We start from the raw sequence: 72,089 nt of genomic DNA, 5'->3' as shown, positions 1-72,089 counted from the left end.
GTGTCTTGAACAATAATAGGTACAAAGACCTGATCATTGTCAGTTACAGAATCCTCATCAAAAGCAACATTTCTAATATTTCCTTCTCCCCCCCAAACTCAACACCCTCAAGAAATCTCGCATTTTCCATTTCAAAAATAGACATTGATGCAGGATTGTAAAACTTGTACCCCCGTGAACGCTCAGCGTAACCAACAAAGTAGCAACTAATTGTCCTTGAGTCCAATTTTCTTTCATGCGGCCTATAAGGTCACTCCTCATCTGGACATCCCCAAACATGCAAATGCTTTATACTGGGCCTTTTCTCAGTCCAAATTTCATATGGGTTTTGTTAACTGCTTTGCTTGACACCCTATTAAGGATGTACACTATGGTTTTTAAGGCTTCTCCCCAAAGTGATTCAGGCAAGGAAGAATGACTAATCATACTTCTCACCATGTCTTTAATAGTTCGGTTCCTTTGCTTTGCAACACCATTTATGCTAGGTTTGCCTAGCATGGTGTATTGCGGAACAATACCACACTCCTCTAGAAAAAGAGCAAAAGGCCCGGACGTTGTTCACCTGAACTGTCAAATCTTCCGTAGTATTTACCATCACGATCAGATTTGACAGCTTTAATTTTCTTTCCAAGTTGAAGTTCAACTTCAGCTTTGAAAGACTTGAAAACATCCAAGGCTTGGAACTTTTCATGAATTAAATATAGATACCCGTAACGAGAGTAATCATCTATGAACGTAATAAAGTACCGTTGTCCATTCCAAGAGACAGTAGGGAATAGGCCACATATATCGGTATGTATTAGTTCTAAGATATTTTTAGGTCTTTCGGCACCTAATTTCCTTTCGTTTGTCCTTTTCCCCTTTATGCACTCAATGCAGATTTCAAAGTCCGCCAAATTTAGGGGTCCAAGTATTCCATCTGACACGAGCCTCTGAATTCTCTGTTTAGAGATGTGACCTAGGCATTTGTGCCATAATGATGCCGAATTCTCATTTAGTTTTTATTTTATACCTGTTTGCAGTATTTCATTATTATATGAATTTAAGTCAAGTCTATATAGATTATCCACCAAATGACCAGAGCAAATATTATTCGAATTATAAAAGAAACTGACTTTATTGTCTCCAAACCAACAAAAATAACCTGATTTGTCCAAATGAGAAACAAAAACCAAATTTCGTCTAAATGACGGTACATAAAATGTCTCTAATAAATCCAAGTAAAATCCACTCGTGGAACATAATCTAAAGGTTCTTATAACTTCGACTGCAACTATATTTCCGTCTGCTACATAGATGTATCTTTCAGCATCATTTGGCGGTCGGCTCCACAGGCAACCCTGCATAGTAACACTTACATGAGTAGTAGCAGTAGAATCTACCCACCAAGTATCAACAGGTGTATAACTTAAACTAGTCTCAGAACAAACAAAAGTAAGAATTATATCCTTCTTTATACGCCAAGTGGCATATTTGGTACAATCCTTCTTCATGTGTCCCACCTTCTTACAGAAGAAACAGGTTGAAACTTGATCCTGTTTCTTAGCCTTTTTTCTGTTGAGAAGGCATATCCGCAGTAGTATCACGCTTTCTTTTATACTGAGAAGATGAAGCCATGTGAGCACTTTCAGTCTTATCTTGATGTAGCCTCTCTTCTTCTTGCACACAGTGAGATATAAGCTCATTTAATGACCAAGTGTCCTTCAGAGTGTTATAACTCACTTTGAATTGCCCAAAGTGTGTAGGAAAGGAGATCAAAATGAAATGCACGAGTAAGTCTTCAGACAACTCTAACTTTAGTGCTTTCGATTTTGAAGCAAGATGAGATATTTCCATAATGTACTCCCTTATGTTCCCTTTACCTTTATACCTTATGGAGACAAGTTTTCTCAAAAGGCTACTTGCCTCCGCTTTTTCATTCTTAGCAAAAAAATTTTCAACATCTTTCAGGAACTATTTGGCATCTTTATCCTCAGTAATTGAGCCCCGAAACGCCTCAGGAATTGAGCGTTTCATGATTATAATGCTCATTCGATTGGATCTCTTCCACTTCTTTATTTTAACCTCATTGAGATTTTCCGGAGTAGAAGTGGGTTTCTCCTCTCGAAGAGCTATATCCAGATCCATACAATCAAGGACAATCTCCACGGTATCCTTCCAAACTTTAAAGTTTGAACCATTCAGCATAGGAATACTGCTTATTTGTGCAGAAATATTGGTAGCTGAAGCCATAGTTTCTAGATTAGAACAAAAGAACATCCAGTATTTAAACATCGGATCGTCTTCTCAAGGAACTGCAGGGAGGTGTTCTTATTATTGGTTATGAGTTTTGTAAATTGGGGGTTTGGGAAGTAATGAATAAGTAATTTAAATGGCAAGTAAAATAAATAAATAACTATAAAATAAACTCTTGGCAAGACATGAGAGTTTGGAAGTCCTATCCTAGTTATCCTGATCAATGGTGATGAGAATTGAGTTTTAATCCCACTTAGTTAGCCTTTACTAAAGCAAAGGAAGGTCAAGTGGACCAATTAGTTTGATCTCAGGTCTTAGTCAATTCCTAAGAAAGGACTGGAGTTATTGAAGTTCAATTCAATTAGCAAAGACAACAATTATCAATCACGTTGAGTTTGATAACTCATGAGTTACCAATTACTTAACCAAGGCCAAAAGGGGAAAGGTAAACTTACTCGCATAAAAATGTCTTCAGATTGGAAGCAACAGTAATATAAATGAAAGAAAGCAATCATAAACTGAAATACCTCAAATAACATTAATTAAGAGAATCATATGTAACATGGAAGAGTTCATAAATTAAATTGAGAAAATAATTAAAAAGGAACATTGAACTTGATAAAGAGTTGGAATACTAAACTGAAATAATAAGAAATCCTAATCCTAAAACCTAAGAGAGATGAGAGAACCTCTCTCTCTCTCTAAAAACTACATCTAAACTAAGAAAAGTGAATAATTCGAGAGCTCTCTTTGAATGGATGCATTCCCCCACTTTATAACCTCTAATCTGTGCCTTCTGGACTTGGATCTGGGCCAAAAAGGGTTTCAGAAATCGCTGGGAGCGTTTTCTGTAATTTCTGGTGCGTGGCGTCTGTCACGCGTCCGCGTGGGTCACGCGGTCGCGTCATCTGGAGTTTTCCTTGTCACGCGTTCACTTCGGTCATGCGTACGCGTCATCTGTGTTCTGCTCATGGCGCGCGTCCGCGTCAGTCACGCGTTCGCGTTGCTGCCTTTTCGCACTGGGCATGCGACCGCGTCGTCCATGCGTTCGCGTCGATGCCAGTTTCTTCAAAAACTCCATTTTGTGCTTTCCTTCCACTTTTGTATGTTTCCTTACCATCCTTTAAGTCATTCCTGCCTTAGAAGATCTGAAACTTCTCAACACACAAATCACGGCATCGAATGGTAATAAAGGGTGATTAAAATAAATAATTTCAAAGTATAGGAAGCATGTATTTCACATATATCACATAATAATGAAGGGAAAGTAAAACCATGCAATTTACATGAATAAGTGGGTGAAGGATTGAATAAATCTCTTGAATTGAGCACAATATATATCATAAAATATGGGTTTATCAGAGACTCAATAATTTGGTTATGAAATACATGATCGTGTTTTGGCTGGAAATGGAAATACTCTGTGTATTACTCTTAGGTGGACGTGTCAGATGAAAGTCAGATGAAAGCTCAACACGCAACGTGTTACTGAAGCACGTGGGGGCGTGCTTAGTCAGCACGCAGGGGGCGTGCTGACGTGGCAAAGCTTGATTGGCTCGTTGAGACAGCATGTGGGGGGCGTGCTAACATGGCAAAGCGTGATTGGTTCACTGAGGCAGCACCGGGGGTGGGGGGCGTGCTGACATGTGTCAAAGCGTGATTGGCTGAGGCAGGCAGCACGTGAGGGGCGTGTTAAATGCTCCCCTCTATATAAGGCAAAGCTCGATATTATTTTTCATTTTGAATAAGATTTGAGTGTGTTTTGAGTGTTCTTTGAGTGTGTTGTTAGTGTAATGGAGGGCACTTGGTGGTGTATCGCAACAGTGAGATAATACGTAATACTCATGAGGGAGTGAGGTTTGTGTACCAGAATCCGTTTTTATTTGTGGTTCCATGCACCAGGACGTTAATAGAGCTGCAGAACGGCCTTTGTTAAAGCATGGAGAATAGTACGTTAACGAGAGTGAGCAGAATTCTGTACCGGAATTCAGTTGTAGTTTTTGGTGGATACAGTTTGATACCATGTCGATCACTGATGAAGCGAGTATGCAGAATATGTTTCAAATTCACCGGCAGGTTCAGATGCGGCACCCACAGATTGAGCTGTACATTGAGTTTGAAACCCTAGAGGCAGTAGTGATTCAAAATGATTTAGATATAGATGATGATAGAGTTGCAGTGTACGAAGGAATGAATAGTGACAGCGAAGAGGACTTCGAAGCCACTTATGAAGTCGGCGACGAAGACGAGGATGGTGATGTGGACGTTGAGGTAGCAGCGGAGAATGTAGTGGTTCATCCCTCGAGCAGTCAACTGATGTACGTTCCACCTTTTATGCGTGAGTTGGATCTCGACGCCATGCATGCTCCCGAGTTTCTGGAATATGCAAACATAGGTACGTGTTGACTAAATAATAAGTTTTTGTTAATTTATACTATGGATTGATCAATAAACGATGATTTCAGCTTTCTGTAGGTGTTGCTGATTCTGAGGACGGAGAGTTCCGGATTGGAATGGAATATAGTTCTAGAAAGTCGGTCGTCGCAGCAATTAGAAGTTACACTATATCTAGAGGAGTTTACTATGATGTGTATGAGCCTGAGTCACAGACGTTCTATGCAAAATGCAAGATGTACGGGCGGGGGTGCGACTGGTTTATCCGCGCCAGCTTGATACAGAAAAAAGGTTCTTGGGAGATACGCAGATACAACGATAGGTACACGTGCACAATCGAAACGATTTCACAAGATCATTCCAAGTTGAACTCGGATACAGTTGCTGAGGCTATAAGACCATTGGTTGAGACGGACTCGTCCATCAAGGTGAAATCTATAATAGCGGAAGTCCAGTCAAGGTTCAACTATACCATCAGTTACCGAAAGGCTTGGTTGGCAAAGCAGAAGTCCATAGCCAAGGTTTTCGGTGGTTGGGAGGATTCTTACCAAACTTTGCCACGGTGGCTCTCGGTCATGATACAGAAGATGCCTGGTTCAGTTGTCGAAATAGAAACACGACCACTGTACAACGGGAATGAGGAGGCGCAAGGTGTAAAAATACTTCATTGCGTATTTTGGAGTTTCAATCCATGCATTAGGGCATTCAGGCATTGTAATCCCCTAGTCAGGTTGACGGCACACACCTATACGGAAAATACAAAGGTACACTTCTAGTCGCTGTTGCACAAGATGGGAACCAGAACATTGTGCCTATCGCTTTGTATCATATCGTGATGCACGGCATAGTGCTCTGTAAAGATGTGCGAGACATGCTGACCCCCAACTATAAGTATGGATCCGCTCGAAATCGCGAAGCAATGGTAGATATTTTGCATGGGCGTATGCGGTCGACTTATCCGTGAATAGGGTCGACCCTAACAAACAGAAGATCTGACATCTGACGTATCTCCTAATGTACTCCTCAGTGTCCAATGGCTCTGCATCTCTGATACGTCGAACCCAACCCAGCTTTATATAGGATTTCGAAGACTGACTGACTACTGGTTCACGATCGAATATCGCTATGCTCTGACTCTGAAGGAAGTCGCCACTACTATCTGTCCATCCACTCACAGGCTCTCCATCAATGGGTAGGCCAAATATATGAGCGGCATCTTTCAATGTCACTGTAACCTCACCGACCGGCAATACAAAGGTGTGAGTTTTTGGCCTCCACCTTTCAACCAGAGCAGCTAATAAGGGATGCAATCCTCTTATCACCCAAATCCTAGAGACATGGTAGAATCCCGTGGCATGTAAGTAATTTTCGACCATCGAGTTCTACGTCTGTGGCGGATCCAGTTTACGCACCAACAAATTCCTGTTAGGCTGCATCAACAAAGATATATGTTACATTAATTAAATAATAATCCTTATAATATTTTAATAAATATTCATAACATAGCTTATTTATTTATTTATTAAAATATTTTTTTATTTATCGAATAAAATATTTAATTCTTACAAAAAATATTTAAACGATAACAATATTTAATAATATTTAATAACATTTATCACTTTAAATAAAGTATCTAATAATCTTTATTTATCAAATTATTTAATTTATTATAATATTTATTTATTCATATACGCAACCACATATTTATTTTTAAAAAATCAAAATATTTATTTTTTTATTCATTAGTACATTAAAAATTATAAAAAATTACATATTAACGTTTATATATAATTTACAAATTATAGTTATATTTTTAAAATATTCATAAAATACATAGAATAATATTCCCATGACATATATATTTATACATAAAAAAATTAAAAAAAATTAAATACATAAAAAAATAAACTTTAAATACATAAAAAAAAATTTGCCAACTTATATAAATTGGATGATCAAAACAGTTGATAATATGTTCTTCGGGCGCGGTATAATTACGTACCATTTTTTTTAAATCCCTTTAAACTAAATTTTTTTTCTTTTATACACTACTACTACTCTCTTCACGAAACCCTACACGCTCATACACTCCTTTGTATCTCTCTCAATTCTTTGCTTCAGCAGTTGTATATGCACAATAGAAGGGAAGAAGAGTACATTTATACAGGTTGAAGGGAAGCTCGCTGGTTACCGGAGTGGGGGGATGTCCCCTGCGTGCAAGCAGGCCTGCAACACGCCCCCCGTGTGGTGCTGCTGCAACTTTGGAACTCCGCGAAACTCTGCACCGCGTCAGGGGTGTCAAGGTACCACGCCCCGGTGTGTTGGCAGTGCGTTCCTGGTCGCCACATCAGGACGCCCCTGGCGTGTTGAATGGGTGCCGACACGTCGTTCACCGACTCAGGCACCACGCCCCCGACGTGTTGACTACTGTGACCTCCACACTTCGACAATACCCCTCCTCCACCAATATCCAGCCAATACACCACCCCTCCTTCCATGAGAAAAATAATTTCTGCCAAAAGGAGAGCAACTACGCAAATATATATTGATCCAATGAGATTAAAATTTAATATTTTCAATGATTCAATTATGAATGACTCTAATACCACTTGTTGGAATAAATAATTTTATTAACCCAGATCATTCATATTGAATCACCAAAAATATATCATAATGCGGAAGCGTACCTTTACTCATAGAAATCAGAAATTGATGGAAGAATTTGGATCTTGTGGTTCTTTCGATCTTTCTCAACCAAAGCCTTCTGTATCCCTAGGCGGCTGAATTGTGACTCTTCTGATGGAGAAAGAGCGACAAAGATGGCTTTGGTATGTTGGGGACCGAAACCCTAAATGCACTATTTATATTTGAGTAAGGCACCCATTAAACCCTAAAGTCCAAATAAAATAGTATCTAGAATCCAAAAGATAATATATCTAAAATCCAAAAGATAATTATCTAAAGGACAAAAAATAATATTTGGTTTTATTCTCATTTAATTCCAAATCAAAAGTAATTATGACTTACTCAATTTAGCATTTATAACAATAAATGAGATCACCATTATATAAATTATTTAATTTAAAATAGCATAATTTGTGATTACAATTAATATATATATTACCCACAAACAAATTAGAAAATTAAAATAATTTCCTAACAAGTTGTAGTTGATAATAAATTAAAACTTAATCTTCTAATTAAACACAACTTAAATTATTATTGATTTTTTTTAAAAATATTTAAGATAAAAAATATATTATCTATATATTAATATACTTATATACTGTATTAATATTCTTTTTTAAAATGGTCTTCATTATAGTAATTATTTTAGTTAAAAAAATTATTTATACCATAAATACTATAATAAATGAACTTCACAATTGAATAAGAGATAATAAATAGTTAAATAATTGTTTAAAAATATATAGAAAATAAATTATCTTTTTATTATTTTAAATATTATAATATGTGTGTGAAATTATTTTTTCATTGTTTTAAATACTATAATAAGTAAGTATGTGTGCAGACATCTACATGTGTAATTCTATTTTTTTAAACATATAGACCGTTTTAATTTAAAATTTTTAATATATCTAAACCAATTTGAATTGGCCAAATAATTTGCTCAGTTATCTACTAAAGCAAGTGTTGAGAGTTCGAATTCTGTCTCTTGTATGTAGCAATTTATTGGTTAGTGACAAGCTCTTAGATAGAGTTTAGATCTACGATAAATTAGTTATTGATTTTTTGGGTGCGATGAAAAACAAAAAAAAAAATCTATACCTAAATTTTACTTTACATATTTTTGCCCAATTAATAAGTTTTTATAGGTTCGTCATTGCTCACACGAAAGACTTTTCTCCTTTCTACCCCTTATCCTTTTTTTTTTTTGCCTTGGATTTACAGTATGCGCTTTCTCATGCTGAGTTGCACTCTAAGGTTTTTCAACATCTAATCCCGCCTCAACCAGGGTTTCCACCATGACTTCGACCAAAGTTCTAGTCAATCCCAACCCTATGTTAAAGTTGGTGGACCAGTTCAAGTCTTTGAGAGACAGATCCAATCATATTTGATTAGAGTGACGTAGTAAAAGCAGAAGACGGAAAAAATACTAAACAATCACCTAAAAATAAAGACAAATTAAAGAAGATACATTGAAAACTTGATAGCACCCAATACGATACAGAGTCTTTTCTCCTCTCTCCATTAGTCTTTTATTGAGGGATAAAATTTTACTATCATAATTAGCCTGGATACTAGACTAAGAACTTCTTCATAGATCAGGATTCAAGGTGTCATACGTTCGCACGTGCGCGTGTATCAGGACTCAAGGTGTCATACGTTCGTGTGTGTACGTGCGCATGTGTATGTCATAGACCAGGACTCAATGTGTCATACGTTCATTTGTGTGTGTAACTTTTTTATAGATCAAAACTCAAGGTGTTATACGTTCGTGTGTGTGATTTCTTAGTTTTTCTATCTGTCTTGTGACGCACAACGGTAATCCTTCTCGACTTCTTAAATGTTTTCGTATAGTACGACAAGCTCATATTATATATATCAAACCAAAAATCTAAAACTTATTCACCATATTTGTTCATGATTAGAGGTGAAAATAGGCCAAATGATCTGTCAGAGGCCTACAACGTAATATGTATTTGACCTGATCTTGGCTAATTTATTACAAAATAGTTCAGACTTACTAATTAGTTTTATTGGCCTGCCAGACCTAATTAGACTTGTTAAAACATAAATAAATATATAAATAATTTTTTAAATTTATTATATTTTATTATATATACTTTAAAAATTTAAAATTTTTATAAATATTAAATTTGACATATTATATATAAATTACTTTAATTAAAAAATAGTTTTTAAATTTTTTATTTTTGTTGAAAATTTTTTTGTCAGATCTAATAGGTTTTAGGCCAGATCAAATTTAATGATAGGCCAAATTTAGTATTTAAAAAAAACTTATAACAGGTTGCAAGCCAAACTCAAAGCAATTAACAACATAATATACTTAAATTTGGTTTTGGTAAAACTTTTTAAAAAGATGCTTGTGCTTTTCAAAAGCTCAAGTTTTTCATTTTGTGTTTGCAGCCTTTAAAAGATCGGGATGTTTTTGAAAGCACCTAAAGTGGAGTTTTTCAAATTCGCTAGTACTTTTCAAAATTTAAAAGTCTAGTTAACTAATTTTCAAGTTTGACGCTTATATTTATGTCTATTATAGGGCAACGGATTCCTTGCTCCATATTTTATGTGGGAGTATCATTAACCCACTTAAAAATAATTATAAATTGAACCCCATTTTTTTTTTTGAAAAAACTAAAAATTAGAAATTGACCTCTGTATTTATTAACTTTTACACTTTTCCCTTTTTAATTTTGATCACAGATTCAACGTTGTAAACCATTGCTCTGATAGGTTTTGCCCTCTTTCAATATTGATTGTCATGGTCTCTTCCTCTTCCTCTGCCGTCTCTCTCATCCGCTCATCTTCGCCGTGCAACCCGCTTCTGCAGCCGCTCGCAACCCGCTTCCGCTTCCACGGCCGCCGCGCCACCCGCTTCTCCACGCCGCGCAACCCACTTCCCCGCCGTCGTGCAACCCGCTTCCCGCTGCCGCACAACCCGCTTCCCCCGCTTTCTATCAGGTAACATTTTCACCCTATCTCTTGTATATATATATTTTCCTGCTTCTTTCCGAACTCAGATTCTATTTAGTTTATTTTGTTTTATTGCTTTTTCTATGGTAAGGTTTTTGTGAATTTGAATGAAGTTTAATTTCAATTTGTGTTTGATATATGTTAAAGAAACTTTGTTTCAGTTGTTTATCAGTGATTCTATATTTCTGGTTCATATGTGCTGTTTCTTCTTATTTATTGGTAACAACCATAATTTGATTGATTCTGTATGTGTATATTAAATTTGATTTCTTACTAGCTAGCTAGCTTGCTATAGTGATATGACATTATTATTATGCACAGCTTCGTATTTAGGGCTTAAAGAGTTTTTGCCACCATATTTGGATCCAAATCTCACAAATCAAGAACTCATCTCAGGAGTCAACTTTGCATCTGATGGTTCTGGTTATGACACACTTACACCAACTCTCAGTGTATCTATAACACTACTCTCTTTCTTTATCTACATCTTATTTATCACATGCCTGAAATGGTTATAATTCCTTTTTATTCCTCAAATATATGTTTCATGCCTAGCTTTAATTTGTCAATTTGGTTAAAAATATTTTTGTACAAAATTACTTACCTAAATCCTCTTTATGTATAGATATAGATGGATAGAAGTATTAAGTATACATAGATTGGTTAATTTTTCTGAATTTGTATTGGTCTCTCTATCAATTGCAGAATGTAATTTCAATTCGAAAACAGTTGGAATATTTCAAAGAATACAAAAATAGGTTGGAGAGGATTCTTGGTAAACAGAAAACAGAAGATCATATGAAGAACGCTATATTTTTCAGAAGTGCAGGGACAAATAACTTTGTTATTAATTATTTTACATTGCCAATACGAAGAAAGACAGGGGATAAGTTATTGTTTGGAACGGTGTAGAATTGAAGGAAGTAATTGGTATCCAGAGAAAGAGAAAGAAGAGGACAGAGGATAAGTTATTGTTTTGCAGCATGAAGCAGCAGCTACCTGGCGTTGATGCTAAATTGCAGAAGATTGCAGATTCTACGAGGTTAGTTGTTGTCATCAGATGATTGATGGTTATCTGTTATGTAATGTAACAGTCATACGAGGTGAATTCAAGGGGCATTGAAATATTCTGCAAGAGTTGGCTTCCTGAGGCATCCAAGCCAAAAGCAACAGTGTTTTTCTGTGATGGATATGGAGACATCTGCACTTTTTTCTTTGAAGGCATGTTCCTGGTATTAATAACATGTATCTGCAATTAACTAGAGCAGTAATGCTGTGAATTAGCAACTCGAACGTGTCATGGGATTATTTTCAGGCATAGCTAGGAAGATAGCATTAGCTGGATACAGAGTCTTTGCTATGGATTATCCTGGATTTGGCCTTTCACAAGGCCTCCATGGCTATATCCCTAATTTTGATGGTCTTGTTGATGATGTCATTGAACATTACTCCAAAATCAAAGGTAATTAAATTCTCACCATCTGCTCTGTCTCGAATTTCAGTCGGTGTTAATTTTGCTGTCATAATAAATCTGTTGAGATGCCATTAGTTTTTCCTCAGAAAGTAGATCAAATATGATATCATTGTCTCCTGGTTGGTGGTTTTTGTACTTTAGAGAGAGTAAAGTGATTAGAATGGCATAATATTTACTTCTGTTCTATCATTATAAATTAGCCTGTATGAAGCAATGCTTAATAGTAGAAAGTTCAAAGAGGATATCAGAAGGAATGAGTGTCAACTAGGCAATAGCATAACTAGAATTAAAGCATCAAATGTATGATGTGCATTAGGAAACTATGATGTGCAGAAACCCCAAGGGTAACATTAACATTGCAGAGTTGAGAAAGGCCGCAGAAACTCACAAGGACAACTTATCAGCACTTATGGTAAAATTTGCTTCTTATATATTGATACTTGTATATTCTAGTTATATAAGCAAATTGACATTATTGTCAAACTTTGAGCCTTTTTTATACTAAATTTGGTTATGATTTGATTGTAGGTAACATATCCCTCAACCTATGAATGTACCTACAGGCTTAGATTATTCCTGCGAGGCTGCGACCACTTTGAGCCTTTTCTTACTTTTCATGAGATATACTTTTCTTTGAGTCTTTTCTATTATTCTTACTTTTCTTACTTTTCATGAGATATACTTCAGTTCTATGAATGTACCTACGGGCTAGATTATACTTCAGTTCTGTTTTCTTTTAAAGGAAAATGGATGACTGCAGGCTCAATGTCAACAATGATGAATTCTGTCTTAAATATTACAACCAGAGTGCATATAAGTTGTTATCCAAGTGCTTTGCGAATTCTTGCAGCATAGATCAATATACTATGATATTTGCATGGCAGTGATGCAATATTGGAATATTTCTAAAAAAGTCTTGCCTCTTTCTCCTCCTTCAAGTGAATAATAATTGTGTTACTTTATTTTATGATTGATGTTGTACTTTGTAGCTTTATATGATTATTTGTATGAAGTTATATTGTATTATATAACTTAAGATAGATCAATTATTTGTATGATTATTTTTTATCTCTCTCATTGTGTATCACTTTTATATTATCCTATTAAAAACTTATAATTCTGGATAAAACTAAAAATCATCAGTGTTATTTACCTTATTTTTTTAAATTTTTTTATGATGAACTCATCTTTATTAAAGTAAAAAAATAAACTGTATAATATATATTTTACAACTATAAGTACAAAATTAGTTGAAATTTAGATAATAATGATCTATTCACTAATTACGCTATATCCTTTTGGTAAATGGTTAAAGATCAAAGTAGAATTTTACTCTTAAAATTTTAAATTTATCTTTTAAATTTTAATATTTTTAAAAATAATATATTTACATTTTTGCAATCGAGAAACAATCTTTCTTGATGGGCACCGAATCAAAGAGAGAAGCAAAAATTATTGAAAACCAAAAAAGAAAGAGAGATGAGCTCGTGTTTAGCTCTTATCACGCAGTAACAATAGTACTCACCTAAAAAATATTTTTTAGAAATTCCATACAAAAAGAAAGTTAGGAAAGAGACGTTGAAAATGTGAGTGTAGATGGTTTCAGAAGGAATGCCGGTTTCCTTTTTTAATGGTAAAAAGTAAAAACCAACTCCAAATGACATGAACATGAACATGAAAGATGAATGTTGGTAAGGGCAACTGGGAGAATTAAAAATGTTGGTAAGAATAGTTTTCTTTGACCAAATACTTCATACAGGACCAAAGATATTAGCCTAGTTTAAGATAAATCCAACAAGACACACCAAAGGATATAGCATCAAAAGCAATTGCCCTAAAGATCATGGTTCAATCCATTCTGCGTTATTGCTATTAGTAGACAGTCCTGCATTCCTTGATCTTAAAGCCATCTGAAAACTTAGAATCTGAAAACTCAGAATCTAATTTCACAACACAAACTCATCTTAGATTCATGAAAATTAACCAGAAAGAAAGATGAAAGTGAAAAGGTAGTGGCTTATACATATTTGGAATGTAGTGATATCCTGTTGTTGCAAGGCTATTGCTAATTGCAGATCAGAACTGTCACACAATTACAGGTAAGATCAAAATTAACCATATCGTATTGAATAATTTTAATTGAAATTACAACAGGATTTAAAAAGGAAAGGGGGAAGGGAGAAAATGTTTACAATGAATTCTATGGGAGACAATTTTTGGAACCTAACGTATGGTCTAATGCTCAAGTTAAATCTCGCATGTCACATGGCCTTTGTAAATAAATTTACATGAAATATTCCTAACTAGCATCTTAAACCAGAAATAAAGGATTCCACAACCTTAAACCAAAATACTATACCATATTACAACACTTCATTGCTACTGTACGAAGCATTCTCATCATATACCTACAATATAAACAATATAATATCATTAGTACTAGCTAATAGGCAACAATTAAAACTTTGTCATAACTCATTGGTAAAAATACTTACTAGTGAGTCATCTTCAATGTTCATGTGGTCATCCAAGTCATTATCAAATGACATTCATATCATATCATATGGTTATGGACTTGCAGTAAAGGCAAGAAAAAAGGAATAGCAAAGTGCAAAAAGCCAAGAAGGGGGTTAAAATGGACATGAGGCCATAATTATACAAAGGAAAAATATTATTTTGTATGAAATCACATTCACACATCTGCACAAGAATTTAATTATAACTTTACTGGAAACAAATTTATATAGACATGCAATCATTATTGTTATAAAGGTAAAATTCTTTGATTCAGTCATCTACTTTGCTAGTTGAGGTTTTGACGTTGAAAAGGGAATGGTTCAACGTTCAGATTTGATTGGCCTTTACACTCAATTTTGTTTCGTTTTCATGGCAATAACATTCCTCCTAACTACTGAGTAGCACAGCAATATCATCACTATTATCACCCAAAAAAGAAAAAAACATACGAAATGATGAATTGAAAAGGCATAATGATTAATTAACCTCCAAGCGTTGAGGCAACGTCTTGCGCGGCGGCGGCGGAAGCAGGTTGCGGCGTCATCTGAGGCGTGTTGTGACGGTGAGGATTGGCGAACAAGAGATACAGCAGAGGAAGAGGATGAGAGAATGGTGGTGAATGAAATTGAATGAAAAACCCTAGCAGAAATGCTTCTCTTCTCTTCTTTTTTCTTCTCTTCTCTTCTCTTCTCTTTAATCTTCTGCAATTTAGCATCAACGCCAGGTAGCTGCTGCTTCATGCTGCAAAACAATAACTTATCCTCTGTCCTCTTCTTTCTCTTTCTCTGGATACCAATTACTTCCTTCAATTCTACACCGTTCCAAACAATAACTTATCCCCTGTCTTTCTTCGTATTGGCAATGTAAAATAATTAATAACAAAGTTATTTGTCCCTGCACTTCTGAAAAATATAGCGTTCTTCATATGATCTTCTGTTTTCTGTTTACCAAGAATCCTCTCCAACCTATTTTTGTATTCTTTGAAATATTCCAACTGTTTTCGAATTGAAATTACATTCTGCAATTGATAGAGAGACCAATACAAATTCAGAAAAATTAACCAATCTATGTATACTTAATACTTCTATCCATCTATATCTATACATAAAGAGGATTTAGGTAAGTAATTTTGTACAAAAATATTTTTAACCAAATTGACAAATTAAAGCTAGGCATGAAACATATATTTGAGGAATAAAAAGGAATTATAACCATTTCAGGCATGTGATAAATAAGATGTAGATAAAGAAAGAGAGTAGTGTTATAGATACACTGAGAGTTGGTGTAAGTGTGTCATAACCAGAACCATCAGAGGCAAAGTTGACTCCTGAGATGAGTTCTTGATTTGTGAGATTTGGATCCAAATATGGTGGCAAAAACTCTTTAAGCCCTAAATACGAAGCTGTGCATAATAATAATGTCATATCACTATAGCAAGCTAGCTAGCTAGTAAGAAATCAAATTTAATATACACATACAGAATCAATCAAATTATGGTTGTTACCAATAAATAAGAAGAAACAGCACATATGAACCAGAAATATAGAATCACTGATAAACAACTGAAACAAAGTTTCTTTAACATATATCAAACACAAATTGAAATTAAACTTCATTCAAATTCACAAAAACCTTACCATAGAAAAAGCAATAAAACAAAATAAACTAAATAGAATCTGAGTTCGGAAAGAAGCAGGAAAATATATATATACAAGAGATAGGGTGAAAATGTTACCTGATAGAAAGCGGGGGAAGCGGGTTGTGCGGCAGCGGGAAGCGGGTTGCACGACGGCGGGGAAGTGGGTTGCGCGGCGTGGAGAAGCGGGTGGCGCGGCGGTCGTGGAAGCGAAAGCGGGTTGCGAGCGGCTGCAGAAGCGGGTTGCACGGCGAAGATGAGCGGATGAGAGAGACGGCAGAGGAAGAGGAAGAGACCATGACAATCAATATTGAAAGAGGGCAAAACCCTATCAGAGCAATGGTTTACAACGTTGAATCTGTGATCAAAATTAAAAAGGGAAAAGTGTAAAAGTTAATAAATACATAGGTCAATTTCTAATTTTTAGTTTTTTCAAAAAAAAAAAACGGGGTTCAATTTATAATTATTTTTAAGTGGGTTAATGATATTCCCACATAAAATATGGAGCAAGGAATCCGTTGCCCTATTATAGTATTTTTAAAAATTTAAGACCAATTTAATAATAATGCATGAAAATTATGTTTGATTTGCTTGTGTTGAGGGTTGTTCTTATGAAATTGTTGTTGAATTAGTCTTAAATTTTTTGAAAAATTAGCCGTCAGGGATATATTTGATGCAAATAAAAAACTTTTGGAACCAAATTAAAACAAAATAAAATTTAAAAATATTTTAAAAATTTTTGTCAAACTTCAGAAACAAAAAATATACTTTATCCTTAAAACAATATAAGTATTGAACTTTGTTTTTTGTTTATTGGTTAATATTGATGATTTTTTAAATGGCTATCTATTGTTTAAAAAATATACCATACACAAACTTAAATTGAAAAATTTTTAAATTACAAGACCTTATTAGAAGTTTAAAACCTGTTATAAAATTTTTCTATTTTATGTATTATCTTTCTTTAGTAGAGTAATAAACCTTTTTCAGTCAAAATTAATTAATTTTTAAAAATTATTTTATTTATTTTAAATTTACAATTTAAATTATAAACTTTTATTTTAATATTCTAAATTAAAAATTGAGAAGAACGATGCTATATATCTAGCAAATATTATTATTTTTTGTTAACACCTGCCTAGCGATAATTTACACTCATATTTATAGACATTTTACACACAAAAAATATATAATTTATACCTATATTTTTTAGAATTTTTTTACACATGATTCAATACAGTTTTCAACCAAATTAATAAAATTTATTTATTAAAGACAATTTAATGCTTGTGTTGGTCAAATAATGGCAAAATATACTAAAAGTTGATGGCTCCAGAAGTTTTTCAATTGAAATATATTATAGGCCATCAGAAATGATTACTTTTGGCCATTACTTCTATTGATCATCAACTCAATTCTTTTAATCTAATTTTAAAATCTAGTAATCCAACAACATACCTTATCATTAAAGTCTTGAAAAAGTAAAGTTTTTTTTTTCAATTTTTTTATTTTATTTGATTTTTTTAATCTTTTATTAGGCTTGATTTTTGTATCTTTGAGCTATATAAATAAGATCATTAAAGAAAAAATAAAGCTCTAAGTATAATTAAAATATATATTTGTTGAATTTTTTATTTTATTTAGTATGGGAGTACGTACTCTCTAAATTAATATGTATTTATTAAATTTTTTTATTTTTGACATTCATTTTTCCAGAGACAATACTATCTCATTTAATAATTTTGTTATAAAAATAATTTCTTAAATTGACAATAATTATAAAAGTATCGATAATAAAAATTAAAAAATACATAAAAACGTAAAAATATTGATAAGAAAGTTGACTTTTGTTTTAATTTTTTTTAAACTTTAATAGCTATTTATTCATTATTTTATTAAGAAATTATTTGTTAAAAAATATTTACATCAATAAATTTGAATATTAATTAATTGATTTATTTGGTGTAAAACTAATTTTATTGCAATTTTTTATTTTAATTGATATTGTTTATTGTTATATAATGTTATAAAAAATATAAAACCAACTATATATACAAGAAATATCAAAATTTTCTAAAATAATATAATAAAATAGTAATTTATTTTATATTGATACAGTATAAAAATTAATTGTTAATTTAATAAAAAATTAAATAACTAAAATCGTACATTTAATAAAAATATAATTATAGTTATTTTAAAATATTACAAATATATTTTAAAAATAAACCAATCAATACAAAATATTTTTATTATTTTTTATATTTAAAAATAAATATTTTTTTCACAAATTAATCACATTTTTAAAATGTAAAAAATTAAAAATAAAAAATATTTTTACAAATGAATCCGTCCTAATATTTTTGTTTTTTTAATATACAGAGATAAGATTATAAAATTGTAGCACGAGTGTCCCGCTTTGGGTGCGTTTTGCGTGCTTAAGAGTGAATATTGAATATGAATATATAGATTGGATTCCTTCCAGGTGGGCTTATAAGGCAGTGTTTAAAACTATGCCAAATAAAGCAATATTGTATTCACAATCTATAGCTATGGAAAAGGAAAATCATGACCTACGGGCAATTTTTGTTCCTTTCCTCTCAACAAGTCACATCATCCCCCTCGTTGATATGGCCAGGCTCTTCGCCATGCACGGCGTCGACGTCACCATTCTCACCACCTCACACAACGCCACCATCTTCCAGAAATCCATTGACCTTGACTCCGCTCGTGGAAGACCCATTAGAACTCACTCCTTAAAGTTCCCTGCTTCCATGGTGGGCCTCCCCGCCGGCGTTGAAGCCTTCAACGTCGACGCCGGTAAGGACATGCTCCCCAAGATCTTCATGGGCCTCGCCATCCTCCAACCGGAGATGGAGAGCCTCTTCCAGCAACTCAATGCTGATTTCATTGTCACCGACATGTTCTACCCTTGGAGTGTTGATGCCGCCGCAAAGCTTGGGATTCCCAGGATCATGTTTCATGGAGCTAGTTACCTTGCTAGATCTGCACTGCACTCTGTTCAACACTATAAACCCTACCTCAAGGTTGATTCGGACTCTGAAAAGTTTGTGCTACCTGATTTGCCGCATGAATTGGAGATGACGCGTTTGCAGATACCAGAATGGGTTAGAACACCGAATCTCTACACGGAGTTGATGAGGACTATCGCAGAGTCAGAGAAGAGAAGCTATGGCTCCCTCTTCAATAGCTTCTACGAGCTCGAAAGCGATTACTATGTGCATTACAAGAAGGTGATGGGCACCAAGAGTTGGGGGTTAGGCCCTGTTTCATTGTGGGCCAACCAAGATGCTTCGGATAAAGCAGCAAGAGGTCAAACAAAACCAGAATCTCAAGAAGAAGAAGGGTGGCTCAAATGGCTGAACACGAAGCCCGAGAATTCAGTTCTGTACGTGAGTTTTGGGAGCATGAATAAGTTCCCTAACTCTCAGCTCGTTGAGATTGGGCATGCATTAGAAGGTTCGGGGCATAACTTCATCTGGGTGGTTAGAAAGAACGAAGAAGAAGGAGGTGGTAGTTTTCTTGAAGAGTTTGAGAAGAGAGTGAGGAAAAGCGGGAAAGGGTATCTGATATGGGGTTGGGCACCGCAGCTTCTGATATTGGAGAATGCGGCGATCGGAGGGTTGGTGACACACTGCGGGTGGAACACGGTGGTGGAGAGCGTGAACGCGGGGCTGCCGATGGTGACGTGGCCGCTGTTTGCAGAGCATTTCTTCAATGAGAAGCTGGTGGTGGATGTGCTGAGGATTGGGGTTCCGGTGGGTGTGAAAGAGTGGAGGAACTGGAATGAGTTTGGGAGCCAAGTTGTGAGTAGGGAAGACATTGGAAAAGCCATAGCTTCTTTGATGGGTGGCGGAGAAGAAGATGAAGAGATGAGGAGAAGAGCGAAAAAGCTGAGTGTTGAAGCGAAGAAGGCTATTAAGGTTGGTGGTTCTTCACACAACAACATTCTTGAATTGATTCAGGACCTCCACTCTCTCAAACTCTCCAAGGCTCAACAACACAACAACCCTTGATATTGACAAAAAAAAGAGAAGAAAAAAAAAAGGAATATCTCACTACTCATTTTCCTGGTTACAATGTTTTTTTTGGGAAATTTTACAGTGTTTTTTTATCGTTGTCTAATTTATTTTTATAAATAAAATATTTAAAGTAAAAATAAAATATTGGGTAATCTATTATATATCTCTAATTTTAAGGCTAAAATGTGCCACATGTCACTCTCTCATTGTAATTGAAATCAAATCTTTTCCTCCAAAATCAAAGAACTCTCCTCTCTTCTCTCTTCATTTCTCTATCTCTCTCATTTCTTCACTCATTATATCTCTCTTATATATCATTATCAATGACTAATTACGAATTTGACAATCAAAATATACAATATAACATTCTCTAATTGTATTTAAATTAAATTAAAATTAAAATCGAAATACTAAAATTAAAATATAGCTATATTATATATTATATTTATATATCTATTATATATTACTAATTTTAAGGCCAAAATGTGCCACATATCACTCCCTCATTGCAATTGAAATCAAATATTTCTCTTCAAAATTAAAAAACTATCCCCTCTTCTCTCTTCCTTTGTCTATCTCTCTCATTCCTTCACTCACTCTATCTCTCTTATATATCATTATCATTATTAATGACTAATTACGAATTTGACAATAAAAATATACAATATAACATTCTCTAATTGTATTTAAATTAAATTAAAATACTAAAATTGAAATATAGCTATATTTTATATTATATTTATATATTACTAACTAATTTAATAACTAAAATGTGTCATACGACACTCTCTTATTAAAATTTAGAGAAAATATTTTCCTCTAAAATTAGTAAACATCCTTCTTATATTTTCTTACCTACCTCTCTTTTTTTTCTATTTCTCTCTATCCTTCCTACTCTATATATAATTTATAATTCATATTTTATATTAGTAATTTGACAAATCAAAATTTGTCACTAGATATTTTCATTATAATTAAAATAAAAAATTTTCTTAACTTCCAAAATTAACAAACCCCCTCTCTCATTCTTCTTCTTTAGCTTTCTCTCTCTTTTCTCTCATTCTCTATTTTTTTTCTACCTTTATGTTCTACAAAAAATAAAATTAATAACATAATATAATTTAAATAAAAAATATTATTATATACATATATTTTATTTAAATTTAAATTTTTACTGCTTATCTTTTTAATATATATTTTTACTTTTTTCTTTTTAAATATTTATTGCATATAATTTAAAAAAAAATACTAATGTTGTGATTAAAAGTTAGAATCAAGATTCAATTATTTAAAAAAATGAGTTAATTTTATAATTATAAATATAAATTTTTTTATATTAATATCTAATTATATTTTGATATATATAGAAAAATATTATTTTTAAAAAGCAAGTATAAAAATTAATTATTTTTATTTGTGCAACAAACTTAATACCTAATCAAATATAAAAATATATACGTTAAATTCTTTTAAATTTTAGACAACGAATTTTAAAATTAAGTAAAAAAATTAAACTCTTTCATTTGAAAATAATAACTAAAAATTTATTATTTAATTTTGTTTAAGATTATGGTCTTCTTAGCCGACAGAGACTTTTGTCCCTTAATACCATTTTATAAAAGTATATAGTTTAATACTATAAATTTTTCGTGTCATAATCTATAATATCAAGACTTATGTAATTTTAAAAAACTTATATTTCCGTAATAGTATTACGGGTAAAAATACTAGTTTATCGGATAAATGTCATATTAAATTAAATGATTCTACTAAATATTGTTATGATGAGTACGATAAAAATTTGTAATGTACTCTTTTACTAATCTATCATATAATAAAAATGTTTAAATTTCATAAAATGCAATTTTTTTCATAGACTCGTATTATCGAACTAATTGAATTCGATTTAACATTGGTTGGATTACTATGTGTGCAATTCGAATCAACCTATTTCGAATTACTATGGTGTCAAAATGGTGGGCTAGTTTGAATCACCCTGATTCGAACTAGTGTGGATCATGTTTGCATGTAGTTCGAATCAATATAAGAATTACTCCTTGGATCCACTCATGCATAATTCGAATTGAGTCCATTCGAATTACTTTGATAGGGACTAATTTAAGTGATTCGAATTACTCTTGCTTTAGCTAATTCGAACTAATCTCATTCGAATTACATTAAAATATACTTTGGTGATTCATATTATGTTTTTTGTTTTGATAAAATTACGTAATTTTCTTTTCTATTTAGTTTAATATGGCATTTTTTCCTAATTTATCTATATAAATCAAAAAATCATTAAAATTATTTGAATCTTCCAAAATTAAAAACGTTACCTAAATGTTTTTATTTATATTTTTATATAAATCGAATACAATGAATTCGAATTACTTAAAATGCATATGTACTACTAAATCGAATTAAATATTTTATTAATTTTTTTTAATATATAAAATAAAATAATTTTTTTAATTTTTAAATTATTAATTATGTCAAAGAGAATTTTATTTCATGCGAAATAATTTAAGAAAAGTTAAATATAAATATAAATATCCATACATATATTTAAATTTTAAATAAAATACTGTACATAATCAATAATAATTTAACACGTAATTGGGCATGGTCACTTTCCATAACAGAGAACTCTATTATCATTATACACTAGTGAATGATCCGTGCGATGCATGAAGAATGTCTAGTACGGTCAAAAAAATCATTAATCGTATAGAAAATATTCAGTACAGAAATAAAAAAATATATTATGTATGCATATAATATGATGTCAACCATTAATCAAATTAAATTAATATACGTAGATTTTTTTATTAAATAAAAAATTGAAATTATTTCTTACATGTTAATTACTAATATTAAGAAATTTTTTTTATGTCATATTACATAACAAAAAAGAATTTCTCATGTTCATTGTATAGGGAAAAAATTAGGTTTAACAAAAAAAAAACACATGAATAAAAACATCTAAACTCACACATTCTGGGTATGTCTACCTTCAACTCAAATGGATGTGTTAATATAACTTTAAATATACAAACATTCTCAACTTGTTAAATATCTATTAACAACTATTAAGAAAATTTGAATGATCACATGGTTAATATCATATCATAATCATCTGATAAAAGTTGGGTAAAAAAAATACATAATGTAATACATAATATGATCATATAATAAAAGATGAGGTGCATAAATAAAAATAAATTGCATTCATATATATATATATAATATATATATATATATATATATATATATATATATATATATAGCATATTAAACATTATATATATTTTCTAAAAAATAACCCATGCTACGTTTAGAATGTCTAATACACAATGCTACATTAATATGATTGTATAACAGTTAAAAAATAAAAAAATGGATAGGTTAAAAAGATACTACATAATTTATTTGTATTTGAATAACTTTATGAGTTTAAAAATCATACATATTTAACACCTATAGATAATAATAGAAAAAAACACTTATACAAACTACAAACATTAAAAACACCAAAATTGGCAATTTTGATCGCTTACATCTCATTTTTTTCAAAATGCTATAAATATTTTATAATTACATGATATTAAATTTAATGTTATTTTATATAATTACATTTTACATTTATGTGTTCTAAGTGCATTGTCCGTGCGAATCACGGGAAATACTTAATATATCTTACTTAATCTTACATCTATATAAACACTTGAAACATAGAAAGCATTCAAATGTATCTAGTAAAAATGAAAAATCTTATAACACTTTTCATCAAAATAAAAATAACTAACTGTCGAGATCAAGCGCCAATTTAGAGTCGTCTATATTGTTGCATCTTGCATGTACTTGATAAATCAAGTAGTAGTAGCATAATATAAAGCAAAGAATTTAACAATTTATTAGAATAGTATCTTTTGTTTTCTGCTAATGGTGTCAAATAAACAATATGTATGGAAAGGAGAAGAAATCGAAAATAAAAAAGTAACCATAAAGACTCACTAATAGTTTATAATAAAAATTAAGAACATAATATCCATGAACACGTAACATATAATATATTACATAACTTGTATGCACCATGCATGATGCTCAGTGAATGCATCAAGTTCCTTAAGAAGATTGAATGAGAAAGCCATTGGTTCAGTAATTCAATCAGTATGAGATAATGACTTTATGAATGGTTTGGTGAAAAGATAACTAAACAATAACTCAAGGATGTATAATATTATTATTTGGAGATGGAATCAGTAATATTTACAGAAACTGATTACAGGTAATAACATAAGAGAACCTATTATTAAACATAAGAACAAATAGAAAAATAAAAAAATATGGCAAGCAGATAAGATTACCTTTAAATTAGAAAAAAGGAAGACCCTCAGAGATGATATGAGGAATAAATAAAGAAGCAATGTACATAAAAACAAAACATTATAGTTATTATTTGTTGAAATTATAGATAACTAATGAGTTTAGCATATAGTCTAATAAGCAAGCACATTAGTTTATTATTTGTAAAAATATGAATACAAAAGCAAGACGACAAATCTTATCAGCTACACTACAACTGTTATAGCAGAAATTGAAGGATGAAAGGTCCAGATCGTAGTAGAACAAAGGGTAAAATTACATTTGAGTAAGTTTTGCATGCAATGAGAACAGAGCAGTATTGTATAATTATGCAAAAATAACAAAAAAAATATATATTAAATACATATCATAATCATATGATAAAAATTAGGTGACTAAAATGTACATAAAAAATACATGATATAATACATAATATAAACAGGTAATGAAAGGTGAGATACCTAAATAAAACTAAATTGTATTCATATTACAAATAAAAGAATATCAATAGATGATACATATATATACCGTTAGTGTTGCATGTTATAAATAGTAAATACAAATAAATATCCAGAATATATATGTATCATCTATTGAATGGGAGACTACAAATAAATTAATGGTATAGAAAATAGTAAATACTATAAAATATCCAATTCTCAAGTTCTCTTTATCAAAATACTTTAAATCACTACCCGGAATGGATAAGGTTTACTGTTTTAGAGTCTCGTAATTGAACATCTCACTGAAAGTGTAGAATTTGATGAATAAAAAAAAAACGATTTAAAAAATAAAAAAATTCAAAAAATAGTAGATCTGAACAAAAATTTGAAAAACATCAAACGAAAAATCTTGAAATTGAAAATTTCTGAAAATCGAAAGTGATAAAACCTTGTTTTCAAAGAGCTTGTTGGACAGTTCATTGCAAAATATCCAGAATCCCCATAGTTGTAGCAGATTTGCATCTACCATCACTGCCATACATGCCTCCTTGGTTACAATTCCAAGTCATGTGACCCATCCCATTGCAGTTGTAGCAATCGCAACTATCACCATGCTCTCCATCACCACCACTGTGATCACAATGACAGATTGAAAAATAAAAAATGGGCAAAGCAACCAGAAGAATATAGTAAATAATAGAAGAAGGGGTTATAAATATGCTTGTTTTTTCAATTCAAAATTTAAATTTGAAATTTTTCGTTCTTCTTACCTGATATTAAGGAAGGAGTTGAAGAGGAAGGGTTGCCAGAGAGAAATAAATGTATGTAGCAAAGAATGAATAAAAAAACAGATGGACATTAAAAGGAGAAGTTGAAGGGAGAATTTTTAGAAGACATTAAAGATGTTGAAACTAATATTACTTCATACATAACCCAAATATTGATGCAGAAGAAATGAAGGAATGTGAGATCATAGATGATACACCGCATAAAGAGCACCATAATCAATCCAACTCTCAAGCTCTTTCCTGTAAGATTCGTCAGATTTCCACCACCTCACAACCCTATATTAATAGTTTAGTATTAGATTAATTATTAGTTCATATCAGTATTATCACTTTTTAATTTGGCATCAACTACTAATTTCGTATCCAACAAATTCAACCGCTAACAAAAATATGATTAAAATATGTTATTAAATAAATAATTTTTAAATAATTTAAAAATATGATAAAATTAATCAATAATGATTATATTTTTATATGTAACCAAAAAAATTTATATTTAACAAATGATTTATTTGTTTAATTTAAATTTTTGTGCTAATATTTAAATAAATATTTAAAAGATATATAAAAAATTATTATATCTATTATATATTACTAATTTTACAATTAAAATGTGTCACATATTACTTTTTTATTGCAATTAAAATCAAACTTTTTTCTCCAAAATTGAAAAATTCTCCCTTCTTCCTTACTAATTTTACAATCAAAATATGCCACATGTCATTTCCTCATTGCAATTGAAATCAAATATTTTTCTCCAAAATTAAAAAGTTCTTTCTTCCTTTCTCTCTCTTTATCTATCCTTCTCATTTTTTTAACCACTCTATCTTTTTTATATATCATTATCAATAACTAATTACAAATTTGACAATCAAAGTATGAAATATGACATTCTTTAATTGTATTAAAATTTAAATTAAAATATTAAAATTGAAATATACCTATATTATGTATCATATATTACTATCTAATTTAATAACCAAATGTGTCACATGATACTCTCTTATTAAAATTGAGAGAAAATATTTTCTTCCAAAATTAATAAACTATTTTCCTAAATTCTCTCATCTACCTCTCCATTTTTCTATTTATCTCTACCATTTTCACTCTATATATAATTTATATTTTATATTAGTAATTTGACAAATCAAAATATGTCATCCGATATTTTTTATTACATTTAAAATAAAATTTTTTCTTCTAAAATTAACAAACTCTCATTCTCATTCTTCATTTTTATCTTTCTCTCTCTTTTCTCTTCTCTATTTTTTCTACTTTTCTGTTCTACAGAAAATAAAATTAACAAAATAATATAATTTAAATAAAAAATATTATTATGTACATATTTTTTAGTTTTTTATTTAGTTTTAAATTTTCACTGCTGTTTCTAATCTATATCTTCTTTTTTCTTCTTTCAAATATTTATTACATATAATTTGGAGAAAATACTAATATTATAATTAAAAGTTAGAATAAAGATTCAATTATTTTAAAAAAAATTAATTTTGAGTTAATTTTATAACTATCAATATAACTTTTTTTATACTAATATCTAATATATTTTTATATACATAAAGAGAAAAAATATTATTTTTAAATAGTAAGTATAAAAATTAACTATTTCAAATTTTAGATAACGAATCTTAAAATTAAATATTAATAAAAAATTAGACTTTTTAATATAAAAAGTAATAACTAAAAATATTATTATTTAATTTTTTATCTACAAAGACTTTAGTCTTTTTAGTTGGTGACTTTTGTCAATCTATAACTTCTTTTTATAAAAGTAGTTTGATTCTATAAATCTTTTGTGCCATGTATAATCTATACTGTCAGGATAAAGTGGACCGTAATTTTAAAAAATTTATATTCCTATAATGTTATTACGGATAAAAATACTAGTTTAGAACAAAATTTAATCTCAAATTTAAAAAAAAAATCACTTAAAATTTACTAAAATTTAAGAATAAAAAGATCTTACCTATTTAATAATGATTACAAAATTTTTTTATCAAAATCTGATTTCTAAATTTTTTTTAAAAATATATATTTAATATCTAATTTTTTAATCGTATTTTTTGATATTTCAAGAATTTATTTGTCGTTAAAAAGTTTTAGAATTTTTTTGTTAGTGTTATTTTAATAATTTATTTTTTAATTTATATATGATTTTGAATTTGATTATTTCTAAAAAAATGGTATAATATCATTATTTACTGAGATATAGTGTTTAAAATTTGTCTTTGGCTTATTATATTTCTAAAATATTAAAAATATTAGAAAAAAACATCAGTCATCAGTGTTGTTTCTTTTTTTTTCCCTCATTTTCTATGTCATACTTACTCTCATTTAAAAATTAAAAAAACTATTTTATTTCATGCATTAAAAAAAATAAACTAACAAAATATTTAATTAAGAGACTTTTTTAAAATTTATAAATTAGTTATTAAATTAAAAATAACATAAAATAACATATTTTAATATTTTTAAAAGTACTTTTAATATTATTATTATTTACTTTGTCCAAAAAAATCAACAATTCATACATGATAATAAGATTATAGACAATCACATGTAAATTAAATTTATTAGATTCGAATTATTAAAGTGAACCGTTAGCTAATAAATCGAAGCTATTGCATTCTATTTATATAAGTCTTAAATCGAAACCCTTTGAGTCAATTTACTACAGTCAAAATTCAAATTTTTGTGGGTCCATTGTAAATCGAATTCATCCATATTGATTTACTATGCAAGAGGTCAAATCGAGCCTCTTTAATTCGATTTAGTAGTACATATGCATTTCAAGTAATTCGAATCTTGTAGATTCGATTTACTACTTAAATACCTATTTGAATTCAATTTATATAGAAATATAAATAGAGACATCTAGATAACGTTTTTAACTTTGAAAAATTCAGATAATTTTAGCAATCCTTTGGCTTTTATAGGTGAATTACCCTAAAATATTTTAAATTTATTAAAATATTATCTATTTATTTTTTTTTAGTAAGTTAATCATAATGTTATAGGCACCATAACATTTATCTTTTTCTAATTATAAAAGTATAAAATTACATTATATAATCAATATAAAAAAATAAAAAATATTTGATAACAAAAAAAAAAATTAACCAAAAATAACTATAATTTTAATATTTATTAATTATTATGACAATTAATAAATATTAAATAAAATAAATTTTAATATTTTTTATTTTTTTTCTAGTATTACCGAATATAATAATGCACATGGATCTAGACACGCTAAGCATTTGTATAAGATTTCTAAAAAGCAATTTTCTGGTAGCATAAGGGATGCCTTAATTAAGATGCAATAAACAAAGCCAATACTGCACGTGATTTACTAGACTCGAATTATGAATTTGTAATCTTAGGAATCAGGATCCAACTACAAATGTTGCATCGTTTGACCAGTTATATTAAAGAGAAAAGACAAATTGAGTTGGGATGAGATGCTACTTCTTTGCCTTGTTTCAGAGATTTGTAAATCTAGAATTGAATTCAATTATTTGCTTGAAACTCCAACTGCAAATTCCATTCTTTACTCTTAAATATACATGTTAAAGGGTGAAGTTGTAATAGTAATAGGTTAATTATTAAATGTTGTTGTTTTTTTATTTATATTTATGATTTTACTTAGAAATAATAAGTTTGTGTATTTTGTTTTTTTGTTTTTCCTGTTTTTTAGATCTATTTTTTATTTTTAAATATGTTACTTTTTTATTTTTTTAAATTTGTTTTCAGATTCGCATGGTGTTTCTTATAAAACGACAAGAAAAAGTGAGACTTACAAAGTGGTACTATTTGTATTATAAAAAAAAAATCAAGAATATTTACTTTAAGTTATGATCTAATATATATATTTTTTAGATTTATACATACTAAGATTGTGTAAAAATTTGTCAACGAATTATACTTTAAGTAATATGGTCTTTTCATCCTCACTTAAAAGTTTTAAATTTGAATCTTACTCCTAATTTTAGAAAAAAAAATTATGTGTATAATTATCTGTCTAAAATAATATTTACCTATTGCAGGTAATTGAAGATAAAGCAAATGACATCACAAAATAGTAGTCTAATTTTTATAATTCTTCACTAATAGAATGCACAACTAACACTAAAAATAAACCTCACTTAAAATTCTATTTTTTTTTTTATCACTTATGCATTTTGAAAATATACGTTTTTCAGTTCAACACAAAAGACACTACAGTTATTTATTCATAATAATATAATGTTATGATATTTTTAACTTTAAATTTATTTGTAGCATAGACAATATTTTACTTTTTTATTTCAGTTTAAATATAAGGGTAATGCTACCATGAGGAAGCAATTTTTTTTCCTCACCTATTCAAACTTACGTGGGCAAACGATAAATGTACGCGTGTAGTGTGGGTCTTGATGGAGGAGGACAAGATCTGCAAACTATCAAATCTGTGTTGCGTATTGATAGAAAATAATTAATTAAATGAAACCGATTAATGGTTAATGTTATTTATTAAGATTGTGGGCTTTTTTTTATTAGACCTTGAATGTTTTTGTTATCTAGTTGGTCTCCAACTGATTTAGGCTTAGAAAAAAAAAAATAACTGAATGTAAATTAAAAATATAGATTTAGTGTGATAAAAAAAAATTCACACAGAACAATGTAAAAAATGTTATTGAAATTAAAAATTAAATAGATTGAATTTAAATTAATAATTTAATGGGATTCAATTTGATAAAAATAAATGTACTGATAATTTGATATTATTTTTGTCGTATAATTAATTATGTATGTTCATTCGTAAATAATTATTTTTTTTGTTTTGAAAATAATTATTTTTTGTAATATACATAAGAAAAAGAATCAAATCTTCTATCTTTATGGTAATATAAATACAAATAGGGAGTTTTTATTATGTTAACATGACGCTCATACATTAAGTTTAAAAATTATTTGCTAGCTGTTGTCACTCAAAATCTTTAAAATTTTATTTATAAATTATAAATTATTATTTTTTTTAGATTGTCACTTTTTGAATTTTTAAATACGCTTTATTAGGTTATTATATATTTGGTTTTTAATATTATTAAACTAATTTAAAAAAATTATTTATAAATTATTTATTTTTTAAATTTTTAAATTATAGTTACATTTTATTCTTATTATATAATTATTACTCTTTTATTTAAAGAAAAAACAAATAAATTATAACTTTTGAAAAAATTAAGTTCACATAATAACTAATATGGATTTGAACCAACGTATCGATATGCACAGACTTCCAGAATCGTCAGGGATCTTATAATATGGATTTAGTTTTGTGAGTTTTGACATTCTCAATACTCCTAGATTTGATTACACCTAATTGGTTGGTAAGTTTATTGTTTTAGAAAAAATAAATTCATTGATAAATTTATTTATTTCATCGATTTTTTCTTAGCAAACTTATTGACAACAAACTCTTTTTATTATTTTAAGTTATTTGCTTAGGTTGTTACTTTTTAAATTATAAGTTATTTGCATTTTATTATTTTAAATTATTATTTATTATTTATTTAGGTTGTTATTTTTAATTTTAAGTTATTTACTTAGGTTGTTTTATTTAGGTTGTTATTTTTTAAAGGTTTAATTACTTTGTTGGTCCCTATAGTTTCACCAAATTGTTAATTAAGTCCCTATACTTTTTTTTTTCTTTCAATTGAATCTCTACACTACTTTAATTTTGTAATTAAGTCCTTCCAAGTATAATTAAGTCCTTCCAAGAGTTAAAAAATATTAAGTCCTTATTGCAGATCTTGTCTCCTCCATCAAGACACACACCACACGCATTCATTTATGGCAACTACTCCCATGAAGATGGCAAAAACATCTTCTCATGATGATCCTTGTTCAAAAAGTGTAACTTATTTATTTAGCAACATTTTAAATAAAAGTAACACTTTTACTTCAAATCAAATCAAGCCCTACAATCTATCATCCAATGGTCAAAATGATGTATCTTCACATGATGATAATCATTAAATCTTCATTGGAGTAGCCACCTTCATTTATTGTTTACCCACGTACGTACGTTTAACAGGTGAGAAAAAAAAATTGCTTCCTCAACGTAGCATTGGCCTAAATATAATACTTAAAGAAACTGTTTATCCGTCAAAAGTCAAAACAAGAATATCTTTTTTATTTCAATTTAAAAATATAATACTAAAAAAATTATTATTATATCGTGTACCTCGTGGCACAATTTTGTCAATTTTATTTTAATTTTAATGTGGAAAAAGGAAAATAAAGATAATAAACATTTATAGTATAATATAAAGACATTGGAGTTCAGTTTAGCAGCAGAGTAGTGTGTCTCTGAAAATCTATTTTTGTAGAAGTTAACTTTAATTTATTATCGGTTCCCATGGAATCTGCAAAAGAAGAAGTTGATACTAAGATAAAAGTTATGTTCTTACCATTCGCATCAACAAGCCACATCATACCAATGGTAGACATAGCCAGACTCTTCGCTATGCACGGAGTCCATGTTACCATAATAGCCACCCCAGTAGCAGCCTCATTGTTCCAGAGCTCCGTCGGCCGCGACTCCTCGCTCGGCCGTTCAATCAGAACTCACGTCGTTAAGTTCCCGGCCGCAGAAGTCGGTCTTCCCGTTGGTGTAGAAACATTCAACGCCGATACGGCACCGGACATGCTTCCCAAAATCGCAAAGGGACTGAATCTGCTGGAAAAGGAGATTGAGAAGTTGTTTGAGGAACTGGAGGCAGATTGCATTGTCACTGACATGTTCTACCCTTGGACTGTAGATGCTGCAGCCAGGTTGGGGATTCCTAGGTTGATCTTTCTTGCTGGAAGCTGCTTTGCTCATTCGGCACAACACTCAGTTAAGAAATTGCGAATTTGATTACTAAGAAAAGGAAAAGTATAGGTAACCAACAATATTTTTGAATAATGGGTAAACAATGTGAATTAATAGGGTTAAAAAAATAAATTTAATTAGTAGTATTAAATTATAGTATAGTGTATTTTCATTTGATTGGTGATCGTTCATGTTGTTTAAAATTTTCATTATTTACCTAGCACTCTCCGAAAAGAAAATACTAATGTCAAAATAACATCTATTATAAAGAGAGTAGACATAGCAACATTGATAATCCACTATCAAAAATCGTAGATTGATAAGCCAAAGAATATATCAATTGAAAAAGTAGCATTTGACTAATTTGAAATATAAATTGATAAATTTATAGAATTTTAAAATTATATATTACAAGGAGAGTTAATTTTCTATTGTAATAAGTTCCATTTTTACTGTATTGAGTTCTTTCCTTCAAAAAAAAAGAAAAAAAGAGATTACAATGAGAGTTAAAAAAGAGAGAGAAAATCTGACTTTAATGCAAACTAGATGAGATGGGGATGAAATCTTGAACATTTTTTCTATGTATATATCCACTTATTGAAATCTTTATAAGACTAAAAAAATTGTTAATGCAATTCATTTACTATTTTGCTTCGAAATGAACATTTTCTCTTGCTTGATGATGAAAATTATTTTGCATAACAAACATTGCACTCTTAAAGTTGTAGAGTTGGAGACCAATAAAACTTTCATTAATGTTTGCGAAACATATATAGGTCAAGACTTATGCTCCTCATAAAGACATAAAATCCGACAGCACTGATGACAAGTTTTCATTGCCTGGTTTGCCGCACCGCCTGGAGATGACGCCTTTGCAGCTGCCGGATTGGCTTAGAGAACCCAACGGCTACACCCATTTGATGGAGATGATTAGGGACTCAGAGAGAAGAAGCCTCGGATCCGTGTTTGATAGCTTCTACGAGCTCGAAGGTGAGTACCTGGATCATTACAAGAAAGCCATGGGAACCAAGAGTTGGAGCTTGGGACCTGTTTCCATGTGGGCGAACCAAGATGCTGCTGATAAAGCCGGAAGAGGACAAGCCAAACTTGAACAAAAAGGAAAAGAAGAAGAAGAAGAAGATTCTGGGTGTCTTAAATGGCTTCATTCCAAGCCTGAGAATTCTGTTCTGTATGTGAGCTTTGGGAGTATGAGCAAGTTCCCTTCTTCGCAGCTTGTTGAGATAGCTCAAGCTCTTGAAGATTCTGGGCACGATTTCATGTGGGTTGTTAAGAAAAAAGATGGTGAAGATGGGAGTTTTCTTGAGGAATTTGAGAAGAGAGTGAAGGCAAGCAACAAAGGTTACTTGATATGGGGTTGGGCACCACAGTTGCTGATACTGGAGAATGCAGCCATTGGAGGAATTGTAACTCACTGTGGCTGGAACACGGTGATGGAAAGCGTGAACGCGGGTTTGGCCATGGCCACATGGCCTATGTTTGCTGAACAGTTTTTCAATGAGAAGCTTTTGGTTGATGTGTTGAAGATTGGGGTGGCGGTTGGAGTGAAAGAATGGAGAAAGTGGCAGGAGTTTGGAGAAGAGGTTGTGAAGAAGGGTAAGATTGCAAAGGCCATAGCTTTGTTGATGGGTAATGGAGAGGAGAGTGTTGAAATGAGGAGAAGAGCAAGAGAGCTTAGTGATGCTGCTAAAAGAGCAATACAGGTTGGTGGCTCTTCTCACACCAATCTTCTTCAATTAATTCAGGAACTCAAGTCTTTGAAACTTGATAGGGCTAATGGAAAGTGAAATGGCAGTGTCATGAATCACTCAAATAACAGTCTCTTTTAGTTTTATTTTACTTTTGGAGTTTACCAAACTAAAGTTTTGATATCATATATCATAAGACCACTTATTTCAAAGGTTTAAACCGATAAGAGTAGTCACAAAAAAAAAAAAAATTGATAAGAGAAGATAACATTAATAATTATATCTCTAATAGATAGTCTCTTTTGAATTAGTTACCGATTTTTAATAAGAACCCTTTTAAATGCATGTTTCAGGGGTTTTATTTATTGAATTTAGATCCTCTAAATTTTGAATTTTTATTTTAGAAGGTAAAACGTGATCTCTCACCCTTAAATGGTTTCTCTCTCATATTTTCTCTTGATTCCACCTATGAAATAAATGGTGAAAGATCACACTTTACACTCTAAATTAAAATTCAAAATTTAAGAGAATCCAAATTTTTATTTTTCGAAAGAAGTGATCAAATGAGTTATTTCGAATAAAAGATCGAGCGGTTATGTAAGTAGAGAAGTTGAAGACATTCACCATATGGGGAATTTATGAGTAAGCGTTTAATTAGCCAATGGGCGGGAACGGTTACCAAGAAGTGCGCATTCAAGGTTGTGTTTCTGTAATTAATTGTCAGTTACAAAAGTTGATTATAAATACCAGAAAGTTTTAGGGAATAAAGATTGGAACTTTAACTCAGAAAATACTCAAGCACACTCACATCCCCAGAGAATTTCTGAGTCTGCGATCGAGTTACTTTTCTGTAGGGTTCATTCCATGTTTTTACTCTTTTAATTTATTTTCTTGTAAACTTTATTTTTCAAGCAAGTTTATTTTCCAAGTATCATTTAATTTCAACGTCCAATTTACATTTCTGCACTTTTAACTTTCATGTCAAAGCCCTTTGACTCGGTTGAAGGCATTTTACTGTTTTCTTTTAATTTCAACGCAGTTTTTTCCGATTTCAGCACATTTTCTTTTCGAAAGCTTTATTCATTCGCTTCTTTTACCATTTTATAAATTTTAATTTATCTTTTATCCCATTACCCGTCTAATCGAAGACACTTTGATGCGCTTTTATAAAATTGGTACCTGCAAAGAGGAGTAGGTTTCGCTCCCAGAACACTAGATATCGAACCACCATCGATTTGCTAAAAATCGACAAAAAAAATTGGCACGCCCAGTGGGACAGTTTTAAAATTGAAGTGTGTCAAAAAGTTTTTATATCATTTGATGTATGCGATTGAGAAGTGGAAAAATCATTCACATGGCTGATGAAGTGTCAAATGTGAATGGTGGTTCCTCCACCAATGATAGTCTACCAGTAATTGTGCAACAAGCAGACGTGACTTCACATTCGGAAAGTGCAATTGGAAGTGAAAGTGTAGCGGTTACAACCGCGCAAACTGGGAATGTTGGACGCAATATTCGTCCACATGGTACTCTATTACCAACCCAGCCTCCATTAACCACTGGTTGACCTCCTTATGGTCTTCCTCCTGGCTATGTTCCACCAGTGGGTAATTTTGTGCCTCCCGTATGATTTGGGAGTATAAATGGAGGAAATAATTCTCAAAATCCACAACAACATTCCGAGTACTCTCGTGACTATAATGTGGGCTCTACTTCGAATGCTGCTAATTCGATGGCAGTATATCGACAGCAAGTAAAAGAAAATCATCATGACTTGGTCAATTTGCTGACTCAACAGATGACCACAATTCTGAATCCAATGATGGCTTATCACGAATCGAAATTCGAACGTCTTGCTAGACAAGTCGAATGAATTGCTCGAATCGTAGATTATGAGGAAGGTGAACGACATGATGCCAGGGAAAATAATGAAGGATTCGAAAATGCTTTTCAAAATGAAAATAATGTTTTGAATAGAGAAAATCCTCATGTAGTTCTCCGAGGTCAAAATGCTGATGACTTTTTAGCCATATTACGTGCTAATTATGGCGGTGAACTTTATCAAGTTACCAGGGAAAATAATGAAGGATTCGAAAATGCTTTTCAAAATGAAAATAATGTTTTGAATAGAGAAAATCCTCATGTAGTTCTCCGAGGTCAAAATGCTGATGACTTTTTAGCCATATTACGTGCTAATTATGGCGGTGAACTTTATCAAGTTACCAGAACTGTGGAAGAAGTACTCAATCGAGTTGGTCTGCATGTTGATTTTATGAATCGACCTCATTTTGTGTTTGCTTTTCCCCAAGTTGTTCAAATGGCTGAAGTTCCAAGAGGGGTGAAAAATAAAAAAATAGTCACAAAGTTTGCTGGAGAAGTTGGAGAATCAACTACTGAACATGTCGCTCAATATTTGGTTGAGATTGGAAACTTAGCCAATGATAAAAATTTGAAAATGAAGTTTTTTCCTTCTTCGTTAACAAAGAATGCATTTACTTGGTTTTCGAATCTTAGACCAAATTCGATAACGACATGGAATCAGTTAGAAACTGCTTTTCATGCTCAGTTCTATCGAGGGAAAATGAATGTGGCAGTTACTGATCTAGTGGCTCTGAAATGTGAAGATGGTGAAACCATCGACGATTATATGATACGTTTCAAGAACGCTAGGAGTAGGTGCTATGTTTCATTGCCTGAGAGTGAAGTGGTGAAAATAGCAACTATGGGGCTAGGATTTTATATGCGCAGAAAGTTGCTTAATGTACATATCCCTGATTTAGCCTATTTGGCCGAAAAGGTTCTTCAGACTGAACTTATGAAGAAAGAGAAAGAGAAATATAGGAGTGAGCAACGATCAAAGAGCAAACCTTTTACTCGAAAAGAAAAAGTTGCTTATGTGACTGTGGAGTCCTCAGAAAAGGAACTCGATTTCGAGACAGATGTCGATTTGGCCGAACTTAAGAAGGGCCCCATATGTCTATTCTTTACTTAAAAAGCTTCCTAGTAATGAAAAGTCGAATGATTCAAAACTAAAAAGTGGAAAGAAATACAGTTTTGATATTTCGAAATCTAATCAGATTTTCGATGTGTTGCTTAAAGGTAAACAGTTAATTCTGCATGAGGGTAGAACTTTATTTTCGGTGAAAGATTTGAAAGAAAAACCTTATTGTAAATTTCACCAAGCAACAAGTCATTCGACTAACAATTGTGTTCGTTTCAGGGACTTAATTCAGGAAGCAATAATGGAGGGACGATTGAAATTCGATGATGGAAAGAAGGAAATGAAGGTTGATGTCGATCCCTTCAATGTCGATGCTAGCTTTGTTGAGCCATGTTTCGGAGTAAACATGGTTGGCATGTCCTATGACTTTGACGTGGCTCTTGATGATTTTGAGTCACAAGTTAGATCGGTGTATCCCAGAGCGGGAGATGGTTTGTTGGACCTTTTGGTTCAGCAAAAGATTAAAGACCGGGACGTATCTTTGTGTCCACGGTGTAATGCTGTTTTTGATGCCGAAGCAGCGGCAATTTTCGAAAAGGAGAGAATAAAGAAAGAATTGGCTCATAGAGAAGAGCAGGCGCGTCAGAGACAGCCGATTTGGCGCATAGAGGGTCAGAGTTCTAAGGCTCCTCAACAAAGTATGACTACACCTTTAAGTCGATCTCAGGCTATAGGTGTCCAGTGGGTTCGAAACTGTCAGGAGTTCCAGAAGCGGGATGCTCTATATCGACGTAACCCACAGTGGGGTCATCAGGGACCTCCTCGAAATCGATATCCCTACTATCGTGGTCGAGCCAAAGGGTATCCGAGAGGCAGAGGAGGCAGGAGAAACTTCAATCAAAATAAAAAGCCTCAGGCGGAAGTAAGCAAGGGGGCAACCCCTTCTGTGCATTCCCAAATTGCCTTTCCTTCTGATGGAGAGACTTGTCCAAAGGGAATTTTATCTCCTGCAAAGGTGGAAAAAGGCAAAGATGTAGCTCAATCCTCAGGGGTTGATAAAAGTAAATAAGTTGATGTTGATGAAGAATATTTCGAAGAAGGGGATGATGACATGATCGGAACGATTTCGATCATTCCGACCGAGTATCTGGGAGAATATGAGGGTGACCCAGATGAAGACTATGATATGGAGGATGAGCCGGGGTATTTTCTTCGACCCACTGAAAAACAAATGTCTCATCTCCGCCCACTTCATATAATCACCACCTTGAGTGGAATTAACGTAAACAAAGTCTTGATCGATGGTGGGACAGCAATCAGTCTTTTGCCTGAAAGGATGTTAATGAAGGTGGAAAAACATCCTGATGATTTGGTCCCCACAAATATTGTTGTGACGGACTTTAGTGGGGCTTCATCTCCGGCAAAGGGGCTGGTCACTTTGACTGTAAAGGTTGGCTCATCTGAGCGAAACACAGTGTTTGTGGTGGTTCCATCAAAGGCAAGTTATAATGCTTTGCTGGGGCGAGACTGGATCCATGGTGTGGGAGCCGTACCTTTTACTATACACCAAAGTGTTCTTCTTTGGACGAAGGATGGCAAGCCTAAAGTCATTAAGGCAGATTTGAACCTCTATGTCGAACAACTGCATATTGATTTCAGGATGTATAGTCCTAAGTTGAAGCATTTGAATGTTGATAGGACACTAAACTCTTATAATTGTGAAGGTTGCTAGTTGTCCTTGGAAGGTTTATCCGTGAAGCTGCGTTATCCAGAGTTGGATTTTACTCCAACTGGTTGGGATTGTCTTCCTTGAAGGTCTTCAGAAGGGTCGCTCTATGGACCAGGTGGAAGAAGTTTCCGATTACCTGAAAACTCTGCATAATTATTTAAATGATTGTCTTTCTGTAGGAAATAAAGATGATTCTTTTGATGAAGTAGAATCACATAGGTTCAAAGTTCTTTTAATGATAATTGTATCAACTCGATATCTTCAATCGAGTTTAGTCATAGTTTACTTGTTCCTTCTTTATGTAATGGAAGTAATGTTGCTGGCCAAACTGCTGATTTAGTGGCAGAGGCGCATTGTATTGAAAATCGAAGTAATTTTAATTCAATAAATGATCAAGTTCATCCTACTCCCAATGAGTCTATTGATTTTTCTTTTGATTGCATCTATGACCTAGAACCTTTGGGTTTTGAAAGGTATTCAGTAAAAGATGATGACCATTTCAAAGAGTTTGAATCTCAAGATCCCTTGGAAGAAATTAATTTAGGGACTCCTGATGATGTTCGAATTACATATATTTGTAAAGATCTTGTTGATCCATTTTGAACTGAACTTTTTCATCTTTTATATGAGTTTAAAGATTGTTTTGTTTGGGATTATCATGAGATGCCTGGTATCGATCGTTCTCTTGTAGAACATCGATTAGAATTGAAACCAAATGCTCGACATGTGAAGCAAACTCGACGCCGTTTTGCTCTAGAAATTAATCAAAAGATTAAAGAAAAAATTGAACGCTTGATTAAAGTGAAATTTATTCGAACCGCGCGATATGTGGAATGGGTTTCGAATATTGTTCTTGTGATGAAGAAGAATGGGAAGTTAAGAGTATGCATTGATTTTCGCGATTTGAATAATGCTATTCCAAAGGATGAATACTTTATGCCTATTGCAGATATGTTGATCGATTCTACAGCAGGAAACGAAATTTTAAGTTTTATGGACGGTTATTCAGGATATAACCAAATCTTCATTGCAGAAGATGATATGTCTAAAACTGCTTTTCGTTGTCCTGGGGCGTTAGGCACTTATGAATGGGTAGCTATGCCTTTTTGTTTGAAAAATGCTGGTGCTACTTATCAGTGAGCGAAGAATGCTATATTCCATGAATATATTGGAAATTTATGGAAGTTTACATTAATGACGTCATGGTCAAGTCGATTTTGGTAAATCAACATATTGATCACCTAAGACAAGCATTTGTCACCATGAGAAAAAAAGGGATTGAAAATGAACGCTTTAAAATGTGCTTTTGGGGTATCGGCTAGAAATTTCCTAGGTTTTGTTGTCCATAAAAAGGGAATTGCAATCGATAAAAATAAGGCAGATGCAATATTGGCGTTATCTACACCTAAATCGAAAAAAAAAACTGCAATCCTTTCTAGGAAAGGTGAATTACCTCAGGAGGTTTATTTCGAATCTCTCTGATCAAACTCGAGTGTTTGCTCCTTTAGTGAAACTAAAGAATGACTCACGGTTTGAATGGACGAATGAGCATCAACTAGCATTCGATTCGATTAAGGCTTATTTATCTAAGGCTCCAATTATGGCGAATGTTCGTCCACATGAGCCTTTGAAGTTGTACATTGCAGCATCTATAAATACAATTGGATGTATGTTGACCCAAGATGATGAGAATGGGCATGAACAGGCAGTTTATTACCTTAGTCGCGTTTTAACTGATATCAAGACAAGGTATTCCCCGATAGAAAAATTATGTCTATCTTTATACTATGCCTGTATGAAATTGAAATGTTATATGGTGGCTAAATCGGTGAAGGTTATAGCACAAACTGATCTCATCAAATATATGTTAAGTTTCCCAATGTTACGAGGACGTTTAGAAAAACGGATGCTAGCCTTAACAGAGTTTGATTTGCAGTATGTCCCAGCCAAAGCTGTGAAAGGACAGGTCATTGCAAATTTTCTGGTAGATAATTCGAAAGATCTGAATGACTAGGGGAAAATATAATCGATGTTAGAGTCGATTATTGGAAGTTATATTTTGATGGATCGAAGCATAAAGATGGTGCAGGAGTTGGAATCCTTATTATTTCGCCAGAAGAGATTCCATCAGAATTTCTATTCGAATTAAAATATCATTGCTCGAATAATGTGGCAGAATACGAAGCCTTGATTCTGGGTCTCGAAATATTAATCAATAAAGGGGCTTTGGAAGTCCAGATATTAGGGGATTCCCAGTTGGTTTTGAAGCAGTTATCGAAGGAGTTTAAATGCAATAATGAGAAGTTGCAAAAGTATTTAACAACTACTTGGGAGTTGTTAACCTCCTTTCGAAAAGTTTCTTTGGTTCATATTCCAAGGATTCATAATGAAATTGCTAATGAATTAGCCCAAATCGTTTCGAGATATAGAATTGGTCTAGAAACTCTTAAGAAGTTGGCTAGTATCCGTCAAATATTAGTGCTTGCAAGTGAAAGAGAAGTTTTGTGCATTGATGAATGGAAAGATACTGATTGGAGGAAGCCTATTGCTCAGTATTTAAAGGATCCCAATATTCCAGTTGTTAAAAAAATGAAAAATGAAATTGCAAGCAATAAATTTTGTCTTGATGGCTAATGAGTTGTATAAGAAAGGGATCGACGGAAGTTTGTCGAGATATTTAGGCCAAGATGATCAAAATATTGCTTTGGGCGAAGTCCATAATGGGATATGCGGTGCCCATCAGGCTGGAAAGAAAATGAAATGGGTGTTATATCGTAATCATGTGTACTGGCCATCTATGATAAAAGATTGTATTGATTATGCAAAGGCGTGTCAAGAATGCCAGAAACATGGTTCAATATAGCAGATTCCAGCATCTGAGTTGCATTCGATAATAAAACCATAGCCGTTTAGAGGTTGGGCTTTGGATTTGATTGGGTTGATCCACCCTCCTTCATCAAAACAACACAAGTTTATCTTGGTAGCAATTGATTACTTTACAAAGTGGGTTGAAGTAATTCCCCTAATAGAAGTTGGTCAAAGTGAAATAATAGACTTTGTTGAGGAACATATTATCCATCGATTTGGAATTCCTCAAACATTAAGTACTGATCAAGGAACTATGTTTACTGGTCAGCGAATTAAAAATTTCACAGTCTCGAGGAATATCAATATGATTACCTCAACTCCTTATTATGCTCATGCTAATGGACAAGTTGAGGCATCAAATAAAATCCTGATAAGTTTGATAAAGAAGCATATCGGGAATAAACCTCGAACGTGGCATGAGACTTTAAGCCAAGTACTATGGGCTTATCGAAATTCACCAAGAGGGTCAACAAATACTTCACCCTATAAATTAGTTTACGGGCATGATGCAGTGCTACTATTAGAAATTAATTTGAATACTTTGAGAGTATCAAAACAGAATGATTTGCCAGTTGATGATTATTGGAATGCAATGTTTGATGAGTTGAATGAATTAGACTCATAGCGAATATTGTCACTTGAAAATATGGTTTGACAAAAAGAGAACATTGCTCGAAGTTATAATCGTCGAATAAGAGAGAAATATTTTAATATAGGCGAGTTGGTTTTAAAAGTTATTTTGCCAATAAAAAAAAATCAAAATTTCTTGGCAAATGGTCCCATACTTGGGAAGGCCCTTTTCAAGTGATAGGGTTATATTCTGGAAATGCATATCAAATCAAGGATATCGAGTCAGGAAAAATAATTAACTCGATTAATAGAAAGTATTTGAAGCAATATTATTGTTGGCTAAATTAAAGTCAAACATGCATAAGTCCAGAAAAGATAAAAAAACCATTACAAAAAGTAAAGCTTGAAGTAGAAAATTTCAAGGTGCCAAAAGTCTTGCCAAGTCTAAGCGTAGCTTTGCCCTGTTGTTGTCCAAAGTTGAAATTGCCTCAGCATGCTTGAACTTGTCAAATTGGACCTTGTCAAGTTGTTTCTTATATTCTTCTTGCTTGGTCTCAATAGAAACAATTTCTTGAATGATTTGTTGTTGTTCTTGCTGGGCAGTGGTCAGAGGTACGGCTATTTCAGCCCGTCTCTCGCGTACTTGGCAAGCTTTTCATTGATTTGGGCTAACTCTGTTTCGAGCTTTATCTCTTCCTTATCATAAAAGGCTTCAATAGAGATAGCGTGAGAGATTCTCAGATCGAACTCTTCCCGAGAAGCTTTCTTCGGTTGAAGAGCAGAGGCACAATTATCTACTTCAGTTGTGATCTTAGCCTCTTCGTTTTCGATCTCTTGGAGTTTATTCTGAAAAGCTACGCTATTGTTGGAAAGTTGCTTGAATTGTTGGATTATGGCAGAATACGGAGTAGAAGCCGGAAATTCAAAGGGAGAATTCAAAAGATCAGATAAAAGCTGGTTGAGGAGGGTGTCCTTGATCCATGCAGTAGGTGGGTGATCCAAGAGTTTGAGAAGTGATCGAAGCCGTTCTCGAGTGTCAACATCCAACTCGAATAGAGGACTGGATGAAGATGGTCTAGGAAGTGTTGGAACGGAAACGAATACTTCGTCCTCTTGGATAACTCGATTTAAGACAGAGATCAGGTTATCCAATGTAGCACTTGTAGGTGTGGTAGAAGTACCCAAGTGTCCAGATTCTTGACCAGGAGGAGTTTGAAACTCAGCCTATTGAGGGGGACTGGAGAATCTTTGAGGAATTTCTAAGACTCTGGATTGAGGCGAGTCTGAATTAGCAGTTTCAGCGACTCGAGAAACAGAATCAGAATCTGGGGCTACTTGGTTTTCAGTAGAAAGTGGAGCTTGGTTGTTTTGAAGAAATTGGATCAAGGATTTGTGTTGGTGTTGGAGAATATTGTGAAGGGTCTTTTGTTGAATCAATCACTGGTGTTCCGGTGGGAGGTGGAAAAGCAGCCTGTAGTGGTTCGACAGATCCCGTAAATTGAATCGAATCATGAGATGTGGAATGGCCCAAATCCAGGTGTTGTTGCAGAAGTGGTTGATCAGGTGCCATAGAAGATGTGATTGAGTGAGCAGCAGTGGTAGGCTGATATAAAAGGTACACAGTTATAAGTTAAGATTTATTCTAACTTAAATGAAATATGTAGAAATGATAATGTTACCAGAGTGTGTCTTGGCCTTCGAATTAGCTGAGGACCAGGGTCTGAATCAGCTGTATCCTCTGATTGAGAGGAAGCAGCAAGGATGTTCCGGATGGTTTGATCACTTCCATTAGAGCTTTCACTTGATGGTTGCAATTGTAACTGATAAAGAAAGTCAAAATTAAGAATTGACAAGTAAATATGATTTTCGAAATGTTCTAATTCGAAGTGCATGGGTGTGTGTAAGGAAGCAATTACCCTTCTAGAAGTCCTGGTGGGAGTCCTTCGACTTTTATGTTGAGGTTGTCGAGAGGAGGCTGCAGTATCAGCTTTTCTTTTGTGAGATTTTTTGGGAGAACCTTCAGCAGCAGGGGCTGTTCGAATGGCGGATTGCTGGATTTCCTCCAAAGTGCGATTATACCTAGAGTAGTAAGCAGTCCACCATTCGAAACATGACTTAGTGATGTATGAGCTGCGATCATAAACAAGGAAATTGAAACGTTCCCTGTGTTGTTGTTTTGTTGCGAGGAGGAAATTGAGGTCATTCTGAGAAGTCAGAGTGATGTGGCAAAGTGGCTTGCTGTTTCGAGGAAAATGGGTTGGAATGGCTTGTGAAAATCCTAGTTGCCTAGCTATAAGGTGAGGTGCGTACATGGTCACATTGAATTTTTCTTTTTTGTGCTGGGGTAGCCCCGTAGGAATTACTTGAACAGCTAGCAAGTTTGCCCAGTTTCGATTAGCCAGTTCATTTTCCTCAGTATCATGTGGAAAGAGCAAGCGATCGAGCCACGCAGGACCACAATTTTGACGCAAAAAGGGGGCGAAATTGAGGTTTTCATTATCAAAATATTTGCAAGTATGGAAGAGAGAAAAAACTGCCCAAAATCGGTCTTCATCCGATTGTGTATTTAGAAAGTTTGGCTTGTAGTCAGCCAGTCGGAAGCCCTCGATGTGTTGCTTGTCAATAGCGCCACCTCCAAACTTTGTCATATACTTTTCAAAAATGGCATTAAGCCATAGTTGAAGAAGTCCGAGGGGACCACCAGTACTGGTCAGATTATTGTTTCGAAGACAATGCACAAATTGACCAAGCTCTTCAAAAACATACCCTAGAAGAAGCTTGGCCAGATTAACAGTATTACCTTCGTGAAGCAGAGCAGCCAGAGGCAGGAAAAATTTTGACATCTGGACACTTCGAGAACAGAAAATGATGGAGGTAATCTTCAAAGTAATCCTTGAAGTTACCATCGAGCCTCATAGTGATCCCTGAAGTTAAAAATTACTCATATTCATCCTTGAAGTTGCACTCCGGGACTCAGACTCGTCCTTCTGGCCAATTTCGTCCAGCTGGCGCAACCAGAAAGCTGAGTTGGACTCGTTGGTGACACGCTGTCAGCACAACGGCTAGCTGACGTGGCGACATAAACTGTTTTGATTCAATTTGGTCCCTAAATTGAGATTAAAAACCCTAATCCCCAATTGAGTCTCTTCTCCTCTCTTTTCCATCGCACCAAACGTGACTCTCTTTTGTTGCTTCTCCTACAGTGTCTTCTCCATCTTCAAAAACCACACGGTTCCTGGCAAAAGCTCTAATGAACACTTATCCCAGTCTGACAAAATGGTTCCTGGCATGCCATGAAGCTTGACAATGTTAATGAAAAACAACTCAATAGTCAACATAGCATTGTAATCACCTTTAAGCAGTAGAACGTGTGCATATTTGAAGAGTTGATCAATTACTACTAGCACAGTAGCACCGCTGTGAAACCATGTGAATTTGGCAATCCTGTGATAAACTCCAGGCTTACATCTTTGCAAACATTTTTTCAGGAATCAGTAGTGGTTGTAATAATATGGAATTCACATGGGCACCTTACTTTTAAGTATTTTATACTAATCTTATCTAATAAAATTGTGTAGAGTATGATATAAATTCTTATATTCTTACAGTCTTACTTTGGGTGCATCAAACGATTTATTACTATTAATATTTTTGCAGATATCTTATGTCTGGAGATATATCTGCTAAGGCACCTCACATGCAATTATTTTCTAAGTTATTTCAAACTATAGGGTGTTTTGGTTATTTCCCCATTACTTTTGTGAGTTGTGTTATCATGAATTGTAACTAATATCTTACTTTCTTTCCCTTCTTTTATTGGAAACTTGAAGTAATTTATACCTCATGGCTATCAGGTTTCAGATTTCTTGGCAAGGCAAATGAAGTGCATAGGTACTTGTTTTTTGAGCTTATAATCATGGAAACTTCTGCAATGGCTTTATTATCTTATAAATTTTTATTTCCTTTGTGATGGCTGTTTTTTTTGGTGGTTTGGACTATTGATTTACAAGATATGTGATAGTTTGTATAAGTAATTTATATCCTTCATTTTCATTTTTAGGTAGCAGATGTAAATTCAACAACAGGCGCAATAATGTCATTATGAAAATTCATCAAACACCTTTGGTCATGCTGCCAATCCCTGTCCAACACATTCTCCTTCTCCACTCTTTCCACCCAAACTCCAAAAAGCCACCACCACCGTGTCGAACAATTAGGAATAATTTTGCTGGATACTTGTGGTTTTTGAAGGGCGATTTGAGTGAGATTCTTGATACTATGGATCAGAATGTGGTCAAAAAGTGTGTCTTGAAAAAGGTACAAAGGATAGGAAAATATTAGATTTGATAAAATTTGCACTTAAAGAGCATCCTTTGAAGTGTGTGTCTAGGAATGATGAGGAGAAGGAAGAGTTGAGGAATGTTAAGAAGAGGAGGGCTACTAAGAAGAGGATTCTCAATGAGAATGAGCCAAAGTCGGACCCATATTGGTTGAAGACTTTCTTCGATTTCACGCCAGAGGAGGCTGCTAAGGTACCTGATTATGGTTATTGTGGGATTTTAAGTCTATTGATTGCTAATGTCTGCCTTAATAAATTGGATCACATGATGGAATGGATGATTGTTGAGTTTTTTAGGCCTTGTAAGTTTGATTCAATATGGCGGTATTCAATTAATGATGGTTGTCAAAGCCCTGCGTGGTCGGAGTTTGTTCCAGCCAGTGGAAAGGAGAAGACTAGGAAGATGGATTACATAAGATATGGGGGTCACTTCTTAATTGGAATTAGAGGGCCTAGGGAGAATGCAGTGGAAGTTAGGAAGAAAATTATTGAGTTTTGTGTGAGTACTTTTGGATTAAGGTTGGATAATTCGAAGCTAGAGATTGAGCATATTTCAAGGGGGATCCAGTTCTTGGATCATATAATATGCCGGAGGGTGATATACCCAACATTGCGTTACACTGGTTCTGGAGGTAACATTGTGAGTGAAAAGGGTGTTGGAACCTTGCTTTCGGTTACTGCTAGCTTGCTGCAATGCATTCGTCAATTTAGGCATCTAAAACTGGTGAAGGGTGACAAGGACTCGAAGCCACTTCCTTGTACTCCTATGTCGTAGTTTTTGAAGATGGAGAAGACATGGTAGGAGAAGCAACAGAAGAGAGTCACCTCTAGTGCGATAGAAAAGAGAGGAGAAGAGACTCAATTGGGGATTAGCATTTTTAACCTCAATTTAGAGACCAAATTGAATCAAAACAGTTTATGTCGGCACGTCAGCTAGCCGTTGTGCTGACAGCGTGTCACCAACGAGTCTAACTCAGCTTTCCGGTTGCGCCAGCTGGACGAAATTGGCCGGAAGGACGAGTCTGAGTCCCGGAGTGCAACTTCAGGGATGGATATGAGTAATTTTTAATTTCAGGGATCACTATGAGGCTCGATGGTAACTTCAGGGACCACTTTGAGGCTTAGGCATTTAACCAATAGAATAAAAATGCTACATGTTCGTCGTCTGTGACGGGAGTGCCCTCTTTGCCCATGTGGTGAGCAATGAAATCACTGTAAGAGCTAGTAGGGGCAATGTTGTAGTGGCGTCTTGGTTGCATGTCAGGTGTGCAGTCCGGAGGATTTATGAGAAGCCATGTAATAGCGGCCACATCCAAGAGAGACATTCCAACCATTCCACAAGGAAGGTGGAAATTGTTGGTTGTCCTGTTCCAGAAACATGTCATAGCTCCAATCATCCAAGGGAGCGTTGAGGGTGCGAAGTGAGAAAGCCTTAGGAGTTCCTGAATCCCCCAAAGCCCCCAAGCAGCACTTTTTGAAGGAGTAAGGCGTTGAAGCCAAGCTGTAAAATCGGCTCCTCGAGGGTTGATTTTTGGATTGTTCCTGAAGGGTTTTTGATTGATGAAAAAGGAGATGTCCAAGGCTTGTTTAATCAATAAGTCTTCCCCTTGAGCACTGGGGAAGAAAGGGAGCTTTTGTTCGTCCTCTCCAGGGTTTCGACAGGCCCAAGGAAGCAATGTACATCTCCGCCCACTGTAAAAGGATTAAAATTCTGTTATCATCAACCTGAAGTTGGGGATCACCAATAACTTCATCGTTGACTTGGTTCAGTATATGAAGTGCTGGTGGAGCTGGTGGTGCTTCCATGGTACCTTTACCCTTGTCTTGGGCAGCGGTGTGAGAAGAGGAAGAAGCCATTGCAGAACGAAAAAAAAGGAAGTTTGAGATGTTAAGGGTTACGTAAGAAAGACTGGTGCAAAAGGAATTCAAAGAGCAAGGGTTCAAGAAAAATTGAACATGAGCGACAATGTCGAATTTAAAGGATGTGTTGCTGTGCCGTTATTGCAGAATGAATGCAAAAACAGGTAACTTCTCGAAGAAGGTGAAGAGTTAGAGAGAAAAAGCGTATGTTTCGAAAAACGTGTCGAGTGGATCAGTATTAATGAGAAGTTAAATGGTAATTATTACTGATTTAAGAGATTGAAATTTGAATTTGGATTAAGCGTTTTATCTTCCAATAATGTTGTTGTTAAAGGCAAACACATTAATCCAAGGGGGCAATTTGTTGATCGAAAAATATTTTCGATTAAGGAACGTTGGTTCGAAGTAGTAAAGAGGTCAAAGATAAAAGTAGTTCCCGAAAAAATGCACGTGCAAGCATTGGCTGGAGGTACTCGATGTGGATTCAATTTTGAAATATTTTATCGAATCGAATAGGTCAAACCAGTCAGGTATTCGAAAGAAGTGATCGAATGAGTTATTTCGAAGAGAAGATCGAGCGGTTATGTGAGTAGAGAAGTTGAAGACATTCACCATGTGGGAAATTTATGAGTAAGCGTTTAATTAGCCAAGGGGCGGGAACGATTACCAAGGAGTGCGCATTCAAGGTTGTGTTTCTGTAATTAATTGTCAGTTACAAAAGTGGATTATAAATACTAGAAAGTTTTAGGGAATAAGGGTTGGAACTTTAACTCAGAAAATATTTAAGCACACTCACATCCCCAGAGAATTCCTGAGTCTACGATCGAGTTACTTTTCTGTAGGGTTCCTTCCATGTTTTTACTCTTATAATTTATTTTCTTATAAACTTTATTTTTCAAGCAAGTTTATTTTCCGAATATCATTTAATTTCAACGTCCAATTTACATTTCTGCACTTTTAATTTTCATGTCAAAGCCCTTTGACTCAGTTGAAGGCATTTTACTGTTTTCTTTTAATTTCAACGCAATTTTTTCCGATTTTAGCACATTTTCTTTTCGAAAGCTTTATTTATTCGCTTCTTTTACCCTTTTATAAATTTTAATTTATCTTTTATCCCATTACCCGTCTAATCGAAGACACTTTAATGCGCTTTTAGAAAACTAGTATCTACAAAGAGGAGTAGGTTTCGCTCCCAGACCACTAGATATCGAACCACAATCGATTTGCTAAAAATCGACAAAACAGGTTAGTCGAGTGATCATTTCACTCATCTGCTTAAACAAGTGTCACGAGTTTAAATACTACTTTGTACATACAATTCATTGGTCAGTTAGTCTTTATCTTATCAGACTGAATATCATGACAAAAAAAAAATCAATTAAATTATATATACACTAAAAATTAACTATTTATATATCGAAGATATATTATAAAATGAAATGTGAAACAATATATATATATTGACTAACTTGTTATATCCATAAAATATTTGTTATTTTTAAATTTGTTATTTTTTATTTCTTTAAATTTATTTTTAGATTTACACGGTGTTTCTTATAAGTCGACAGAAAAAAAACTGAGACTTATAAAATAGTACTCTCTGTATTCTCAAAAAAAAAAAAACAAGAGAAATATTTATTTTAAACTATAATCTAATATATATATATTTTTAGATTTATACGTACTAATGTTGTGTAAAAACTTTATAATTATCTATCGAAAGTAATGTTTACCTGTTGCAGGTAATTAGAGATAAAGCAGATGACATTACAAAATAATAGTCTATTTTTTTATAATTTTTCACCAATAAAATGCACAACTAACATTAAAAATAAGTCTCACTTAGGATTCTAATTTTTTATTATTTATGTATTTTGAAAATATAGGTTTTCCAGTTCAAGATAAAAAACACTAAAGTTATTTATTCATAATAATATAATGTTATGATCTTCTCAATTTTAAATTTATTTGTGGCACAGAAAATATTTTATTTTTTATTTCAATTTAAATATAATACTCAAACAAATTGTATATCTATCAAAACAAAAATGTCTTGAGCAAGTTATAAGATAAGATGTATGAAAGAAATTAAATTATATAAGATAATAAAGTACTAAATTGGTTCCCTAGGTTTGGGTATAATTCTGTTTTGGTCCTTAAGGTTTAAAGTGTTCTATTTGAATCCAAAAAAGTTTCATTTAGCATCAATTTAGTCCCACAGTGAGGTCAAAATTAAATAATTAACAAAATATCCTACATAACAACAGTTCAAGAACAAAATCGATAATTTGGAGAACAAGTACAAGCTCCAGAGGCACAAAATCAACCATTGATGCATCAATACATTTATTTATCATTTTCTTTAGTTTTATAGAAAATATTTTATTTATATTATAAAAAATAATAAATAAATGTATTGATGTATCAATGGTTGATTTTATGCCTCTGGAGCTTATACTTGTTCTTCAGATTATAGATTTTGTTCTTGTATTGTTGTTATGTAGGACATCTTATTAATTATTTAATTTTGACCTCACTGTGGGACTAAATTGATGCTAAATGAAACTTTTTTGGATTCAAATAGAACATTTTAAACCTTAAGGACTAAAACAGAATTACGCCCAAACCTAGGGGACCAATTTAGTACTTTACCCTAACAAATATTTATATACTAAGATGAGATGCATGATAGACAGTGGTGGAGCTTAGTTCATGGCCCCAAACTTTTATAAAAAACTTAGTATGTAGTACTTTTTCAAAAGATAAAAAATAGTTCAATTGACTTAAATACTTTACTATAACTTAAAGTATCTAATAAGTTCAATAAATAACACTCTCTCTATCTTTAAGTTCAAATATAAAAAATTAGATATTTTTTATTTATTTAATTTAATATTATTTTATATTTTACTATTTATTTAATTTAATTTTTTATATGATAAAAAATAATAGAATATTCAATAAGTATTAATATTATTGTATTTGTATAAATTGATAAAAAAATTCAATAATTATAAATTTTAATATTTGTCCTTCTAACTTCTTTACATATTTTACAGGATATATATTTAAATTTTTATATAAAATAATAATGAAAATCAAAGAATTGATACATTTTTTAAGAGGAAGGCTAATATTTAAGAATGAGAACATATAACTTTTACAATATCAATACATGTAGATAATTCTTCTACTTTAATGAATAACGAAGAAAGTGAGATATAACCTTCAAAAGTTTAAAAAGTTACATCTGATAACTTTAACCTTAACTTTTTGGAACGAGTTCTTGAAAAACGGCTTTAAATTTGGCAATATCACCCAAACCAGAGAGATGATATTAGACGAGCTTATCTTAAATGGGTCCATATCAAAAACATGTTGACAATTATTTTCTATCTGGCCCCCCAAAATTTTGCTTCAAGTTCCGTCACTGTGATAGAGTTGGGTGTCTTAGTCCATTATTTAAAATTTTAAATACAAAAAAGGTGTTCATATGGGTATTTGTATTTTGATATTGTGGCTTAAAGTTTCACAGACAATTATTATTCTTAAATCGTGCAGCTCGTGGTACAACTTTGTTAATTTTATATTTTTATTTGAAGTTTAATGTGGGAAAATAAAGAGAGTAAACATGTTTAGTATAATTATAATATAAAGACATTGGAGTTCAGTTTAGCAGCAGAGTAGTGTGTCTCTTAAAATCTATTTTTGTAGAAGTTAACTTTAATTTATTACCGGTTCCCATGGAATCTGCAAAAGAAGAAGTTGATACTAAGATAAAAGTTATGTTCTTACCATTCGCATCAACAAGCCACATCATACCAATGGTAGACATAGCCAGACTCTTCGCTATGCACGGGGTCGATGTTACCATAATAGCCACCCCAGTAGCCGCCTCATTGTTCCAGAGCTCCGTCGGCCGCGACTCCTCGCTCGGCCGTTCAATCAGAACTCACGTCGTTAAATTCCCGGCTGCAGAAGTCGGTCTTCCCGTTGGTGTAGAAACATTCAACGCAGATACGGCGCCGGACATGCTTCTCAAAATTTCAAAGGGACTGAATCTGCTGGAAAAGGAGATTGAGAAGTTGTTTGAGGAACTGGAGGCAGATTGCATTGTCACTGACATGTTCTACCCTTGGACTGTAGATGCTGCAGCCAGGTTGGGGATTCCTAGGTTGATCTTACTTGTTGGAAGCTGCTTCGCTCATTCGGCACTACACTCAGTTAAGAAATTGAGTATTTGATTATTATGAAAATACTAATGTCAAAATAACATCTATTATAAGGAGTTAAAAAATTATTTATAGACTCAAGAAATTATTGTTAAACCGATTCATTTACTGTTTGCTTCGAAATGAACATTTTCTCTTGCTTGTTGATGAAATGAAACTTGTAGAGTGTGAGACCAATAAAACTTTCATTAATGTTTGCGAAACATATATAGGTCAAGACTTATGCTCCTCATAAGGACATAAAATCCGACAGCACTGATGACAAGTTTTCATTGCCTGGTTTGCCGCACCGCCTGGAGATGACGCCTTTGCAGCTGCCGGATTGGCTTAGAGAACCCAACGGCTACACCCATTTGATGGAGATGATTAGGGACTCAGAGAGAAGAAGCCTCGGATCCGTGTTTGATAGCTTCTACGAGCTCGAAGGTGAGTACCTGGATCATTACAAGAAAGCCATGGGAACCAAGAGTTGGAGCTTGGGACCTGTTTCCATGTGGGCGAACCAAGATGCTGCTGATAAAGCCGGAAGAGGACAAGCCAAACTTGAACAAAAAGGAAAAGAAGAAGAAGAAGAAGATTCTGGGTGTCTTAAATGGCTTCATTCCAAGCCTGAGAATTCTGTTCTGTATGTGAGCTTTGGGAGTATGAGCAAGTTCCCTTCTTCGCAGCTTGTTGAGATAGCTCAAGCTCTTGAAGATTCTGGGCACGATTTCATGTGGGTTGTTAAGAAAAAAGATGGTGAAGATGGGAGTTTTCTTGAGGAATTTGAGAAGAGAGTGAAGGCAAGCAACAAAGGTTACTTGATATGGGGTTGGGCACCACAGTTGCTGATACTGGAGAATGCAGCCATTGGAGGAATTGTAACTCACTGTGGCTGGAACACGGTGATGGAAAGCGTGAACGCGGGTTTGGCCATGGCCACATGGCCTATGTTTGCTGAACAGTTTTTCAATGAGAAGCTTTTGGTTGATGTGTTGAAGATTGGGGTGGCGGTTGGAGTGAAAGAATGGAGAAAGTGGCAGGAGTTTGGAGAAGAGGTTGTGAAGAAGGGTAAGATTGCAAAGGCCATAGCTTTGTTGATGGGTAATGGAGAGGAGAGTGTTGAAATGAGGAGAAGAGCGAGAGAGCTTAGTGATGCTGCTAAAAGAGCAATAAAGTTTGGTGGCTCTTCTCACACCAATCTTCTTCAATTAATTCAGGAACTCAAGTCTTTGAAACTTGATAGGATTAATGGAAAGTGAGATGGCAGTGTCATGAACCACTCAAACAAGAGCCTCTTTTAGGTTTATCAAGAATCGAACTAGAATTTTGATATCATGTCATAAAACCACTTATTCCAAATGCTTAAGCTGATTAAAAAAAAAGCAATATTAATAGTTATATCTCTAAATAGACAGTCTCTTTTAAATTAGTTACCAATTTTTAATAAGAACCCTTTTAAATGCATGTTTCAGGGGGTTCTATTTATTGCTTAGAACTTCTGGCACAACAACTGTTCTGTCTGTAATCTGGATTTATGCCTTTGATTCAACTTGCAGAATAAAATGCAGTTATTTCCCTCAACCCTTAGGAAACTGTATTTTCTTTGAGCTTTTTAATTCAAAAACAATGGAAATGCACGCTATGCAAGAGAGAACCTTAAAGTATCAAACATACACATGAAATTTTTAAGTCTTTGATAACATACGCTCTAAAAAGTAAAAACAGATTTTAAAAGTATTATTAAAAAAACATTTTGTTAGTTTTTATATATATATATATATATATTTCAATATATTAATTTATTAAAAATTTAGAATTTTTTATTATTAAAATGTACCCTTAAACTAAGAATTTTAACCAACCCTCCATCGGGAGAAATAGCAAGAATCCTAAAAAGGGAGGAGACGGCAGCACGGCGGAGCAAAAGAAGACAGGAAGATTCGCCTCAGCACCTCAATCAGGGAGAAGAAGTGCGGAGACACGGTATCACAGCAGAGCAAAAGCGGCCGTGGACCACAGCGACAGCGAACGGCGAGGCGTTCCGGCGGACTCTGGTCAGCAAATCGGCGATGAAAGGGGTAATAATCTGCGATGGCAAGAGAAATCAATGCAGCCGGCAGCAGAGATGCTTCGAGGAACACAAGCACAACGAGGAGAAACCAGCAAGCAGCGACGACGATCCTCGGAAGCGGAGGAGCAAAGCAGCGAGCTTGAAGGCGCGGTATCAATGCAACCTTTGGTGGAGGCCGGAGGTGGCAACGGATACCAGGCTGATGGAGGGGACGACGTGTCTGCTGAGGTAGACGGCGCTGCTCGGAGGACAGATTAGCAAACGGAGCTGCTAAAAAAAAGAAGCATCTGACCGTAAATGGGGCGGCTCAGGCTCGGTGGAAGGAGACTTCCGGAATCGTGCTCCCGCCGACGGAGAATGGCAAGGACAAGCTCCATCAGCAAGGACCTCCAGGGGAGAAGAACGCGCAGGTTCACTGTCAATGGAAACCAGAAGCACCGGACATGCAGCGGTTTATCAGAGTCCTCGGCGGAGTGATATGGCAGAAGTGGCGAGCCTTACTGAATAGGGGATGACTGTCTTTCTCAGCAAATGAGTGGGAAACAATTCTGTTGGCTTCGTCGGGTTAGGAATTGGGTAGGGTGGGTGTGTCTGGGCATTAATTTGGGCCTGGAAGCCCATGACAAAAAATATCGATAAAAAGAAATCTATAGTCACATAGTCACATAGCATATAAAAATCAATGAAATTAATTTACTTGGATTGATTGGGTGATAAGTTAACTCATCTATTAAAATAAATATCACAAATTTAAATATTGTTTTGTACATACAATAATTTATTGATCAACTAGTTTTTATTCTATCAAACTGAAAAATATCACAGACAAAAAAATTATTAAGTTATATATACACTAAAAATTAACTATTTATATATCGAAGATATATTATACGATGAAATATATGTGGAACAAATATATATATATATATATATATATATATATATATATATATATATATTTGTTATATATTGACTAATTTGTTATATGCAATAAATATTTTTTATATAAATTCCGTTTACAGGACTTTGAATTTGAATATTTGTGAACAAATATGTAACCAGTTGAGACTTTCTAGTTTCTAGATGATCATATTGTTATAAAGTTTGAAAAACAAAATTGATCAAATTTAGCCACGGTTCTATGTAAACCCATGTGTTATGGCATAAGTAATGGTGGAATGTAGTAATCAAGTAAGGCAACAGTCTCCACCTAATTAAAAAAACAAGACATGAAACGAAGCACGCCCAACTCATTTCTATTAAGAATTTGATTAATTAAGAATAATTCCCTTTGTTCGTAAGTATGGGTAGCTGGGACCAAAGACCTTGACAGATGGCAACCTACCAACTGTATTTTTGTTCTGTTTTGAATTTTGAATGGCAGATCACACGTCGTTGCATGTTAATGTAATATCATATATTTTACATAAAAAATATATATACATAAAAGAGTTAAAGTTTTTGTGCTTTCGCAAACTTGTCCTTAGCATTTCGTAATGATAAGTTGGAGGAATTTCAAAGTATACATAGCCACATTCTAAAGGAACCCTTTATATATGGTTCATTTACATTCTTGTTTGGATGCATTGAGTTTGTAACTGAAGCAATGTAACCCACCGAACCCAATCACTCTACCTAATAATAATCATATGCCAGGGGTTGGTATCATTAAATTTATTTACTTAATTTTTATTTTAGTTTCGTTTTTCCCGTAATATGGCTAAAATAAAAATCACCTGCTACTGTTTATTATTTGCAGCAAATAATTGACTATATGGGCAGAATTTGTTGCTGGTGAGTGGTGATGCACGAGTTAAACCTGCCACAGAGAGATATAAGACATAAGTGGCTACGTATTACTGATTTTCTGTCACTCTCATCCATAATTTGACACACCGTTGCAAAAAGCCCAGTATAGGAACCGTAGATGAAAAATTTACAATTGTGGGGCTTGGAAAAAAAAGCCATGATTGAAGTTGAGGGTGGATTTTATAGGGAAACAGGTTTGATTTGAACCAGGTCAAATATTGGCAATTATTAGAAGTAAAACGTTACCCGTATATATTATTGTAATTGGCAACACATACCAGTACCGATATAGAAAGAAATTGAAAACAATAAGAGACACGACTTAATTGTTTCAATCTAAAGTAATTAACCGCTATAGTTTTCAATGATTTTAACACACCTTTTTCTCCGACGACTTATTAGGCTGAATATATATATAACTTCAAAAAAGGTAAAAAAAAAAAATCTAATTACTGTGTGACTTAATATGTCACTCTCAGTCTACTAACAAGACTGGATTACCAAATTGCTAATCTAAATATTACTGTATCCAATAGAACGTGTCCACGCGTACACGTGGCTAGCTAGCCCCAGCATAACAGTAATACAAATACTACTAGCAATTACCAACAAGGGCGAAGAATGAGTCTGCCTTTCTTCATTTTTTCATTTTACATTTCAATAATTGTGGAAGCGGAAAGTGGTTAGAGTGATTAATCATTTTTAATTTTGAAAAAAGAGAAGAAGTTATCCGTAAATCGAAAGAAATGAAGGAGGATTAAATGAGAGAGGAAGGAGCAAGCAGCAACCTAAAGCAAAAGCCACCACCACCACCATCTCCAACCTGCTCCTCCATCCCCTTCAAAAACCAAATCCCCAACCTCAATAACACATTAGCCACCAACAACCTTCTATCACTTCAATCCTCTCTTTGATTTGAATCCGCGTGACTTTCACAGAGTGTGTGCCACACGCGCGCGCTTACATACACACACAGAATGAAGCTCTCGGCGTTGCAGCAGAGCTACCTCAACCGCCGGAGCAACAGCTTCAGAGGATCCGCCCAGCTCGATTCCGCTGCTGATGGCTCGGTAAAGTCGCCGGCGGCGGTCTTCTGGCTCGTACTCCACGGCGTATGCTGCCTTATCAGCCTCGTCCTTGGCTTCCGCTTCTCCCGTCTCGTCTTCTTCTTCATCTTCTCCACCTCCGCCACCAACCTCTACACAGCTCCCTTCCGCGGCGCAGCCGAAATCGCCTCTCACCTCGACGTTCGCTCGACTCCCGTCACCGGTGCCGCCGACAGCGTCCCTGGGAACATGACGGCGGTCGTGGCGAGCTCCACCAGCAGGGTGGTGGTCGGGCGGCACGGGATCCGAATCCGGCCGTTGCCGCATCCGGATCCCGTGGAAGTAATGAAGGCTCACCAGATACTTGAGCGGGTCCAGAGGGAGCAGAGGGCGCTGTTCGGCGTGAAGAACCCTAGGACGGTGATCGCGGTCACCCCGACCTACGCCAGAACTTTCCAGAAGCTTCACCTGACCGGCGTTATGCACTCTCTGATGCTGGTGCCGTACGATCTGGTTTGGATCGTGGTGGAGGCTGGTGGCGTCACCAACGAAACTGCTTCCATCATTGCTAAATCGGGACTCAGAACTATCCACGTTGGGTTTAGGCAAACAATGCCGAATTCTTGGGAGGGAAGACACAAATTGGAGTCTCGTATGCGTCTTCATGCTTTGGGGTGCGTGAATTCTGAGCTCTTTATTATTTTTTGGTTTTTCATTGATCGAAATTCCAGTTGCTTTCTGTTATTCGAAGTATTCCGTTACCAATAATGTTTGTTGATACTTTTTCCTTGGCTTTACCTCCTAACCAACTCTTCTCCCCCCCTTTTTTTTTAACTAAAGTGACTCCCCCTAGCATTCTCCTTTTGTTATTATGGAAACTTGATTATGGATCAAACGTTACTATTTTTTCCACTTCTTTGTATTGTATCGTGTCTAATACAGTGGAAAACGGTATAATTATTGGCGATTTTATTCTATGGCGTGATTCCTCAATGGAATGTTTTGATTGATTTTGTTGCCATGTGACTAAACAGGATTGTGAGGGAACAGAAGCTGGATGGCGTTGTGATGTTTGCTGATGATAGTAATATGCATAGTATGGAGCTATTTGATGAAATCCAAAATGTGAAGTGGATTGGTGCTGTTTCGGTTGGGATACTTCTTCATTCTACTGACTCTTCGGCTACGATTCAAAGAGAGGGCGAGGAGGAATCCACCCCAATGCCCGTGCAGGGTCCTGCTTGTAATGCTACCAATAAGTTAGTTGGATGGCACACCTTCAATTCGTTGCAATATGTAGGAAGAAGTGCGGTTTATATTGATGACCGGGCACCTGTACTGCCCAGGAAGCTAGAGTGGTCTGGATTTGTGTTGAATTCCAGATTGGTATGGAAGGATGTTGATGACAAGCCAGAGTGGGTTAAGGATCTTGATGAGTTGGATGGGGCTGGAGAGGAGGTAGAGAGTCCATTGTCCTTGCTCAAGACCACTTCCGTGGTAGAACCACTTGGGAATTGTGGCCGCCAAGTTTTGCTTTGGTGGTTGCGGGTTGAAGCTCGCTCAGACAGCAAATTCCCTGCTCAGTAAGTCCTCTTCTCTTTGACTTAGAAACTTCATTTTTACTCTCAAGTTTGATGCTATCCATGGGATAATCTTATTAGGAATATAGATGTATACTTAAATTGGCCATTGGTATCATTCAATGTGGACTTATTTTCTAGGATATTCATAGTTTCCCCACGTAAGTAGTTCTTTTGAAGCAATAGATAAGATGATCCTGGTCAGATCGAGTCAAGGAAAGCCCACCGGGTAAATCAAACTGTTGCTAAACTGGGGCAGAATTTTTACAGAAACCATATAATATTGTCTATGTTAAAACATCTAGGAATACTATTGTGCTGACTTGTAGAGACTCTCATGCAAAGCTGAATCTGAGAAACTCACTGTATACAAAACATTCTTCCCCTTTATATTTGGCTGACCTGAAATAACCAAAATGTTCAAAGGGAAAGGAGAATTTATAGTACAAGGAAACAATAGTCTCTGATTGTTTTCCTGATTAAATGGACAACATCACTCCGAACTTATTCTCCAAGAATTGGTGATTTTAATTTAGAATACATGTCAAGTCAGTTTCTGCATTTAGATGGATTTGCTAGAAGAAAGGCCAAGTATTATCAAATGGGACATCCTCTGCTTTTTTGTTGGAATTTTCGGTTTTGTCTAATGGCTATAAACTTCAACCAGATTATCTAGTCAATTATTTAATAGTTTTTTCATGATGCTTGGATTAGGATCTTGCATCATTACATAATATTTTTCTACATTCAAGAAGATGCCCAAGATTATGTTTGGTCATTCACTCATTCTACCATCAATCTAATCTCTAAGCCTTACCTTCTATTTAGGACATCCTGTCCAACAAGTAGGTGGTGCATACTTTTCACACCCACCATGTTTTTCCCTTTACTTCTTTTTCTTCATTAAGTCAACTTTTGCTGACTGCTATGTTTCTTGCTCCGTAATATGCTCTTCCCTTGGATACTGAAGTATTAGTCAAATAAGTGGTATTTCTGTTTGTACTTCCTAAAGTTTCGTCTGAAAGTCAATTTAGTTTATTTTGGGGGTCCATCTCACCCCAATTTTTGTGCTTGTACTATTTTTAGGTAAAAACTTTAAGCATGCTACGATTGGTCCTATTGGCTGATCATATGTGGTAACTCTATTTGATGCAGATGGATAATTGACCCTCCTCTGGACATCACTGTCCCCTCGAAGCGAACTCCATGGCCAGATGCCCCTCCTGAGCTCCCATCTAATGAGAAAATGTCAGTTGGCGCTCAAACACAAGACCAGCAGATAAACAAGCATTCTACAAAAACGAAAACGCCAAGAACAAGGCGCAGTAGAACTAAGAGAAGGCACGACACCAAAGTGATAGGTGTGCAAGCATCTACGCTTTCTGTTTCTGAACAACAAAACTGATATGTTAATAAGAGTACATCTGAGGAATTTTCTGGCCTGTGGATAAAGAAGAGAAGAGAATAGAATGCTGGTCTTTCAGAAACAAGAATGAATCTGAATTCAACCAAACGGAGAAGCCAATGTCCTATAATGGACAATGGATACATACATCGGCCTTGTAACTTTTATGGTGGACCAGCATCTGTGCATTCCGGTCTGATTTCACCCAATTTTTTTTCTTTCAAAGTGATTTTTTCTTTTCTTTTTTGTTTCCTTATTTTTGTTGAGGGTGCTATATATTCCGTTCGCATGAATTAGTTTTGCAGCAGTTGCTGTCTTGCAGGAAGCCTGTATTCAAATTTTATTCCATGTTAATACATATTCTTCTCAATAGGATTATACACTGTGTCTTCTATAATTTTTCTTTCTTTTTTTCTCCCAACAATAAAGTCCACTCCTGATTAGAGGGGCACATGATCCAACTAAACAGAATATCACGCAAACCCTATGAATCCAACATATATTAGGAAGAAGTCTTTAATTTTAAACGTTTATTTAAAAAAAATATTTTTTTATATTCAAATTGTGTAAGATGATATAATATATAAGGATATTTATAGTTGTTAAAGTAGTGTTTTTTTCCAAAGACTGAAATTTAGTATTGTGTTTGCTGAGTTAAAACTAAAATTTTAATCCCTTCACCTTCAATACCTCTAGAAAGTAGAAACACAAGTGATTGAAAATTTTTGGATAGAAATTAAAATTTTAATAATACTTTTTTTAAAGTATCATCATTTAACTTTTTAAAATCCAAATTTACCTCTTAATTTTTATATGTATCTTAGACTAAATATAATACAACATAACTCAGTCTCAGTTTTTCTTCCAAACGCAATCTAAGAAAATCGAAATAATAAAAACATAATATCTTATAACAAATGTTTAGATATATTAAATAATTCTAATAAATATTAATTAATCCTAATATATTTTAACATTAACTACTGCTATTTTTTTTTTTTTTTGGCCAAGAACTACTGCTATTTATTTGGGTTGAAAGGGGTCCCATATGAGCTGCACAATCAGTTCAAGTCAATTACATAAATCATGTTAAGAAAGAAAAAAAAAAAAAAAAAGAGAAATGTTTGGTTTATCTCCTTTCACACCATAGTTTGATTTGAAATGCCTTCACTTTTATGATTCACAACCGAGTCTTCATCCAATCATCACAAAGTAAAGGAAGCATTGAAATTCACTATTAAAAAGAAAATGGTAGCTGTGTTCAACAAAGATCTCTTGAGCTGGTACCTAATCACCCTGAAGCTCAAAGAAACCTTAGAATCTGGAATTCCAGCTTCTCCTAATGAAGGTACCGGATCAACTGAGTTTCCAGAGCAGCAGGAGGCTTCAGAACCATTGCAGATTGGCATCAATGAAGATGAAGAGAAGTCAGCAGAATCTGAATGTGTGATCTCTATGAATGAAAAGCTAGAACAGGCTAATCAAGACGATGCAGCGAGTTCATGGGCCAAACTATTAATAAACAGAATATCACGCAAACCCTATGAGTCCAACATATATTAGGAAGAAGTTTTTAATTTTAAAAGTTTATTTAAAAAATTCTATCAATTAATATGTATGAGTTTGATCCTTAATTTGCACTTTGTTTATATATATTTCCATTTGCTTACTGAGGGAGAGGATAACTGCATCTCCATGGAAGAACAGGCCAAGGAAAATGAGGTTACCTGGGCACTGGCGGTGGAATCTGGTGCTGTGCTGTATGATGAGGAAGTGGATATCATGAGTATATTGAAAGCTCATAATGAAAAAATAGAAAAAAAACGAAAGCTGGCAAAACAGAAAGAAAAGGCAAGAAGGAGTCGTCCAAAGAACAAACATAAGGTGAGCAAAATTTTGATTAAATGATTGTGAGCTGTTGGAATATAAGGGGTTTGAGGGGGGACGGGAAGTTGAGCATGGTCAAAATGTTGAAGAAAAAGTATAATCTAAACATGGTAGGCTTGATTGAAACAAAAAGGGAGGATATTTCGAAATATGATGTTGGTAGGATTTGGGGTAACAGTTCTGTAGATTGGGAGTTTGTGGAATCTGTTGGGGTAGCCGGGGGGCTCCTGTTGTTGTGGGATGATAATATGTTTCAGAAAAGGAATTGTTATAAAGGAGAGAGATGGTTGTGCATTGAGGGAGTGTTAAGTAAGAACAACTTTCAGTGTGCTTACTGTTTGGTTTATGGGGCGCATGGTAGGGAGGCTAAGCGGGTGGTGTGGGAGGAGTTGAGCTATATAGCAGGTTTGTGTCAGGTTCCTTTTTGTTTGATGGGGGACTTCAATGAGATTTTGCAAGTTGAAGATCGAAAAGGGTTGCAGAGTTTGCCGGGTTCAGCAGAAGAATTTAAGAGTTGGGTGCAAGACATGCAGTTGGTGAGATTAGGAAGTTGGACGAAAAGGTTAGTGAGGGGATCTATGATGGTACAACGGAGGCTAGAAGGAAGGCGCTGGTAAGATTTTGTGAAAAATGGTACATTAGGAAGGAAACCCATTGGAAGCAGATGTCTCGGTCTAAATATGCGAGGGACATGGACAGAAATACTCGGTACTTCCATAATATTGCATCGGCTAGAAGGCGGAATAACAGGATTGATGCTCTGATGATTCAGGGACGACTTGTGAGGAATCATGCAAGAATTAAGCATGAAATAAGGGGATTCTACAAGGAACTGTACCGGCAGGAGTATGTACCAAGGATTGGTGTTCGGGATGGGTTGTTACAGCAAATTGATACAGATGAGTCAGAAGCCTTGGAGGTTTTACCGTCTGCAGAGGAAATTAAGGAGGCAGTATGGGATTGTGAATCATCGAAGGCCCCAGGTAGTGATGGCTACAATATGAATTTCATCAAGAAATGTTGGGAAGAGATTGGTCAGGAGTTCACGGCGGCGGTGATGGATTTCTTTCAAAGGGCAACATTACCATCAGATGTGAATATAACATGGGTGACGCTGGCCCCAAAATTCTTGGGTGCTAAGGAAATTAAGGATTTTAGGCCGATTAGTTTGGTGGGATGTGTGTATAAGGTGATTTCGAAGGTGCTGGTGAGAAGAATGAGGTCAGTTATGCCGGGTTTGGTGGGTGAGACTCAGACTGCATTTGTGAAAGGTAGAAAAATACTTGATGGTGCTCTCATAGCATGTGAGACAGTTCATTGGCTCAAGGCAAGGAGAAGGAAAGCAGCAATTATTAAGCTAGATTTTCATAAAGCGTATGATAGAGTCAGATGGAGCTTCGTGGATATAGTGCTACAGAAAATGGGATTTGGACAGCGTTGGAGGAATTGGGTGAAGGAGTGTGTCAGCACGGCCACTATGTCTGTTCTGGTGAATGGGTCACCATCCAAGCCGTTCAACATAGAAAGAGGCCTCAGACAAGGGGATCCCCTATCTCCGTTTCTGTTTGTATTGGTGGTCGACGTGTTGAATCGGATGGTGGGAGAAGCGGTCAGGAATGGGCGTATTGAACCGCTGCTAGTAGGAGGTGAGCAGATCGAATTGTCGCACTTACAATTTGCAGATGATACGATTCTGTTTTGCCCCCCGGTGACAGAGACAATAGTCAATTATAGGAGACTATTGCGGTGTTTTGAGTTGATGTCGGGGCTGAGCATTAATTTTGAGAAGTCAAGTTTGATATCGGTGAATTGTGAGCAGGAATGGGTAGATAGTGCCTGTGGTTTGCTGGGATGTAAGCAAGCGGTTTTACCTGTAAGGTATCTCGGGATTTCTTTGGGTGCGAATCCTCGGTTGGTAAAGACTTGGAAACCGGTTATAGATAAGGTGGAAGAGAAACTCAGCCTCTGGAAAGCAAAGGTTCTAACCAAAGCGGGCAAGCTTGTTCTTATTAGATCAGTTTTGAATAGCCTACCTATCTACTACCTCAGTCTATACAAGATGCTAAAGGCAGTTGCGGATAAGATGATTGCATTGCAAAGGAGATTTATGTGGTGTAAGGGGGATGGTAATGACAGTATTCCGCTAGTTAAGTGGGAGTTGGTTTAGGCACCAAGAAAGGCTGGGGGATTGGGGGTTGGAGATGCAGTGCTCCGGAACACAGCGCTCTTATTTAAGTGGTTGTGGAGATTTTCTAAAGAGGAGTGTCCCTTATGGAAGAGGATTGTCTGCTCGTGCAACAACCTAAATCCTGATGTAATGCTAATAAGCCAGCAGCTACCAGATAAAGGAGGGCCCTGGAAAGACATATGTAATCTTAATATAAAAGAGCAGAGGATAAAAGACAAAATGCTTACTGGCCTGGCGATGGAGATAGGGATGGGAGGAGTACCCTGTTTTGGGAAGATAACTGGCTGCAAGGTAGCCCCTTGAAGGTGGCTTTTCCAAGATTATTTTCTGTTTTGAATCAGCAGGGATCGAGGATAGGGGATTGTGGATTTTGGGATGGGCTTGAGTGGATATGGAACTTCCAGTGGTGGAGAGAGTTGTTCCAATGGGAGCTGGAACTTGTCCATCAAATTCATGAGCGGTTAAGACTGGTGAAGCTGTCAGATGGTAAAGATGACAATTTGGTTTGGAAGTTTGATAGTAAAGGGGTATTTTCTACCAAGTCTGTTGTGCAGGTCCTACAATCGGAGACTCTATCAGATGAGATAACGAGTTATAGTTACACAAGTTCAGTTTGGTGAGGGATGGTACCGCCAAGAATTGAGCTGTTTGGGTGGTTTGTGCTCATTGGTAGAGTGAATACTAAGGAGAGATTGAATAGACTAGGCGTTATTAGACTTAGTGATACTCTCTGTGTACTATGTAAGAAGGAGATAGAGTTGGTGGAGCATTTGTTTCTCCTCTGTGAGTTCACATGGCAGGTGTGGTGCAGGTGGTTGAGATCTTTTGGGGAGGTATGGTCTATGCCTGGAACCGTAATAGAACTGTTTGAGAGGTGAACTGGTAGGCATAAGCGGAAACAAGAGCAGAAGAAATGGTTGCCGGGGTTCTTTGCAGTTATTTGGAACATTTGGGTGGAACGTAATGCTAGGATTTTTCAGAATCAGGAAACAGGTGTGGACTTCGTAATAAGAAAGACATTGCTGAGCTACAACGAATGGACTGAGAGTGAATCTTTTGATGGTTGATGGCGTTGCCAGAAGCTATAGGAATTTTATGTTTTTACGAAGTTCTTGTTGTTTCTTTTGTTGCTCCACATTAGTGTGTTGAGCTTATTTTGATTCAAAAAAAATATATTAGTAAAGCCAAAATAAATGTAAATTTCACCTAAGCCACTAAAAGTGATTTATTGATGTGTGTTTTGAGTAGCCGGTCAACTTAACCTTATGATATGCAAGCAATTTTCATCCCAATAAAATACAATTCTAACTGTTTTTCATCAAGAAAACTATTGTTCAGCTCTACCTGATTTTCCAAGTAATCCCAACCTTCTCTTCTCCCTGAGCTAGCTCCAAATCCTCGCAATGCTTAACTAGCTAGTTATCAATCTTTCCTCTTGATATGGCTGATGTAATAGTGACATCCACCATGTTTTTCCTTTTGTTCACTCTCTCTTTGGCTTTTGACCAATTGCATTGGCGAAGTGATGACCAAGCCATGGCTATCTACGAGGAGTGGCTGATCAAGCACCGAAAAACACATAATAGGTTGGGAGGAAAAGATGAAAGATTTAAAATTTTCAAGGATAACTTGAAATTCATTGATGAGCATCATGCTCAAAACCACACCTACAAACTAGCCTTAAAGTTTATTAGCTTTTGTCTTATCTTTAAAATTATACTATTAAAATATTCACACAAAAATATTGTTTAATTAATAATGTTTTAACTATGAAAAATATTAGGGCCAACATTTTTATTAATATTAACCAACATTTTAGATCAACATCTTACTTGTTGTTTTGAGGTGTACCTGAAACGAATTGTTCTGAGATGGTTTCTCATTGATTTCGAAATGGCAGGTGAGAGGTATTTGAAAGAGATTCTAATACTTAAATTAACCAGAGTTAAAACAAAATAAGTTGAATAGAATGAGAAATATGTGAACTATTCGGATGTTTATAAAGTAAAATGATAACTAGTCATTAGTAGATGTAATCTTCTCTTAAGATAGTGAATGGTTATTCTCTATATTGTGTGAAAGTCAACTTACGTTGAGGTGTTTATTCCTCTAAGGGTGATAATCGAAATAATGGAAAGAGCTGTTGATTGCTCCCCAAGTCAAGTCGGATCTAGCATCCTAGCTCTTGGCTAGTTAAGTTGGTTGACCTGCGCGCCTTTGGAACGTTTATTCTCAATTATGTGACTTTGGTCCTAACTAGAAGTGTTTATGAATCGGATCATATAAAAAATTTGTGGTATTTATCTGTACTTTAATAAAATTGGATCGCATATATCATATATGTATTTGGATATCTGATCCGCACATCTGTATCAGATAATAAATAAATAAATAATATATATTTTATTTTTATTAATAATTATTATTCATATATATGTTATATTATTTTATTTTTGTTATTTAAAAAAATTGGTTTACTAATATTTTAGGAGTAAAGAGGGTTAAAATAATGAATAAAAGTTTTTTTAGAGTAAAAAATAAGTTTTATTAACTTTTTATTATACAAATGTATGAATCAGATTTGAACATAAAAAATGCAAATAGTGGATATGATATGATGAATTTGGTATGTATCGAATCGAAATTTTCAAACACTCCTAATTCTATTCCACCCGGGGTTATAAGTCCACTTTTATGCCTTGGCCTTAGTCATTTTAGGTCATGATATAGACACTTTTATGCTATTAGGATTATATTTTAGAGTCTATAATTTATAATTTAGTACTAGAAAAATAGCAAATTTTATTGATCACTTAGTATTACTCTTTTACTATACATGTACTAATGATGGCCATCATGAAAAGATTGTTGGCTAATAAATTTTTGTATACAACATATATGTTGATTAAAATAATATTTTACTATTTATTTTATTACACGGGTGTTGGGCCGTAAGCTTCTTTGGGCCTTTTATGGGTTTTCAAACAGGAAGTTGTATTTTCTTAGCAATGGCAACAGTAAAAGCAATGAGGAAAGTCGTCACCAGTGAGCCTGTTTCTCTATCAAAGCTAGAACTTGTGGATTGCGACAGATCTCACAATGGTTGCAATGAAGGCCTTATGGTTATAGACAAAGCCTGAACTTTCATCATCCAAAATGGTGGCATCCACAGAGGATTACTACCCATACAAAGGCCTTAGGGCCCAATGTGGTCCTATCAGGGTCTGTAATCATAACTAAGCTTTGATTGAATCTCTAGTTACGTGATTAACATTAACTAATGTTGGTTTAAATGCAGAAGAGCCGTAAGGTGGTGAAAATTGATGGGTATGAGAATGTTACGTTGCCCATTTGATGAGAATACTCCCATGATTCGTCCAAAAAGTTTAAGCTTAGATTTTTTTTATTTACCTTTGGAGTTTATCAACGATTAAATTATAGATCTTTCGAAACATAGATCATTAATACTATGTCATAAAATTACTTGATATGGCTGTTACAAATTCGAAGATATAACTCGGTATCGTACATTATAGCTCGGCTTAATGAGTCATAACTCGTCCAAACGGTACAGCTCAGAGAAAAACGTTTGGCTGAACATCATAACGGCCGAATACAACATAATTGACTTTCAACATGAATAATTATCAGCAATGAAACGTTAGATACCTCTGGTAAGGTATTTTCGAAAGACACAAGAAATTGACAATACTAACTTAAACATTGGAGTGTCTTTTGCAGGTACACTTCCCCTCTTTTGTTCTCACTGCAACGTGAAACATTTCTAGACGGAAAGCTCGGACCTCCAAGCATAAAGCTCGGTGCGAAGGGTAACAGCTCGGCATTAGACTGCAAGGGATCGAGTTACATCCAAGTTCATCCACATAAGAACAATTGGCGCCCACCATGGAGCCGAAGACATAAATCCTTTATCCTTTTCTCGGCCTCAATACTTCAACATCCATGGCTGATTTGCCTCCACCAATGCCTTCCGAACTTCTTCGAATGGTAACTGAGCTGCAACAAGCAAATCAACGTATGGCGGAGGAAAATCAAAGGATGACGAACCAAATCGCCGAGTTAACTAATGCTCGGATTAAAAACAATGGTGATCATAATGAACGAACGGAGGAGGCAGAACACGAATCTGATCCATCACACGTCTCCAAGATTTCTCAGAATGAAGAAGCTCGGCCTTCCCGGAACGAAGAAGCTCCACCAGAGAATGAAGACATTGAGCCCGACAACTCTATAGGGCCATTCACGACCGACATTATGAATTTCCAAATGCCTAGGAGATTCACTTTGCCAACAACCTTAACCCCTTATGATGGGTTAGGAGATCCGAAAAATCACCTCAAAAAGTTCAGATCTATAATGATAGTAAACGGTGCCTCTGACCATGTTTTATGCCGTTGTTTTCCTTCCTTTTTAGACGGTCCTGCACTTGATTGGTTTTGTTCTTTACCTGCAGATTCTATTTCTCGTTTTAAGGAAAAAGCGAAGCTTTTTGAGGATCACTTTGTTTCCTCTGCTATCTACCTGCACGACTCCGACTACCTGAACACAATCAAACAAGGTCAGAATGAAAGTCTGAAGGACTACATTACTCGTTTTACAAAGGTGGCCATGAGCATACTAGATCTCCACCCCGAGGTGCATCTGCACGCCATCAAAAAGTGGACTCCGACTAGGCAAATTTCAAGAAGCAATTGCAGTTGTCAAACCAAAGTCCCTTGCCGAGTTCCGTGAAAAGGCAAAAAGTCAGATGGATATCGAGGAACTTCGACAAGCTCGGAAAGCAAAAAAGCCTCAGTATAAAGAAGAGGATAAAGCTCGGGACAGTAAGAAAAATTTTAACTAACTCCTCATTATGCATCATACACTACAAAAAAATTAGATTAAAATGGCATTAATTTTATGGCGGTTTTATAGAACAGCCATTTTTTTCGTTAATTTTGGCGGTTTTAGCTTGTGCCAGAATGTTTGTAATTTTGTGGCGGTTTTAGTTGATTGTGGCAATTTAAAACCGCCACTATCATTTTTCTTTTCTTTTTAACTCGCATGATGTATTGTGTGAATATATGAGAGACCGAGTGATTAGTGTGGTTTCTCGATAAAAAGTGAATGACGAACCCTAATCCCTGCCACTGTCATTCATCTCCTCGCTGCCATTCATCCACTCGTTGCAACTCATATCCTTGACGCTGCAAGAAACGTCATTGTTGTTGCCTTCAACGAGTTTTCAATTTGGTTCTCGTTCTGGCCTCAATCTGAAGGTTTGTTGCTGCCGCTTATTTCATTGCCATTGTTCATCTTCTCGTCCTTACTAATCTTCTCACCATATTAAGCAACATCGTATTGCTACCTTCAGTGAGGTTCTGGCTTCGATCTGAAGGTTAGTCACCGTCCCTCATTCCCTTGCCGCCTTTATTTATAACCTCGCCACTGTAAGCAATGCTGCTGTTGCTGCCTTTAGCGAGCCTCTGTAATTTTGTTCCGCCTTCATCTTCTTTTGATTTTTCCTTCCTCTTCATAATTTTAGATCTAGTTCATGATCTAGTAGAAAGAAACAGAGAATGCTTGTTTTTTTTTTTATATTATTGTGTATTTTTACTTTGATTGATCTTCTGCGTTGTTGTTGTTGTTGTTGACGAGGGTGCCAGAGGTGGTGGAATTTTACCACACGTTTATGAAGAGAGAACCATTGCAACTGTCTCGATGCGAATGCAGCTCAAATGGAATCGTGGAGGCAGTGCTGGCTCACTCTTCTCACTTGCTCATGGTAAGTGCTCTTTATTTTTTTTTTTCATTTTTTGCTAAATTTACAATTATGCCCTGTGATATTGTGAAAATCAACTAGTCATGTCAAGTTTTAATTTTGCAGTAAGGTGTTAGGGCTTTGATTCTTTGGTGCGGGAGTATGAGGCTAATGGATGAGGTTGAGAAGGATACTTAGTACAATTTTGAAGGGAGATATGATCTGGTGAGATTCATGAAGATAATACGAAAAGCTAGTCTTTACACTCAACTTCGCATTGGTCCTTATGTCTGTGTTGAATGGAACTTCGGGTATCTTCCATTTTCCATTACTACTTTTATAATTTTTAATTTAATTTTATTTATCATTTTTTTATTGTATAAAGAGGATTTCCTGTGTGGCTGAAGTTTTCAGGAATAAGCTTCAAAACAGACAATGAATCTTTCAAGGTGTGCCACATAATTAAATTCAACATCTTCTTTTCTTTTTCTGATTAATTGAACCGATTGAGAACTTGATTTGCAGAGAGCAATGCAAGAATTTACTATAAGATTGTGGGATTTATGAAGAGTGAGGGTCTCTTGGCTAGAATTGGTCTATCACGTAAGTTTTTCAACTTCCCACTACGTTATTGGGTTATAACTATTAGAAGGAGACTTATTTTTATTGATTATATAAACATTGCTCTGTTTATTGGTCTATCACATAATTTTTCCAACTTCCCACTACTACTTTTTATTGATTATATCACATAACTCTGTTTATAGGGTAGGTAAAGATCTCTTTGGGACTAAGGATTGGAATAGGTTACAGTGTATTTTTGTATAATAGTTGGAAAAATGTAAAAATCACTTTACTAGCTTAAGTGTTTTACTGCGAATGATGTTGTGCTAGACTCCTCAGTTATGAAATACAATCCCACAGATTGCCAGAGACCTTAACTTCTAAACAAGAACTTGATAAAGGGGAACATTCTTCTTTGTGGTTATTCTTTCAACTTTGTAGTTGGTTCTCCATCAATAAAAAAAGTTTCAAAAATAGCGAAGTCTCTTAGTGCAGCTGGATTTATTCTATGTGAAACTCTTTCTCCTGGAGCAAAATTTGATTCAGTCCCTATTGGCATTCCCAGTATTGTTATCGCAGATGTCAGCAAGTCAAAGGTATATGACTGCTACCCTTTTCCATCTATTTAAGTTATTCCATAGTCAGGTAGTTGCTATTATTGTTTCTATTACTTTTTTTATATGCTTCTAGCATTTTTGTTAATGATGGCAAAGTATGTGCTATTTATAATATCATTTTGTACTTGAAATCATCATTTTCAAGAACTAATAGATTATTATAAATTCTCCATTCCAAGAGACTAGACTGGAAGGGTGAACAGTTTCTTATTACAAACATTTAGTAATAATGCACTTATTGCACTCTATGTGTTTGTTATTTTGCTTCTGTTATTACAAGAAATTGTGATTTATGCTATTCTAATCTTAAAGTGTGCTGATAAAATTCAGCATCTGTTATGTTTTTATGCATATTTTTTTCATGTCTTGAGAGCTGTAAAATTTTTTCATATAATATGTTGGACCTGAACCTGAATACAAACAATACACATGAATATGCTAATGACTTGTATTTATAAAAATACTCCCAGGAGTATGTTAATCTGAGAC

At 34.3% G+C, this 72,089-nt stretch overlaps 7 protein-coding genes across 7 annotated transcripts; all 7 read left to right on the top strand.

Moving 5' to 3' along the window:
* The first annotated feature begins 18,420 nt into the window (after positions 1 to 18,420).
* On the top strand, positions 18,421 to 20,117 carry LOC112748522 (soyasapogenol B glucuronide galactosyltransferase). The gene has a single exon (XM_025796755.3). The coding sequence runs from the start codon at positions 18,446 to 18,448 to the stop codon at positions 19,967 to 19,969; it is 1,524 nt and encodes a 507-aa protein (XP_025652540.1). The 5' UTR covers positions 18,421 to 18,445; the 3' UTR covers positions 19,970 to 20,117.
* An 11,791-nt stretch (positions 20,118 to 31,908) lies between these two features.
* Positions 31,909 to 34,371, top strand: LOC112748521 (soyasapogenol B glucuronide galactosyltransferase). The gene is made up of 2 exons (XM_025796754.3): positions 31,909 to 32,469; positions 33,222 to 34,371. Exons 1-2 carry the CDS (start codon positions 31,990 to 31,992, stop codon positions 34,248 to 34,250), a joined length of 1,509 nt encoding a protein of 502 aa, XP_025652539.1. The 5' UTR covers positions 31,909 to 31,989; the 3' UTR covers positions 34,251 to 34,371.
* Positions 34,372 to 38,203: 3,832 nt separating this feature from the next.
* LOC140179081 (uncharacterized) lies at positions 38,204 to 39,961 on the top strand. Its single transcript, XM_072217684.1, has 4 exons — positions 38,204 to 38,816; positions 38,908 to 39,040; positions 39,133 to 39,191; positions 39,459 to 39,961. Exons 1-4 carry the CDS (start codon positions 38,204 to 38,206, stop codon positions 39,959 to 39,961), a joined length of 1,308 nt encoding a protein of 435 aa, XP_072073785.1.
* A 460-nt stretch (positions 39,962 to 40,421) lies between these two features.
* LOC140179080 (uncharacterized) lies at positions 40,422 to 41,455 on the top strand. The gene is made up of 2 exons (XM_072217683.1): positions 40,422 to 40,805; positions 40,895 to 41,455. The coding sequence occupies exons 1-2, from the start codon at positions 40,422 to 40,424 to the stop codon at positions 41,453 to 41,455; spliced, it is 945 nt and encodes a 314-aa protein (XP_072073784.1).
* A 4,682-nt stretch (positions 41,456 to 46,137) lies between these two features.
* LOC112747809 (nuclear intron maturase 1, mitochondrial-like) lies at positions 46,138 to 47,373 on the top strand. The gene is made up of 3 exons (XM_025795999.1): positions 46,138 to 46,150; positions 46,320 to 46,560; positions 46,650 to 47,373. The coding sequence occupies exons 1-3, from the start codon at positions 46,138 to 46,140 to the stop codon at positions 47,371 to 47,373; spliced, it is 978 nt and encodes a 325-aa protein (XP_025651784.1).
* A 4,713-nt stretch (positions 47,374 to 52,086) lies between these two features.
* On the top strand, positions 52,087 to 54,253 carry LOC112748513 (soyasapogenol B glucuronide galactosyltransferase). Its single transcript, XM_025796746.3, has 2 exons — positions 52,087 to 52,681; positions 52,903 to 54,253. The coding sequence occupies exons 1-2, from the start codon at positions 52,202 to 52,204 to the stop codon at positions 53,929 to 53,931; spliced, it is 1,509 nt and encodes a 502-aa protein (XP_025652531.1). The 5' UTR covers positions 52,087 to 52,201; the 3' UTR covers positions 53,932 to 54,253.
* A 2,903-nt stretch (positions 54,254 to 57,156) lies between these two features.
* Positions 57,157 to 60,961, top strand: LOC112748512 (beta-1,4-xylosyltransferase IRX14). The gene is made up of 3 exons (XM_025796745.3): positions 57,157 to 58,272; positions 58,633 to 59,181; positions 60,334 to 60,961. The coding sequence occupies exons 1-3, from the start codon at positions 57,530 to 57,532 to the stop codon at positions 60,581 to 60,583; spliced, it is 1,542 nt and encodes a 513-aa protein (XP_025652530.1). The 5' UTR covers positions 57,157 to 57,529; the 3' UTR covers positions 60,584 to 60,961.
* The last annotated feature ends 11,128 nt before the right edge of the window (positions 60,962 to 72,089 follow it).

This window comes from Arachis hypogaea, chromosome 15, assembly GCF_003086295.3.
Source record: "Arachis hypogaea cultivar Tifrunner chromosome 15, arahy.Tifrunner.gnm2.J5K5, whole genome shotgun sequence".
NCBI lineage: Eukaryota > Viridiplantae > Streptophyta > Magnoliopsida > Fabales > Fabaceae > Arachis > Arachis hypogaea.
The sequence above is the reverse complement of the archived record's forward strand: the minus strand, read 5'-3'. Positions and strand labels throughout refer to the sequence as shown.

Coding starts and splice junctions, on each gene's coding strand:
- LOC112748512 (XM_025796745.3), top strand. CDS start 57,530: ATGAAGCTCTCGGCGTTGCAGCAGAGCTACCTCAACCGCCGGAGCAAC. Junction 58,273..58,632: donor ATGCGTCTTCATGCTTTGGG/GTGCGTGAATTC, acceptor GTGACTAAACAG/GATTGTGAGGGAACAGAAGC. Junction 59,182..60,333: donor GACAGCAAATTCCCTGCTCA/GTAAGTCCTCTT, acceptor TATTTGATGCAG/ATGGATAATTGACCCTCCTC.
- LOC140179080 (XM_072217683.1), top strand. CDS start 40,422: ATGGCGAATGTTCGTCCACATGAGCCTTTGAAGTTGTACATTGCAGCA. Junction 40,806..40,894: donor AGGTCATTGCAAATTTTCTG/GTAGATAATTCG, acceptor GATGGATCGAAG/CATAAAGATGGTGCAGGAGT.
- LOC112748522 (XM_025796755.3), top strand. CDS start 18,446: ATGCCAAATAAAGCAATATTGTATTCACAATCTATAGCTATGGAAAAG.
- LOC112748521 (XM_025796754.3), top strand. CDS start 31,990: ATGGAATCTGCAAAAGAAGAAGTTGATACTAAGATAAAAGTTATGTTC. Junction 32,470..33,221: donor CTCATTCGGCACAACACTCA/GTTAAGAAATTG, acceptor AAACATATATAG/GTCAAGACTTATGCTCCTCA.
- LOC112748513 (XM_025796746.3), top strand. CDS start 52,202: ATGGAATCTGCAAAAGAAGAAGTTGATACTAAGATAAAAGTTATGTTC. Junction 52,682..52,902: donor CTCATTCGGCACTACACTCA/GTTAAGAAATTG, acceptor AAACATATATAG/GTCAAGACTTATGCTCCTCA.
- LOC112747809 (XM_025795999.1), top strand. Junction 46,561..46,649: donor GATCAGAATGTGGTCAAAAA/GTGTGTCTTGAA, acceptor GTGTGTGTCTAG/GAATGATGAGGAGAAGGAAG.
- LOC140179081 (XM_072217684.1), top strand. CDS start 38,204: ATGATCGGAACGATTTCGATCATTCCGACCGAGTATCTGGGAGAATAT. Junction 38,817..38,907: donor AAACTCTTATAATTGTGAAG/GTTGCTAGTTGT, acceptor TCTTCCTTGAAG/GTCTTCAGAAGGGTCGCTCT. Junction 39,041..39,132: donor GATGAAGTAGAATCACATAG/GTTCAAAGTTCT, acceptor ATGTAATGGAAG/TAATGTTGCTGGCCAAACTG.